The sequence below is a fragment of the Eleutherodactylus coqui genome, chromosome 13, assembly GCF_035609145.1.
Source record: "Eleutherodactylus coqui strain aEleCoq1 chromosome 13, aEleCoq1.hap1, whole genome shotgun sequence".
Classification (NCBI taxonomy): Eukaryota; Metazoa; Chordata; class Amphibia; order Anura; family Eleutherodactylidae; genus Eleutherodactylus; species Eleutherodactylus coqui.
In genome coordinates, this window is record NC_089849.1 from 1484008 (window position 1) to 1556096 (window position 72089).

The window sequence follows — 72089 nt, forward strand, 5'->3', positions numbered from 1 at the left end:
ACAAGTCATGCCAGACGAATCTAATGTCCTTCTATGACAGGATCACCAATTGGGTTGATCAGGGAAATGCGGTGGATATAGTATATCTTGACTTTAGTAAAGCATTTGACAAAGCATCTCATACCATACTTATTGTAAAAATGACCAAATCTGGGATTGACAAGGCAACTGTTAGGTGGATTCACAACTGGCTGAGTGATCGTACTCAAAGAGTGGTCATAAATGGCTGCACATCCAAGTGGAAGAATGTATCAAGTGGGGACCACAAGGCTCTGTCCTAGGAGCATATATTTATTTTCAGCGCCACTTCAGCACTATTCACCAATCAGGTTGCTGGATTTGCTGAATAGTGCTGAAGTTGGTCTGAAAATAAATATATGCATCCTAGGCCCAGTGTTGGTCAACGTTTTTATAAACGATCTGCAGGAGGGAATTGATGGGAAACTGATCAAACAACACAAATCTAGGAGGGATAGCTAACACTAGGGAAGAGAGAGGGAGGATTCAAAAAGATCAAGAAAAGCTTGTACAGTGGGCGGCGACTAACAGAATGGTATTTAACAAGGAGAAATGCAAAGTCCTACATCTGGGCAAGAAAAATGAAGGAAGCACATACAGAATGGGAGGAATTGGGCTAAGCAGCAGCACATGTGAAAAAGACTTGGGTATACTAATAGATCACAGACTGAACATGAGTCAACAATGTGATGCAGCAGCCAAAAAGGCAAACACAATTCTGGGATGTATTAAAAGAAGCATAGAGTCTAGATCACGTGAGGTCATTATCCCCCTCTACTCTTCCTTAGTCAGTATATAATTATATATGTATAGCTGGTATAAGTTATACATCTCCTGTATATAGTGATATGGAGCATGCTGGTATAACCTGGGTATCTCCTGTATATAATCATATATGTACAGCTGGTATAGTTTATACCAGCTATTCATACATGATTACATGCAGTACATACCTTCTTGCGCTACATGGTCTGCTGACTTCGCTCTACTCCTCCGTATCAGTACTGCCAGCTGGACCTATCACATGGCCGGCAGTGTACAGTCAGACTGCAGTTCTGACCAAACAACTGCAGTCTCTCAGTGAAAGGAAGGACCACACAATTGGGGAGTCTGCAACTGGCTGTCAGCTCCCTGGCTAACTGCCCTCCCCTCTCTGCGTCAAACAATCAGCCAGCCCGCAGGACCCAGCGGTGAAACAGCATATTGCAGGGGCCCACAGGTCCCCATTCGCTAAGGTGCCAGGCTGCAATTGTGAACTCTAGTGAGATCTAACTAACAGTTGAAAAGAACAAATTTTAAACATTTTGAAAAAGGCTGAGATCGTAGCAAGTGAGAAATCTGAGGCCGACTAATAGTAAAACCTGCCGATAAGGGTGGAGCCGTAGTATTCATGAGTGCGTCACAATATTATAATGAGATCGAGACAATTAAGGGAGGACGAGGTGTATGAAAACTCACTGCTAATCCAAGTCCAAATTCCAGTCCCATTTTAGAGCCATGTTGAATGTTGCCCACTTGGAGGGCATAATTGATGATGGGCTGTTCAAACACCCTATTGTTCCATGTTTGTACACTTTGCCAAAGATGCATAAAAATGTGCAGAACGCCCCCCAGGAAGGCCCAGAGTGTCCAGTGTGGGTCTTTATTCAGGAAAGCTTCTCATTTCCTTGACAGGATTTTGAGAACATTTGCTGAGGAGGCACAGTCCTGTTTACCCAGGATTCATACTCTGGCGGTAACTCACTCAACCATCTTGGCATCCTTTGACGTGGTCCCACTCTATACTTCGATAGAACACCCAACAGGGCCTGGCAGCTGTTGGGCATTAAGTTGACGCCTCAGATTGGTCCTCTGGGAACCAAGACTTTGCCCTGTCACGGTTGGGTATATTCTCACCAGCAACTATTTTGGTTTTGGGGGGTATTCTTCCAACAGCGACAGGGCACCGCGATGGGGTCTAGCATTGCTCTGACATGTGTGAATATATTCATGTGCCAATTTGAAGAGAGCTTTGTGTATACTGCTACTGACCGTGATCGAATCAGGAGTTGGCACCGTTACATTGATGACATCTTTGCTGTATGGGAGGGTTCCGATTTAGAGCTTGTAGGATTTTTGGCGAGCCCTACCACCACCTAACCAGAGTTACAATTCACGTTGACAGTTTCGAATGAAGAGGCTCAATTTTTGGACAGATTGGTCTCCAAGGTTGGCACGAGACTTACTTAAAACTGGTCTTTACGTTAAAACTGACAGACAGAAATAGCCTTCTATTATATTATGGCTGTCATCCGATAAAAACGATAGATTCGCTCCCGTGGAGGCAGCTACTACACGTTAGACGCATTACCAACGTTTTCCAAAAATTTCTGGTAATGGGTTACACCCAGACGGCTTACTGAGAAATGCTGCGGATAGAGTAAGATTACCTCAGGAAGAGTTATTGGTAACTAAAGTACCTAGAGGACATACGCAGGCCAGTAAGAGAACACCCTCTATTTCCACCTATGGGCCTATGAGCCACAAGCTTATGGGTATAATTGAAAAACATTGTCCACTCCTTACCGAAGGTTGCATCAATATACCTGGATTTTCAAACATGCCCACGATGGCGTTCAAAAGGGGATCTAATATTCGAGACAGATTGGTATATCCGTTATTAAATTCTGATCCAGGCTACATTAGCCCCTGCCAGGAAGGGTACCTTTCCCTGCTTAGGGTGCTCTTGCTGTGGAAATCTCCAAAAGGGAGACCGCTTTAGGCACCCCTGACTGGAAGTAAGTACAAAATCAATGGGAGATAAACAACGTATGAGGAAGCACCAGTATATCTTATTACTTGCCCATGGGAACTTGGCTATGTCGACAAAATAACAATGGAGGCAAGAACACCGTATGGTGATGTACAAGAGACCGATACGGACCAAAAACAAAGAGTTACCTCCAAACATTTCCTCGATTCTAACCATTCCATCGGTCAATTTAAATTTAGGTTTATGGATGGTGGACCGGTCTTACCATGTGGTGATCTTATCTTCCAACTAAAGAAAACAGAACTCAAATGGATCCTTGAATTGATACTAAGGCTGGGAAGGGTCTGAGTTTGGAGTATCCCTTTATGTTTGTACTTGAGGCTCAGCGTCTGTGGAAGTTGTGTCTTTATATATTTTTTCATCGTCTGTCGAGGCAGTAATCACTGAACGCCTCAGCTGCGATTCCATTCTGCCGTATCCACAAGTTTAACATTGTCCTACCTGATTAGATACTTACATATTGATTCAACAGAGGGTTTCGTTTGCGTTTCTCAAAGATTCCCAATATCGGCGCGTGGAACATCCGTGGCATGAAGACGGGCAAACTGGAAATCCCAAAAAATGAAATGGAGCGGCCCAACGTCGACCTGTTGGGTATCAGCGAGCTTCACTGGACAGGCAACGGTTTCTTCAATAGCGATGATTACACAGTTTTCTACTCAAGCAATGACACCACCAGACGCAATGAAGTGGCATTCATCGCAAACAAGGCAGTCGCCAAAGCTGTCCGCTGTTTCAATGCCATAAACAATAGGATCATATCCATGGGAATCCTCGCTCAATCACAATTCTGCAGGTTTGTGCGCCCACAACCGATGCAACAGATGAGGACACTGAAAAATTCTCTGCCGATGACCAGCAAGCAATCAATCAGACCCCTGCCAAGGAGATCACTTGTACAACAGGGGATTACAATGCAAAAAAATAAAATAAAACCGGCTCTGGAGAAGACCTAACAGTCATTGGCAAATTCGGTTTGGGTGTGAGGAATAATGAAGGTGACCGTATGGTCCAATGTTGTATGGAAAACTGCCCATCGATCATGACCACATGGTTAGAGCAGGCAAAATGCCGTTTGTACACATGGATGGCCCCAAATGGCGTGCACCGAAACCAAATCACCTGCTTCCTATGTCAAGTGCTTTGGAAGAGCTTAATTCCAGCCCTAAGAACACTCCCGGGTGCGGACTGCGGCTCCGCTTATCAGCTCCTAGTCGCAAAAATCAAGCTCAGATTCAACAACATCAAAAGGTCGCCAGCAATACGCCGTCTCGATGTAGACAACGTTCCTTCACGATCCCCAGTCGAAGTGAACAGATGTGAAGCGCTCAGCACCATCGGAAAAGACCAAGACGAATTATGGGAGGAAATCAAATCCGTCACGCTGAATACAGCTGAACCAATCATACCCTTCAGAAAAATCAGCAAAACGACCGCAATGGATATCCGATAAATCCATCATGATCACCAACAAGCGCCGAGCAGCTAAAGCAGCGGGCACCATGGTTGGATTCAGACAGCTAAATGCGGAACTTCAGATTCAAGTCGACGATACAAGGAGCGCTACTGGAACGGCCAATGTGCAAAACTGGAAGAAGCAAACCAGCAAGGCCGACCCCGAGCTCTCTTGGCCCAGGTGAAGCAGACCTGGGCATCGTTCGCACCACGCAAGGCAGCAACTATCAAAGACCGGGATGGTGAAGTACTACAAGCAGAAGATCAAATCAAGTGTAGATGGCGAGAATATACAGCAGAGCTGTATGCGGGCGATCAGACAGACAACCTGTTGGATCACGTACATAAAGTAGAACACGAACCGGGCATTCTGGAGGAAGAAGTCAAACAGACCCTGAAACTACGCCCCAACAGGAAAGCTCCGAGCACTGATCACATACCAGCCGAACTGCTCAAACCAGTCCGGATCCTAACTGACCCATGTCAGAAGATCTGGAGCTCCAAATCATGGCCTAAAGACTGGACAAGATACTTCCAAAAAAAGGTGATGCTCAAGGATGTTCTAATTCCCGCCCCATCGCCCTCATACCACACGCCAGCAAAACCCTTCTAAAGATCATACAAAAACGCATTCGACAATTGTGGAATGGGAACTGACAGACATTCAAGGTTGCTTCTGCAAAGGACGTGGCACCAGAGAGCAAACCGTGAACCTGCGCTGAATCATGGAGAAGACCTGGGAGAATCATCAGGATATGTACATGGGTTTCATAGACTACTGCAAGGCTGGGATTGTGTCAACCATGACAATCTGTAGAAGTGTCTGAAGCACACGGGCGTCCCAGAACATACTGAACAGCTTATAAGGTCACTGTACATCAACCAAGAAGCAACAGTGAGGACGGCTTATGGAAAGACGGGTTGGTTCGGAATCGAGAAAGGCGTACGGTGAGGCTGTGTTTTATCACCAGTCCTTCTGTACGCAGGAACGATCATGTGGCGACGCAATCTGGACCAAATCAAGTCAAAATCAGTGGCAGAAATATCAACAACCTCCGATCTGCAGATGACACCACCCTGCTGGGGAAAGTGAGAGGGACCTGGAATACCTTATCTAACGAGTGCAGAAGGAAAGGAAACGCATGGGACTGGACCTCAACAGCGAGAAAACGAGTCACGACCGCGGTAGGCAACGGTACAGCGAACAAAGATTACCAACGAAGAAGTCGAGTCGGACCGAGATTTCATCCTCGCTGGATCCAAAATTGATTGCATTGGGCAGTCTGGACCCGAGATCAAGGGATGGATTACACCTGGTGGGAATGTAATGTAAGGAATGGGAAAGCAAGGATATTAGCATTGTAACAAAACCCAGACTGGTCGATGCATCGTCTTTCCCATAACGACGTACGGCTGCGAGAGCTGGACGCTCCGGAAGACGGACAGAAGGAAAACTGATGTGTTTGAGCTCTGGTGCTGGAGGAGAATGCTGCGGATACCGGACCGCCATGACCACGAACAAGGAAGTGTTAGATCACGCCAAACCGAAAATATCACTAGAGGCCAAAAATCAAACAGCGACTCTCGTGATGCACGCAACTCACTGGAAGCAGAACTGATGCTCGGCGAGGTCAGTGGGAAGAGAAGATCAGGAGGACAAAGATGGCGAGATACAATCAAGGCACCACCAACATGTCACCCGCGAACTGAAAGAAGGCAGGAAAGCCAGGAGTGCGAAGAGAACACTGGTCCATAGAGCGACCGAAGGTCGGATGTGACTGAACGGGTAATCCTCATCGATTCAATAAGAATTCATTCCAATAGCTGGCCTGTCTTCCTGATTGGGTTTATGAGAGTTTGGATGAACTACGGGAACCGTTTACAAAGTAGGATGGTGCTATCGGATTCCCGGGGTGATTGAGCTCTTACATGTAGGCTGGGGGATTCTTGTTGGAAGCTGTACCCCTTGAATAGGGGAGGTTTCCCCATGAAGACAAATAGAGGGCGTTTGTGGTTCCATCATGCCTGGTTTATGGGTTAGGGTGGATACACTGGGTAGTAATAGCTAACATACTTCAACGGAGGGTTTACCTCTGAGCAGCGGAGTCCGTTGGCTGATCACTGCGGGTTATCCATCAGTATTGTTGGGCAGAGCTGTCCTCTACGACTGCGCTTGTCACCATGGTGACGATGTACACACGGATAGCCATCGCGTTGGGATGCAGCGCCTGCGCGGCTGACACTACCTAATGCGGTGCACTTGGTAGCTCCATGCATGCGCCAAGATGATGTGGATGATTTAAATATCGCGAGGACTAAGCAAAGTCCGCACAGAAACCATGAGATGGCGAGACTTGTTACAATGAGCGCGCTTATGTGGCTTAACGTCTCGCGCATGCGCACTGGCTGCATCGGACGCCAGATACTACATCATGGAGGACCTAGAGCTGGGGCGTGCCATTGTCGGTATCACCATGGTATCTGTATATTCACCACCCACGTCTTGTCCCGATTATCTTTACCTGTGTCTTCAGCAGAGGTGGACTGGATCGTTGGGTGGGACAACTTGTATGCCATTGGATAAGGATTAGACATCTTCTGCTTATGAGGCCCACGGCTTGTTAACTTCCCTGGCACTGGATGCCCCGAGTACCCCTCAGAGGCACCAAGTGGCCTACGCTTTCTCCTCCTCCGCCCCGGCACGATTTTTAGGTTTTCCTACTGAAGTGTTCGTGTATTGCGATGTGAGATGCTTCTCTCACAAAACGCATCGCACTCAGGCAAAATCGCTGGTTTTAGAGTGAGATAGCAGCCATATTGCGCTGGCCCGTGTGACTACCGCCGCGCATACATCCCATACCAGGAACACAGAGGGGTGGCAGCGCTGGAGAGTAACGGGCGGTCCGAGATGAAACCTAGTACCGCCCCGCCCTCATACTGCCCCGAACCATCCATCAGGAGACCCGCGACCGATCCTGCACCACAAACAAGCCGGATTAAGCAAATGCTTCCATTTATTCACAGTTCAGGAGGAAAAAGAAAAGTACAGATAGAAAAAAGAAATAGAGGCAGAGACCGGATAAATGGCGCCACTGGTGAGCGCCCCCCGTGGAGACACAGCCGAGAGTCAAATCCAACTGTACAATAAATTAATTCCTATTAGATGGGCACAGACGCCAATCTTCACCCCCAGAACCAACCGCCTTGCTGGCAGAGGACGACGGCTGGATTGTAAAGTCCAAGAACAACAAAGCGACCATGCAGCAACCGTCACAGGACTCCGCAAGGAGCCACGCCGCCTCACACCAGGGTCACGCTGGCAACCTGCAGATACCCCTGGAGGAACTGGAGGGCATCTGCATTCAGGCTGCTGCTGATCATGGAGGGGACCTGGAAGACAAGAGGCCATTACTAGGAAGGAACGCAGCAGCACAGATCAGGACGCACACGATGGAGGAGGGGCTTACCCGCCCAGGACAGGAGGCCGACAGCTTCTGAAGAGAGTGCGCCAGCAGGATTTTGGGATTGCTGATCATGTCCCCTATAGGATCATGCTCCTTCTTTCCTGCAAAAGCCAACTGAGAGAAGGCCGTTTGGTACCCGGGGGTATCTTCAATGTCGATGAAGTGTTCATCATCCGGAATGGTGTCATCTTCAGGCAGCTCAAACAGACCAATCAGAGCCTGCAATAACGGGGTCCTGACGGAGGAGAGAAGGATACGAGAGTGGAACGATGATCACCACTAGAAGCACGGAAAAACCTCAAGGGGACAAGAGACTTCCTGACCACATGGTGGACCATAAACTTGGTGTCCATCTGATAACCGGGCCAGGAACCTACCTGAAGGGCCATGTGTCACCTTACCATAGCTTGTTGTACTCTGCGTCCATCATCGGCGGGCACTCCGTCAGCAGTTTGGTTATGCCAACCGCACAGATTTTCTTTTCAATTGGCCCTGATACTTTCTGGATCTCCGGGATGATGATCTTCTCTACAACCATCCCGAACATCCTGCAAGGAGAAGAGAATTCCAGCTGGAGAGGGTTAAGCTGCACCACCCTGATCGTCCACCGATGGGCCAACTATGTGACCTGCAGGGGTTATACATCACACTCACTTGGGCTGAATGCTATCAACCATCTCTTGTAGCCCCACGGCTCCATACTTCACGCAGTAAAGATTTAGAAAGACCAAGAAGCCTGAAAGAAAGTAAGGAGGGTTACAGTCAGTGCCGCCTCTTCCTGGCGGTGGCACAGCTGCAGGTCCGCGTGGGCGAGAGCAGCAGCCATGATAGGGTAACTCCTACAGCCCGACAATAATGGCGCCGACGGTCAGACGCGCATTAGCAGCGCGGCCCACAGATGGTTACATGGAGCAGAGCAGTCAGAATAAAGCTCAGACCTGGGGACTTACTCTTCACAAACTTTGTGGTTTTGGAGTTCTGTAACCTCTGGAAAAGCACGATGAAGATCTGTCGCTTGTACTGATCCACACACTCCCTGCAAGGAGACAACGGGGTCAGAGCGCTGCAGCCTCATCCCCTCCTCCCCCGCCCGCCCACCACTTACGATGGCAGATGCTCAATAATACTGTTCAGCAAGTAAAACCCCTGGTGGTCGTTCGCCTTGGAGGCAATAAGTTTCTGGAAGACGCCGAGGAGACCCGGCTGAAAGACAAACACAGAACATGAGCGGAAGGACGGCACAACCCGAGGGCCGCCACCATGTCCCTGCCTGACCGGCGCACAGCCACAAGAGGGAAACCGCGGATCCACCGGGAGGAAGAGCAGGAACATTAGGGACCCGCGCCCGTTACACCCCAAAACGCACAGAACATGAGCAGAAGGACGGCACAACCCGAGGGCCGCCACCATGTCCCTGCCTGACCGGCGCACAGCCACAAGAGGGAAACCGCGGATCCACCGGGAGGAAGAGCAGGAACATTAGGGACCCGCGCCCGTTACACCCCAAAACGCACAGAACATGAGCGGAAGGACGGCACAACCTCAGGCCCGCCACCATGTCCCTGCCTGACCGGAACACAGCCACAAGAGGGAAACCGCGGATCCACCGGGAGGAAGAGCAGGAACATTAGGGACCCTCGCCCGTTACACCCCAAAACGCACAGAACATGAGCGAAAGGACGGCACAACCTGAGGACCGCCACCATGTCCCTGCCTGACCGGCGCACAGCCACAAGAGGGAAACCGCGGATCCACCGGGAGGAAGAGCAGGAACATTAGGGACCCTCGCCCGTTACACCCCAAAACGCACAGAACATGAGCGAAAGGACGGCACAACCTGAGGACCGCCACCATGTCCCTGCCTGACCGGCACACAGCCACAAGGAAAGAGGGAAACCGCGGATCCACCGGGAGGAAGAGCAGGAACATAAGGGACCCGCGCCCGTTACACCCCAAAACGCACAGAACATGAGCGGAAGGACGGCACAACCTCAGGCCCGCCACCATGTCCCTGCCTGACCGGAACACAGCCACAAGAGGGAAACCGCGGATCCACCGGGAGGAAGAGCAGGAACATTAGGGACCCTCGCCCGTTACACCCCAAAACGCACAGAACATGAGCGAAAGGACGGCACAACCTGAGGACCGCCACCATGTCCCTGCCTGACCGGCACACAGCCACAAGAGGGAAACCGCGGATCCACCGGGAGGAAGAGCAGGAACATTAGGGACCCGCGCCCGTTACACCCCAAAACGCTCCTATTCTGCATCTTTACACAAGGAGCGGACGATTTAGATTGATGGTTTTTAAATGATCAGATTAACCCTTTAGGAGATGTGACCATTTGGGGGATTTTCATCTTTCCATGGTTCATCGCGTGGCGGACCGTAGTCTTCATACCGGCACCATTTTGGCGTACGTGTAACGTAGACCTCTTACTCCCTTTTGGAGGGTAAAACCAGGAGCGACAGTTCAGCCATCTTCACTTCCAGCTGGGTAGGATTACCACAATGCATTTACAGACCCAGACCCGGACCTCTCCCTGGACGGCGCCCGCCTGCAGCACAATGCATTTACAGACCCAGGCCCGGACCTCTCCCTGGACGGCGCCCGCCTGCAGCACAATGCATTTACAGACCCAGGCCCGGACCTCTCCCTGGACGGCGCCCGCCTGCAGCACAATGCATTTACAGACCCAGGCCGGGACCTCTCCCTGGACGGCGCTCGCCTGCAGCACAATGCATTTACAGACCCAGGCCCGGACCTCTCCCTGGACGGCGCTCGCCTGCAGCACAATGCATTTACAGACCCAGGCCCGGACCTCTCCCTGGACGGCGCCCGCCTGCAGCACAATGCATTTACAGACCCAGGCCCGGACCTCTCCCTGGACGGCGCCCGCCTGCAGCACAATGCATTTACAGACCCAGGCCCGGACCTCTCCCTGGACGGCGCTCGCCTGCACCACAATGCATTTACAGACCCAGGCCCGGACCTCTCCCTGGACGGCGCCCGCCTGCAGCACAATGCATTTACAGACCCAGGCCCGGACCTCTCCCTGGACGGCGCTCGCCTGCACCACAATGCATTTACAGACCCAGGCCCGGACCTCTCCCTGGACGGCGCCCGCCTGCAGCACAATGCATTTACAGACCCAGGCCCGGACCTCTCCCTGGACGGCGCTCGCCTGCAGCACAATGCATTTACAGACCCAGGCCCGGACCTCTCCCTGGACGGCGCCCGCCTGCAGCACAATGCATTTACAGACCAAGGCCCGGACCTCTCCCTGGACGGCGCCCGCCTGCAGCACAATGCATTTACAGACCCAGGCCCGGACCTCTCCCTGGACGGCGCCCGCCTGCAGCACAATGCATTTACAGACCCAGGCCCGGACCTCTCCCTGGACGGCGGTCGCCTGCAGCACAATGCATTTACAGACCCAGGCCCGGACCTCTCCCTGGACGGCGCTCGCCTGCAGCACAATGCATTTACAGACCCAGGCCCGGACTTCTCCCTGGACGGCGCTCGCCTGCAGCACAATGCATTTACAGACCCAGGCCCGGACCTCTCCCTGGACGGCGCTCGCCTGCAGCACAATGTATTTACAGACCCAGGCCCGGACCTCTCCCTGGACGGCGCTCGCCTGCACCACAATGCATTTACAGACCCAGGCCCGGACCTCTCCCTGGACGGCGCTCGCCTGCAGCACAATGCATTTACAGACCCAGGCCCGGACTTCTCCCTGGACGGCGCTCGCCTGCAGCACAATGCATTTACAGACCCAGGCCCGGACCTCTCCCTGGACGGCGCTCGCCTGCAGCACAATGCATTTACAGACCCAGGCCCGGACTTCTCCCTGGACGGCGCTCGCCTGCACCACAATGCATTTACAGACCCAGGCCCGGACCTCTCCCTGGACGGCGCTCGCCTGCAGCACAATGCATTTACAGACCCAGGCCCGGACCTCTCCCTGGACGGCGCCCGCCTGCAGCACAATGCATTTACAGACCCAGGCCCGGACCTCTCCCTGGACGGCGCCCGCCTGCAGCACAATGCATTTACAGACCCAGGCCCGGACCTCTCCCTGGACGGCGCTCGCCTGCAGCACAATGCATTTACAGACCCAGGCCCGGACCTCTCCCTGGACGGCGCTCGCCTGCAGCACAATGCATTTACAGACCCAGGCCCGGACCTCTCCCTGGACGGCGCTCGCCTGCAGCACAATGCATTTACAGACCCAGGCCCGGACCTCTCCCTGGACGGCGCTCGCCTGCAGCACAATGCATTTACAGACCCAGGCCCGGACCTCTCCCTGGACGATGCCCGCCTGCAGCACAATGCATTTACAGACCCAGGCCCGGACCTCTCCCTGGACGGCGCTCGCCTGCAGCACAATGCATTTACAGACCCAGGCCCGGACCTCTCCCTGGACGGCGCTCGCCTGCAGCACAATGCATTTACAGACCCAGGCCCGGACCTCTCCCTGGACGGCGCCCGCCTGCAGCACAATGCATTTACAGACCCAGGCCCGGACCTCTCCCTGGACGGCGCCCGCCTGCAGCACAATGCATTTACAGACCCAGGCCCGGACCTCTCCCTGGACGGCGCCCGCCTGCAGCACAATGCATTTACAGACCCAGGCCCGGACCTCTCCCTGGACGGCGCCCGCCTGCAGCACAATGCATTTACAGACCCAGGCCCGGACCTCTCCCTGGACGGCGCTCGCCTGCAGCACAATGCATTTACAGACCCAGGCCTGGACCTCTCCCTGGACGGCGCCCGCCTGCAGCACAATGCATTTACAGACCCAGGCCCGGACCTCTCCCTGGACGGCGCTCGCCTGCACCACAATGCATTTACAGACCCAGGCCCGGACCTCTCCCTGGACGGCGCTCGCCTGCACCACAATGCATTTACAGACCCAGGCCCGGACCTCTCCCTGGACGGCGCTCGCCTGCAGCACAATGCATTTACAGACCCAGGCCCGGACCTCTCCCTGGACGGCGCCCGCCTGCACCACAATGCATTTACAGACCCAGGCCCGGACCTCTCCCTGGACGGCGCCCGCCTGCAGCACAATGCATTTACAGACCCAGGCCCGGACCTCTCCCTGGACGGCGCTCGCCTGCAGCACAATGCATTTACAGACCCAGGCCCGGACCTCTCCCTGGACGGCGCTCGCCTGCAGCACAATGCATTTACAGACCCAGGCCCGGACCTCTCCCTGGACGGCGCCCGCCTGCAGCACAATGCATTTACAGACCCAGGCCCGGACCTCTCCCTGGACGGCGCCCGCCTGCAGCACAATGCATTTACAGACCCAGGCCCGGACCTCTCCCTGGACGGCGCTCGCCTGCAGCGCACTGCATTTACAGACCCAGGCCCGGACCTCTCCCTGGACGGCGCCCGCCTGCACCACAATGCATTTACAGACCCAGGCCCGGACCTCTCCCTGGACGGCGCCCGCCTGCAGCGCAATGCATTTACAGACCCAGGCCCGGACCTCTCCCTGGACGGCGCTCGCCTGCAGCGCACTGCATTTACAGACCCAGGCCCGGACCTCTCCCTGGACGGCGCTCGCCTGCAGCGCACTGCATTTACAGACCCAGGCCCGGACCTCTCCCTGGACGGCGCCCGCCTGCAGCACAATGCATTTACAGACCCAGGCCCGGACCTCTCCCTGGACGGCGCCCGCCTGCAGCACAATGCATTTACAGACCCAGGCCTGGACCTCTCCCTGGACGGCGCCCGCCTGCAGCACAATGCATTTACAGACCCAGGCCCGGACCTCTCCCTGGACGATGCCCGCCTGCAGCACAATGCATTTACAGACCCAGGCCCGGACCTCTCCCTGGACGGCGCCCGCCTGCAGCACAATGCATTTACAGACCCAGGCCCGGACCTCTCCCTGGACGGCGCCCGCCTGCAGCACAATGCATTTACAGACCCAGGCCCGGACCTCTCCCTGGACGGCGCTCGCCTGCAGCACAATGCATTTACAGACCCAGGCCCGGACCTCTCCCTGGACGGCGCTCGCCTGCAGCACAATGCATTTACAGACCCAGGCCCGGACCTCTCCCTGGACGGCGCCCGCCTGCAGCACAATGCATTTACAGACCCAGGCCCGGACCTCTCCCTGGACGGCGCCCGCCTGCAGCACAATGCATTTACAGACCCAGGCCCGGACCTCTCCCTGGACGGCGCTCGCCTGCAGCACAATGCATTTACAGACCCAGGCCCGGACCTCTCCCTGGACGGCGCTCGCCTGCAGCACAATGCATTTACAGACCCAGGCCCGGACCTCTACCTGGACGGCGCTCGCCTGCAGCACAATGCATTTACAGACCCAGGCCCGGACCTCTCCCTGGACGGCGCCCGCCTGCAGCACAATGCATTTACAGACCCAGGCCCGGACCTCTCCCTGGACGGCGCCCGCCTGCAGCACAATGCATTTACAGACCCAGGCCCGGACCTCTCCCTGGACGGCGCCCGCCTGCAGCACAATGCATTTACAGACCCAGGCCCGGACCTCTACCTGGACGGCGCTCGCCTGCAGCTCTTATTGGTGTTTTTTCCAATATCTACAACTTTTTAAATCACTTTTATTGCATTTATTTTATGAGGCAAAATGATCAAAAAAACACATTTTGGCCAATTTAATAGAGCGCTTGCTGTGCGGAGTTAAAGGGGTTTCAGTTTATTGTATGGGTTGGTACGGATTGCCAATACAAATCCTTGTAGGGAGCGTGACCCGAGAGAACACGCAGCAGTATACTTCATGGCGGAGGGCCGCTGACATCAGTACGGATGGCGGCATGTATAGCGGGGATACTGTGCTTGCTGATCCTCGCTGTTGTAAAGGGAAGAGGGCCGTCAGTCCCAGCTGGCTCCCGCTACTCCTGATCCCCCATTCTGCATTAACCCCTTGCACACCCAGAATACATGTAACTTCGTTGGAGGGGTTAAACGGGTCTGCTGGCAGCAGGGGCATGCTTGGGGTCAACCAGACGGGTGGCATCCTATAGTCTAGCTGCAGGGGTTAGCCTGCTCTCATGTGGCAGCTTCATGGCGACGACACAACACACTACAAGTGCATAAAGGGGGACTCACAATCTTATCACTGGCGTTGGCAGCAATCAGCCGCGCTCCTCTCTCCAGGTAGGCTTGTAAGAGTCTCACCAGCGGGGGGATATTCCCCGTCCGCTCCCACAAGACCGGCTGCAGCAGGTGAGGGAACAAGGCCATGTAGGAGGTGGGGATGTCATCCTTGTGCATCTCCAGGAGCAAAGACATCACTTGGAAGACGTACGGCATGAACTCTATGGCGAGAAGACAAGGCGTTGTACAGAGCAGTCATACACCTACGCAGGCAGCACTGACAGCAAGCAGAGATCTTTGAAACGGTAAAGAATTGCTATACAGTCTATTAGAAACACAAGGAATACTGGACAAGGCGACGTCATAAACCCCTCGGCATGAAGGGCGACCCAAGTGTTTAGCACGCAGCTTACATCTATGCTGGCAGGAGCGACTAACCTATACAGCGCCGCCTGCTGGAACCAAGCAGCTATTGTTGGCTGGAGTCTGCCACTGAACAATTCATTGCTACTAGTGCAAGATGGAAAGCAGAGGCTGCTGGAGAGCGGATGAGTGAAGAGCCATTTACACGGGCCGATATCGCTCAAGCAAACACATGGGAGCGATAATCGCTAGTGTAAACGCACAAACACCGCTGGTAGCCATCAGCATAAAAACCTTTGTTGGATCACCGGCTTGTGGCTGCGTGTAAACGCTCCCCGCTCAGCGTACATAGAAGGTGAAGCGCTGAGCGAGAAGCCCGTCAGTATAAAGCGCCAACGACCTCAGCGGTGACATCGGCACTTGTGACGTCCTTCAGCTGTCGGCCGTGTAACAGGGACAGGAGGTTTGCCATCATTAGCAGTTTGACACCATCTGCTAACAAAGGCGAAGAATCGTCCGTGGCGCAAGTGACGACATGTGGAATGAGGGGACATTTGTGACTGTTGTGGCGGTCGTGCCCCGACAGTCATTATTGGACTGGGGGGCCCTCATTCGTCACCCACCTTGCACATCACTTTGGAGGATCTCCGTGAAGACCATGAACAGCGCCTCTTCAAAGCTGGTGACCGCCGCCGGGTTGGATCTGCACGTGATTCTTACCGACAGGCAGATGGACTCAAACAGGTAATGGTTGAAATGCGGCTTGCTGGGATTCTAGGAAGGAAAGCAGAGCTGAGTACAGGGAACGAGCAGCGCCGTACGAGAGGAGCCACGCACGGACACTCACCTTACTGACGGCCAGCAGCTTCTGTGTCAGCTGTGGGATGACGGAGGGGATGTACGGGATGATGGCCTCCTGCAGCAGGGAGAAGCTTCTCATGATTGCTGGCAGAGAAGCAGATGTAGGAGGTCACGAGGGTGGCTGCCAGCAACAGTACTCTATACAACGCAGTCTGGTTGGTCTGTGGGTGGCCTGGCAGTCTGCACCCTCCTCACACTGTGCCCTGGTACAACTATTGTATGCCAGTCCTCCCGAGTATCAGTCCAAGAGAAGCAAATATGAGATAATGTAGTGACCCGGAGGGGCCTCCATAGTCAAAGAGTTAATGAGTTCCGGGGATCTCAATGGGACATAGGAGGCGCCCCACCTGAGATAGAAGCGGTTATTCCTGAAATATCCCAGCAACAGGTTACCGATTGGCGTCTTAGTTGCTTAGCAACACCAGAGCCTGCCTGGAAAAGGTAGCTTTAAGTGTGCGTACACTGGAGAGTTGGAGATTGGGAGCAGAAAAGGACAGACACAAAGACAAGAGCAGGAGAGGGATGTAGTGCGGTGAGACAGCGAGGGCGTCATCAGAAGAGACAGAGGGAGGAAGCACAGAGCAGTGGAGTCTCTCCTCCATCCTAAGGAGATCGGAGCCAGTCAGGAAGAGGCCATTATAATAGTGAGCGCTACCTCCCCTTGTGCAGTTAGCTAAAGGCCCTTTTAGACACAATGATTATCGCACAAAGGACGGCTTTTGAGCTAAATGTGCCCATCTTTCACTGTTCACGGTTTTCAGTTCTGTTTGAAAACAGTGGTTCAGCAAAACAGCTGATAAGTAGGACCAAACGCTGTGTTCTGCCTGCGGAAAGCTGATTACAACTGATAACATTGTTACAGCTGTTCTCAGCTCTCAGCTACGCAGGCAGAACAGCTAATAAGCAGGACCGCATGCTGAGTTCTGCCCATGGAGAGCTGATTACAGCTGATATTATTATAGCTGTTGTCAGTTCTTACTGGCAGAACTAATAAGACAGACAGCACCCTGTGTTTTGCCTGAGGAGAGCTGATTACAGCTGATAACATTGTTACAGCTGTTATCAGTACAGACAGAACAGCTGATAAGATGGACGCAGGCTGTGTCTGCTGTCCATGATGCTGAATTCTCCATGGGGAGCCCGTGGCTGAACAATACAGCCAATGACAGAGCTCAGACCTCCTGCTGAGTTCTGCAACAGCTCCCAGAAGCTCATTTGCATGCAAATGAAGCTAATAAAGTACTAATAGCAATTAGTGCCTATTAGTACTTTATGCAAAACAATCCCTGATCTTTCAATCTTTTGAAAGATATCTGTGTGTGTAAATGGGCCTTAACAGTGGAATATAATCTACCCTGCACGAGCCCCTCCAGCCTCTCACGGACAGCCCCGGACAAAGGGAAAATCTGTGTGTCCAAATAACCTTCACCCTGAGAGAAGTAAGAAATCTGACACTGTCAATGTGGATACAATGTAACTGTTATTGGTATCATTGCTCCCAAATTCACCAGAGTGAACTGTCTCCGTGACCTGCCATTACATAGTAAACTGCAGGCCTTCAGTTTACTGGCATCCAATTGGACAGGTCTCGTTATTTCATCACCATCAGTAAGGTTTTTCTCATGTAAAGGCACTGGCGTCACGTACAGATATCAGTCAGTACCTAAACTACACAGACTGACCAACCGCCAGCTGCACAAGTCGCCATATCTGTCAGTGTAGCTGCCACTGTGACCCTCCCACTCTGTTACCTCTGGCTCGCTGCCATAATGTAGAACCTCAGAAGGTCATGTATGGCGGGTCACCTCACACGACTCACCTTTCATGATGTATTCATTCTCCGAGGATCCGGGTAACGAGAGAGCTTTGAAGAGATTGGACAAAAGTTGCTCTGCATACGGTAACATGTCAGCGGCAGAGATGCTGGAGATAGAAACACCGTCACATTACAGGACAAGACCTGACGGACACACAGGAGAGCCGCACACACAATCATAGAAAACCAGCAGCCACATGAGGTGTCCACAGGGGGCACCGACCAGCTTATCTAATATGTGTGGGCAGCATTACATATAGATGCGGCCCATTACAGAGAGGGACACGAAGGACAGACGGCAGGGGCTTACAGGGTAGCGTTGGCTGCGCCTCCTCTCATGGTGAAGAGTCGCTCCAGGGCGTGAGCTGCATACGTGTGAACCACAACGCTCTCCGCCTGCAGGTGGGAGATCAGCAGAGGAATGGCCACCAGAAGCTGCTCTTTAGGAACCTGCAAAACCCAGAGGATATGAGCTCATGCGCCAGGATACGGCACAGCCAGCTCATTACACAGAAGGCACACGCATGTTACCAGGACAACAATCATCACCCTCCAGTACGATGACTTACCTGATTCCTGAAGAACATGATGTACTTGATGCCATCCGCTTTCAGCACAGGATATTCATTAACTGTAAAAATAAAATTCCTTCAATACAAACTGAAAAGGTTCCACGGAGGTGACAAACATGGTGTCTAGAGCCCAGGGGCCCCACGGGGCCCAGGTCAGCCAGAGACGGTTATACTGTATCACTTACTGTTTGCAGACTTTAAATCAGGAAGGATGTGATTGATGAAGAACTCCGTTAGGTTGACGAGTTCGTTAGCTTGCGTTATACCGTGCTGCGAAGAGAAGTACAAAGCACTCACCAACAACAGTGCGCATCCAGCATGGAAGCGCCAGTCCTATATGTACACACGCCAACGGCGGGCCACCAGCCAGTCCTGTATGTACACACGCCAACGGCGGGCCACCAGCCAGTCCTGTATGTACACACGCCAACGGCGGGCCACCAGCCAGTCCTGTATGTACACACGCCAACAGCGGGCCACCAGCCAGTCCTATATGTACACACGCCAACGGCGGGCCACCAGCCAGTCCTGTATGTACACACGCCAACGGCGGGCCACCAGCCAGTCCTATATGTACACACGCCAACGTCGGGCCACCAGCCAGTCCTGTATGTACACACGCCAACGTCGGGCCACCAGCCAGTCCTGTATGTACACACGCCAACGTCGGGCCACCAGCCAGTCCTATATGTACACACGCCAACGGCGGGCTACCAGCCAGTCCTGTATGTACACACGCCAACGGCGGGCCACCAGCCAGTCCTGTATGTACACACGCTAACGGCGGGCCACCAGCCAGTCCTATATGTACACACGCTAACGGCGGGCCACCAGCCAGTCCTATATGTACACACGCCAATGGCGGGCCACCAGCCAGTCCTGTATGTACACACGCCAACGGCGGGCCACCAGCCAGTCCTGTATGTACACACGCCAACGGCGGGCCACCAGCCAGTCCTGTATGTACACACGCTAACGGCGGGCCACCAGCCAGTCCTGTATGTACACACGCTAACGGCGGGCCACCAGCCTCGCACTCACCTTCTGTGTTTGTGCCTTAGATGCCAGCGATGTCACCAGGTAGATGGCGGCATCTTTGTGCTTCCAGTTGACGGTTGGGTTCTTGGCGTATTCCTGAAGCATGGAATTCACGTAGCAGGAAAAGATATTGGTGACGGGACCTTCGAAGAACTTGCACAAACCACGAACGAGATCACAAGCAGCTCGACGTCTGGTGTCAATGTCTGCAAGGAAAGAAGACTTAGCAGGGAATCACAGGGCAGACACGAGTCTGCAGACAAAAGGATCTAGAGGGTCCTCAGAGTTCGCGACAGCCATCATCCACATACCATAGAGACCACCACAAACGGCAGAATTAACCTTTTACCAGCCAGCAAAAAGATTGAGTTACTCAGTAGTCTGATCCAGATTACACCTGTACAGGTAGACATGACAGATCCCCAGACAGGTTAATACAGGCCCACATTACCGGATCCTTCCAGGTCCCTCCTGATATATTCCTCAGAATTATCTTCAAACGCTTCTTCATCAGCAGCTACAACAGAGAAGACGACAATTACCCAGCGGCCATGACACCCGGGCGGCTTCTAATGGCTGCTAGCGACAGCTACAGCTTCTCCTGGGATTCTAGTCTCCAGCGCAGCGGACGCGCTCTTCACCTCTGAACTCCATGTTGGGGACGATGACCTTCTCACAGATACTGGTCAGTGTGTTGGGATCCTCAAACAGGTTCTTGTAGTGCGGGCGCTCGCACACTGACGCCAGGAACTGGATGGCATTGCTCACCAGCTAGGGATGATAAAACAGGGTCAAGCGGGTAGAGCGCATGGGTAGGACTATCACAAGCTCCGCTCCCCGGAGGAGACCACTCCACTGGATTTCATCCTCCACATGGATCACGTTGGGGAACAGAGGGACATCTTACCAAGTCATATTTAACTTCTTGGCCAGTGGTCACCAGTAGGTTCCATATGGCGGTGACAAAGCGGGGCAGGTAGGCCTGGAATTCTTCGTCATATTTCTGTGCGTATAAAGCTGCATTGTCACAGATCTGGGACTTCAACAACTCAAGCAATCCGGCCTCCTCCTCATCCTGGAACAGAAGACACATGCAGGAGCACATCGCCACAAGGGAGAGCAGCGCCATCTACAGGCCAGCTTACTCACTTCTGTTTGCAGCCGCTTGTTGTCCAGGGTAAGGAGGCTGTGGAAGTTGGTCATCCAGGTCTCCATGTTGTCTTCAAAGAACTCCGGAAGATCCTAGAAAGCAGAACACGAAGACAAGAATGGATTAGAACAGCCCATACTCCCCATGCACCGGCTGGCGATTCTAGTATGGCGCACCACAAGGGACATTACTCAATATTATTCTCTTCCCCGAGATGCCTCTATGGGACACGAGTCGAACTCAACCCAGCCCATCACGTCATTTTATGTGGTCCATGATGAGGTGAGGACACAGAAGGACCACAGGGTGCAGGCAGCGCTTGGCAAAGAGGGCTGCACCGGCACAGGAAGTGGGTGCCATCTTGGTTCCCAAGCTGTGGTCCACGCCTTCAGCAGCTCACAGGTGGTGGCACAGCTCTGCCAGGCCTACCTGGCACCCTAGCCACCATCCAAGGTAGAAAGCTCAGTGCTCAAGAGATGGAAGGGGAGAAACCCCATCCTAGTGCAGAGAGTGCCAGTCATGGAGCGGTTACATTCACACCGGCGGACGCAGTTTTGGTCCCTGAAATATGCAGCATTCTAGCGGAATGACACTGAACGTACTCGCAGCGGATTTAGACCTTCAAGCATTTATTTGCGAGTGTATTCACGACTTTTTCATGTGCGCAAAAAAAAGATGGTTCTTCAGATTTCTCCTGCCTGCATGCGATTCCACATGAACACATGTATCGATCCCATGGACTGTCATGATACACGATACAAATCAATAGAGGAAACACTACCACATGTGTAAAATACGCAGGTCTCAGCTTATTCTCCTTACTATTCAAATAGTAGAACAGTTCAGGTCTGTGCGATTAAAGATTAGTGCTGAGCGCGCTGGCCCTTTAATAACTAATGCAGGAGAAATTGTAGAGGGCGATGAGGAGAAGACAAGTCTATTAAAGAGCTTTTTCTCCGGTGTATTCACAGAGGAAAATGAAATGTGATAAAGTAGACGCCCCACTAACTGTCCCCGGTCTACAGGCCCTTTTACACACACACACACACGAATTACCATATATTCAGGCGTATAAGACGACCCCCCAACTGCCGTCTTATACGCCGGGAATACGGTGTAAAAAAAAAAAAAAGCAGTACTCACCTCCCCCGGCGTTTTGCGGCGCTGCTGCATGGCTGTGATTGGCTGACGCCGCGTGAGTTAGCCAATCACAGTGTTAGCTTTCTGGAGGCGGGGGATGTCAAGCCCTGTATCCAGAAAGCAATGCTCTGTCAGGGACGAGGAGGGAGCGACAGCCTGCAGCAGCGCCACAGAACACCGGGAAGGGGAGTACTGCTTTTTTTTTGTATACCCGGCGTATAAGACGGCCCCCGACTGCAGAGCAGATTTTTCGGGGTTAAAAGGTAGTCTTATACGCCGGAATATACGGTAATGCAAATCATGTGCGAGATATTAAAATTTCCTTTTTTCACAAATGTGTCTTTTTAAAGACTGTTTTTTTTGTGCAGAGCCCAAGAGGCATACACCCCAAAACTGATAACCCCGTTTCTCCAGTGCCCATTGTGGCCATAATCCAATGTGTGGATACATGGCAGGGCACGAAACGAAAGGAGTAGCAGGAGAAGTAGACCGTAATGCCTTCATCTATGGGCAATAGTGAACGTTTAGATCATGGAAATAATTGAATTTGTAACGCATCACACTAAACCATCATTATTGTTCATGCCGAGTCATACGCTGCTTATCAAAAAGTAGCAAGCATCGGGGGGGGGGAGGGGGGCCTGCAACAAAAAGTAGCAGGCATAAAAGGGGGGGGGGCTGCAACAAAAAGTAGCAAGCATCGAGGGGGGGAGGGGCCTGCAACAAAAAGTAGCAAGCAATGGGGGGGGGGGGGGGGGGGCCTGCAACAAAAAGTAGCAAGCATAAAGGGGGGGGGGGCTGCAACAAAAAGTATCGAGCATCGAGGGGGGGAGGGGCCTGCAACAAAAAGTAGCAAGCATAAAGGGGGGGGGGCTGCAACAAAAAGTATCGAGCATCGAGGGGGGGAGGGGCCTGCAACAAAAAGTAGCAAGCATAAAGGGGGGGGGCTGCAACAAAAAGTATCAATTTCACACTGTTACAGAATAGGATTTTAGAATCCTATGTGAATTTTTTTTTTTTTAAAAAAAAAAGGGAATTTGTATAGAGATGATTTTGTATTAATGTGGGGGTGTGGAAGCTCTTAAAACACGGCAAGATGCAGAGGCAGGTTTTGTGGGAGACTTGGGGCCCCCGTGTTTGCTACACTCTGCAGCTCTTCTGTGGGGTTGCCCTATTGGTTATGATAAATGCTCGGAAAATAAAGTGTTTTTCCATTAGTCTTTGGACTTCTTCAGACTTGGGCAAAACCGGGGGTCTTAGTCTGAAAGAGGAGGGGTCCAATTATATTCCCCTGATGGTCAGATATGAATCTCTGCCTCTTTTTTTCGTAAAGGACAAAGGAATTATGGATGGCCACCTCTGAATGAGGGGCGCGGCCACCTGAATGAGATATGGACACCTGAATGAGATATATGGCCACCTGAATGAGGGGCGCGGCCACCTAAATGAGATATATGGCCACCTGAATGACGGGCGCAGCCACCTGAATGAGATATATGGCCACCTGAATGACGGGCGCAGCCACCTGAATGAGATATATGGCCACCTGAATGAGGGGCGCGGCCACCTTAATGAGATATATGGCCACCTGAATGAGATATATGGCCACCTGAATGAGGGGCGCAGCCACCTGAATGAGATATATGGCCACCTGAATGAGATATATGGCCACCTGAATGAGATATATGGCCACCTGAATGAGGGGCGCAGCCACCTAAATGAGATATATGGCCACCTGAATGAGATATATGGCCACCTGAATGAGGGGCGCGGCCACCTAAACGAGATATATGGCCACCTGAATGAGATATATGGCCACCTGAATGAGATATATGGCCACCTGAATGAGGGGCGCGGCCACCTAAATGAGATATATGGCCACCTAAATGAGAGGCGCAGCCACTTTTTTTATACCAGGATCTTGTTTTCTGTTTAACCAAATATGGCTGCAACACCCGGCCTGCTAACTCAGCGCCCCCCATGAATTATTATACACGCCAGCTTTTGCTTGTCGGAAGCAGAACCTCTCGCTGACGCCCTGCGCCATTTGTATGGACTGCACTGGGGACAAACATCTTTTCGGTCCCTATATTTGACTGCCAGCAGTTCGTCACTTTGAAAAAAGCAAGATGTTTTACGGATTGTCCCCCGGCTCCGGTGTTTGATGTGTGCAGGAAGGGCTGGATTACCTCCCACTCACCGTGGAGGACTGATTTTACTGTCCCTGCCCTCATAAGTTCTACAAGCGCTGGTATACCCCGTCTCACTTTCACAAAGTTTACATAAGTTCACTCCATATCGTGCCCTTATAGTTGGTCTATATTGCTTGAAATGAAGTCTCCCCTTAAAACTCATTAGGGACTCATCTATGCTGAGGGGTTTTTCTGGGGTGTAATGACCTAAATAACTCATTAATGTATGATTAATGGCCGAATCTTAAATAAATCATAATAAAATCATAGAATGGTGGAGTTGGAGGGGTCCTCCGGGGTCATCAGGTCCGACCCTCTGCTCAGTGCAGGATTCACTAAATCATCCCAGACAGATGTCTGTCCACCTCTGAAGACTTCCATGGAAGGAGAACTCCCCACCTCCTGTGGCAACCTGTTCCACTCATTGATCCCCTCACTGTCTAATATCTAATCTGTGTCTCCTCCCTTTCAGTTTCATCCCATTGCTTCTAGTCTTTCCTTGTGCAGATGAGAATAGGGCTGATCCCTCTGCACTGCGACAGCCCTTCAGATATTTGTAGACCGCTATTAAGTCTCCTCTCAGCCTTCTCTTCTGCTAAACATTCCCAGATCCTTTAACCGTTCCTCATAGGACATGATTTGCAGACCGCTCACCATCTTGGTAACTCTTCTCTGAACTTGCTCCAGTTTGTCTATGTCTTGTATAAAGTGGGGCGCCCAGAACTGGACCCAGTATTCCAGATGAGGTCTGACTAAGGAAGAGTAGAGGGGGATAATGACCTCACGTGATCTAGACTCTGTGCTTCTCTTAATACATCCCAGAATTGTGTTTGCCTTTTTGGCTGCTGCATCACATTGCTGACTCATGTTCAGTCTATGATCTATTGGTATACCCAAGTCTTTTTCACATGTGCTGCTGCTTAGCCCAATTCCTCCTATTCTATATGCGCTTTCTTCATTTTTCTTGCCCAGATGTAGGACTTTGCATTTCTCCTTGTTAAATACCATTCTGTTAGTCGCCGACCACTGTTCAAGCTTTTCTAGATCTTTTTGAATACTCTCTCTCTCTCCCCTAGTGTTAGCTATCCCTCCTAGCTTTGTGTTGTCTGCAAATTTGATCAGTTTCCCACAATTCCCTCCTCCAGATCATTTATAACAATGTTGACCAACACTGGGCCTAGGACAGAGCCTTGTGGTCCCACTTGATACATTCTCCCACTTGGATGTGCAGCCATTTATGACCCCTCTCTGAGTACGATCACTCAGCCAGTTGTGAATCCACCTAACAGTTGCCTTGTCAATCCCATATTTGGTCATTTCATCAATAAGTATGGTATGAGATACTTTGTCAAATGCTTTACTAAATCCCAGATATACTATATCCACCGCATTTCGCTGATCAGCCCAGTCAGTGATTTTGTCATAGAAGGACATTAGATTAGTCTGGCATGACTTGTTTGTTACAAACCCATGCTGGCTCTGGTTAATTACTCCATTCTCATCCAAGTACTGGCATACATGCTGTTTAATAATCTGTTCAAAGATCTTCCCCGGTATAGAAGTCAGGCTCACAGGCCTGTAGTTTCCTGGATCCGCCTTCTTCCCTTTTTTGAAGATAGGGACAACATTTGCCTTTTTCCAATCTTCTGGGACTTCTCCTGTTCTCCTGGATTGTTCACAGATTATGGTGAGTGGTTTAGCAGTTACCTCCACTAACAAATGAATTCAAGCCTCAAGGTCCAGATGTATTACATCCTAGGATACTAAAGGAAGCAGCAAATGTTCCCTCACCATCTCCCTGCTTATAGATAGTCTGCATTCTTTTATTCCCCCAATAGCACAGTGAAGATCAGCTGATGTTACATCTACTTTCTGAGAGAAAACAGATACAAAATTGGAATTTAAAAGTTCGTCCTTCTCAACATCATTCTTAACCAATTCACCATTTTCATCTTCCAAGCATCCAATAGCATCTGTGACTTTTCTTCCATCAAAAGACTGCTACCATCTGGGCAGGAGACTCTGTGCTGTTGCTGCTTAGTTATTTTGGGCCTTGGGCTTTTGGGGTTATTAGGGCAAGCAGTCTTTTGATGCCCCACATGCATCATAGATAGCCACTTCAGCTAACCTCATCTAAACGTAGATAGCTAGCTACAGGTTAGGTTGGTAGCTACTTTAGCACCTGGGGCAACTTTCAGGGACTAACCCCACCTATACCTAGATATCTAGCCATAGTACAGAGCAGTAGAGATTCGCCCCGTGGGGGCATCTCAGGCTATATTGAGCCATTTCTCATGACCAGTTCTGTTTCTGAAACCAATTTTGGTTCCTGATGAGTCATACGTGACGAAACGCGTAGAACTTGTTATATACAACTATACATTCAAAGAACAGAGCAGCGTGTACAACAGCCGTGGTGCTAAGAGTATACACAACTTTACCCGAATATCAGGACTGTGTGTGGCAGCATCATAGAGAACCATCACTGATGGGTATTGGTCCGGTCGCTCTATAGGGACTTAAACTGACACACGTGTATCACTCTGATACTAATCCACATACACAGGACCGCTCTGCCCTGGGCGGCTCCATTGTGGATTTCTGGACATTTCTTCAATACTGGCTTGTAGCCCAAATTGGAGAAGTATATTTGTTTGTGGTCTTTTCATGTTGGTCCCAATATAGGACCTTTTAATCATTAAATAAATCAATAACGGTTACGTTTTAGGGGTCCCACCCTCTGATTACTATCCTCTTTCTGAGTTCAGTAAAATCTTTTTAAAATCCACCCTTGAGGTCTGAGTCTTCTCAGGTCTTCCTCCCCTTGTTATCCAACATCCAAGGATATCATGATCACTGCCTCCTAAGGTCCCAGCCACCCTTACTTCCCCAACCATTCCCTCCCTGTTGGTCAGAATTAGGTCCAAGATAGCAGATCCCCTTGTTTTCTCTTCTGCCTTCTGGAAGATAAAGTTGTCACAAGAGCCGATAAGAATCTGTTGGATCCGTTACTTTTACCTGAGAGATTCCCAACAAATGTCTGGCTGGGTAAAATCTCCCATGATCACTATGTTGGGCTTCTTTGAGAGCTTGGCCATCTGATGTAGAAGGAGTTCCTCCATACCTTCTGCTTGTCCAGGCGGCCTATAGTAAATGCCTACAATGGTGTCCTTTCTGTTGTTCTCTCCTTGTATTCTTACCCAGTTCCTACAGAACTCCCAGCTCTGAAGCTTGAATCTCTGTGGAGATGAATGCTTTCCTACCATACAACACAACACCTCCCCCGCTTTTATTGGGTCTGTTTCTTATAAGTACATTGTATCCTCCAAGCCTCGTATCCAATCATGTGTATCATCCCACCAAGTTTCCGTGATGCCGATGACATCATATTTCTCTTCCTGTGTTCGGAGCTCCAGTTCCCCTTGTTTGTTTCCCAGCTCTGGGCATTTGTGTATAAACATTTTAGTTTGTGATCGGGGTCTTTTGCTGTAGAGGAACAAGAGACCCCGATCACAAACTAACATGTTTCTACACAAATGCCCAGAGCATGGGAAACAAACAAGGATAATTGGAGCTCCGAACTCAGGTAGAGAAATATGACGTCATCGGCATCTACAAGCCCTTCCCAGAACAATCAAAGTTTGGATCTGTTCTGAGAAGGGATTGTAGATTATCATTAAAGTGAAGAAATTGTAACATTACTTCGCAGCGGTGTCTGAGCATTGCTGCAGCTAATACAGGGGTAACACGCGTGGCACTAAATGCCCAGTATGATTTAATCATGGGCTTCTTGACAATCCGCATATTTAGCGTGAGCCCCAAGAACTTTTTAAACTTGTACCGGGTTGTGGGCTTCCAGTTTTTGGTGTGTAGAAGAGGGATGCTGAGCGATGTGCTGTCCAGCATACAGATTTGTTCTGTGGACTGTGTCTGTCAGGGGTTCACTTATAAAATGTGTAATCAATGAAGGAGAAATTTGTGGCATTGGTGTTCATTCCTGGGGTGGCAGTGAAGTCAGTATTGTGGGGGTAAATGATGTGGGTGTCCACACGAGGCTGGCGACTTCAATGGGAGGAACCGGTATTTCCTGCGCTGCAGCGCTGCTGGGCCCTGCTAATTCCCTTTGTACGTCTCTACTGGCGGCGATGCAAGAGTTATCTGAAACAGTCACTCACGAGGAAAGCGATAGCTGAAAATGCGTCCGTCTGGGTCTCTCAGTCAGAGCATTTCATACGCCTCCTCCAAACTCTAGAACTACTATTGTCCCTCCGACACGGCTGTTTAGTGTGACGTAACGTATGGAATATGCAGCACACCAAGTGAAAAATATATACAGTAATGAGGTGCCCTAAAGTAGGTCTGCAATGTATGTCCACTGACCCTAGATGCATAATGTGACGCCCCAACACGCTAAACCAGACATACATATAAGACACGGCGTATAAATCCCTCACGCTGCACTAACCCTTTGTATTTGTGATGTAGTTCTGGATCACTGCTCCACAGGCAGCTCTAACAGTCTGAGGAGAGGAGCAGAGAGAAGCTGCCCGGCACATATTAAACAATGCTCATGGCGATCACATGGATTGGTCCCCATCGTTCCCGTGGCTATAGCGTCTCTAAGCTAGTCTTGACAGCTCGGGCACTGTCGCACAGAAAAGCATGCGCACGTCCGAGGTTTAAATCCCCAATACACTTTTACATACAGCTGGGCTTTAAGCCTGGGACCAGGTGCCGTAAATTTACAGCGTCTGGTCCTTAACAGGTTAAGGACTCTATAGTGCTGGGGTCTGTTCCACTGGATTGGCACAGCGCCAATGTGGTGCCAATATTCAAAGTGGGGTCATAAAGTGACCCTGGTAACTACAGGCAGGTAAGTCTGACTTCTATTGTGGGTGAAATGTTTGAGGGGTTTCTAAGAGATCTCTCTCACCATCTATTATACCCAGGACTGTAACAAGGGGGCGCTCTAATAACTATGTATAATATATCAGGGGTCAGTACAGAGATCTCTCCCATCATCTATTATACCCAGGACTGTAATAAGGGGGCGCTCTAATAACTATGTATAATATATCAGGGGTCAGTACAGAGATCTCTCCCATCATCTATTATACCCAGGACTGTAATAAGGGGGCGCTCTAATAACTATGTATAATATATCAGGGGTCAGTACAGAGATCTCTCCCATCATCTATTATACCCAGGACTGTAACAAGGGGGCGCTCTAATAACTATGTATAGATATATCAGGGGACAGTACAGAGATCTCTCCCATCATCTGTTATACCCAGGACTGTAACAAGGGGGTGCTCTAATAACCATGTATAGATATATCAGGGGTCAGTACAGAGATCTCTCCCACCATCTATTATACCCAGGACTGTAACAAGGGGGCGCTCTAATAACTATGTATAATATATCAGGGGGTCAGTAAAGAGATCTCTCCCATCATCTATTATACCCAGGACTGTAACAAGGGGGCGCTCTAATAACTATATATAGATATATCAGGGTCAGTACAGAGCTCTCTCCCATCATCTATTATACCCAGAACTAAGGAGGCGCTCTCTGTGTCTAGAGGTTAGAAGGTTTCTACAACATAGAAGGGGTTCTTTACTGTAAGAGCAGTGAGACTATAGAACTGTCTCCTGAGGACGCTGTGATGGTGATATAAGAGGTTCTGGACGTCTTTCTTGAGTGTTACAATATTACATGTTATATCGCTGATTATATCATGCCCATTGTGAACGATCCCTTACAGACAGGCAATCCTGCTGATGTGGCCTTCAGCAAAGAGGAGTGTGGCCCCCTGGCTGTGGCTCAACTCCATATTGGCAGGACCTTCAGGCGCGCTAGTAATTTCCCAGCGCCGGTCACCATCAGGAGCGGCAGCAATACTGACTGCAGAAGGGATTCCAACATGCTCAAGACTTGACCCTTCTACTCCCCCATCAAGCAGGTGACAACTTTTTCCAGGGGGCTTTGTGACCCTTCGAAGACTAAAAGCAAAACAAGATCAAGACATCTACAGGCACTTAGGGGCCCATCTTTGCCTGACCGCGGGTCTCACTTCCAAACTCCATGCGGTCACCGAGTCCCGCTGCCAATAGAGGGCGCCCCCCACCCCCACCCCACTAATCCTATCGCCATACCTGAAAATTTAGGCTGTAAAACAACTTGGCAATGAGGATGAGGGAGGAGAAGAGGACCTTCAGCGCCCCGACGTCGTTGGCATGAGTGTTACACAGAGCGATGGTGGCCTGCAAGAGAAGGAAGACAGTGAAGGGTCATCACACCTCCAACGAGGGGTCCAGAGCCGACCAACGGACGACCTACCTGGAAGAGGTTGGTGAGAGGTAAAGCGAAGGTGTCCAGCACCAGTTTAATCTCCGTCCACAACTCGCTGGACTTGAATTCATGGCGGTACCTGTTACAAGGAGAAGAGATCAGTAGCGGTCACTACCTGGCCGTAGTCCTGGTGGCTCATCTGCGTACCTCTTGAACAGCGAGTGAGCCGTGTGCAGGACACCATTAATGACATGGAAATCTCCACTCTGGAAGCGGTTCACCATCTCAGTCAGCAGGTCAGGCCATTTCTGAGGGAAGTCTTCTCGCCCGATGATACTTATGGCGTCACTCAGCTAGAAGGAGAGGGAAGCACAGGGGTGAGAAGATGCTGCGGCACGTAGGGGGGCCCGGCCAACACAGGGAAGGGCCCGGCCAACACACCTGCTTCTGGATCTGCTCGGGGCTGCTTAACATCAGGTTCACGATATTGGCTTTTATGGCCAGACGGTCCGCTTCACAGATCTTGTTCGGCTCGTCTTCAATCTGAACAGAAAAAAAACATAGTGATAGCCAGCAAATCCCACCCCTTCCAGTGCCAGCCTCCACCCTGTCCAGTCATTAAAGGTTCCTGTGCTCAGGGGGAGAGAGGATTCTAAAAGATCTAGAAAAGCTTGCACAGTGGGCGGTGACTAACAGAATGGTATTTAACAAGGAGAAATGCAAAGTCCTACATCTGGGCAAGTACAATGAAGAAAGCGCATACAGAATGGGAGGAATTGGGCTAAGCAGCAGCACATGTGAAAAAGACTTGGGTCTACTAATAGATCATAGACTGAACATGAGTCAACAATGTGATGCAGCAGCCAAAAAGGCAAACACAATTCTGGGATGTATTAAGAGAAGCATAGAGTCTAGATCATGTGAGGTCATTATCCCCCTCTACTCCTCCTTAGTCAGACCTCATCTGGAATACTGGGTCCAGCTCTGGGCACCCCACTTTATACAAGACAGACAAACTGGAGCAAGTTCAGAAAAGAGTTACCAAGATGGTGAGCGGTCTGCAAATCATGTCCTGTGAGGAACGGGTAAAGGATCTGGGAATGTTTAGCAGAAGAGAAGGCTGAGAGGAGACTTAATAGCTGTCTACAAATATCTGAAGGGCTGTCACAGTGCAGAGGGATCAGCCCTATTCTCATCTGTACAAGGAAAGACTAGAAGCAATGGGATGAAACTGAAAGGGAGGAGACACAGATTAGATATTAGACAGTGAGGGGGATCAATGAGTGGAACAGGTTGCCATGGGAGGTGGGGAGTTCTCCTTCAATGGGAGGGTTCAAACAGAGGCTGGAGAGACATCTGTCTGGGATGATTTAGTGAATCCTGCACTGAGCAGGGGGTTGGACAAAATGACCCCGGAGGCCCCGATGGCCCCTGAGGCCCCGATGGCCCCTGAGGCCCCGATGGCCCCTGAGGCCCCGATGGCCCCGATGGCCCTTCCGACTCTACAGTTCTAGGATTCTGTGAGGTTACCCGTAACAGATGTGATGACAGGGGGCGCTCCATAACAATGGGAGGAAGATGTTACTTACGACTCTCCAGTTTCTTTTGATGTAGTTCTTGAAGGTGACGGAGGCGCACACTTTGATGACGTTGTCCTGCGCCCGCTCCAGCAGGGTGAGCAGCAGCAGCGGGTAGTTGGGGTTCGCTTCTACAGATTCCAGGTATTTCTCAGCTAAACGCAGGAAAAGAAAGTGAAAGCAGCCATGTCAGGTGCGGCCGGCCCCCGCGCTGCCACTCGCCCCCGCCACACGGGCCGGACCCCGCGCTGCCACTCGCCCCCGCCACACGGGCCGGACCCCGCGCTGCCACTCGCCCCCGCCACACGGGCCGGACCCCGCGCTGCCACTCGCCCCCCGCCACACGGGCCGGACCCCGCGCTGCCACTCGCCCCCGCCACACGGGCCGGACCCCGCGCTGCCACTCGCCCCCGCAACACGGGCCGGACCCCGCGCTGCCACTCGCCCCCGCAACACGGGCCGGACCCCGCGCTGCCACTCGCCCCCGCAACACGGGCCGGACCCCGCGCTGCCACTCGCCCCCGCAACACGGGCCGGACCCCGCGCTGCCACTCGCCCCCGCAACACGGGCCGGACCCCGCGCTGCCACTCGCCCCCGCAACACGGGCCGGACCCCGCGCTGCCACTCGCCCCCGCAACACGGGCCGGACCCCGCGCTGCCACTCGCCCCCGCAACACGGGCCGGACCCCGCGCTGCCACTCGCCCCCGCAACACGGGCCGGCCCCCGCAACACGGGCCGGCCCCCGCAACACGGGCCGGACCCCGCGCTGCCACTCGCCCCCGCAACACGGGCCGGCCCCCGCAACACGGGCCGGCCCCCGCAACACGGGCCGGCCCCCGCGCTGCCACTCGCCCCCGCAACACGGGCCGGCCCCCGCAACACGGGCCGGCCCCCGCAACACGGGCCGGCCCCCGCAACACGGGCCGGCCCCCGCGCTGCCACTCGCACGACAGCCATCATAAATAAAGCAAAACTGGACAGACATGATTAGATCCCCAGAGGAAGTAGCCGCCCCTGGAGAGGCGGAAGGAGCAGCGCTCCCTGGTGGTGTGGTCACATGACCTGTGCTCCCGGGTAGAGCTGGTACCTGGTCGGCGCACGGCGGGGTCAGGGTCCAGCGTCTTCCTCAGGTATTCTGTTAGCGCCTGCAGGTTGGCGTCGCTCAGCTCCATGGTTACAGCACCTACAATACCAACAGAGGGCGCCATCAGCCGGCGAGCGCTACAGACACCGCCAGACGGACCGCGGCGCCGCCCTCCGATGTCCAGCAATTAGCACAGCTTCTTCTTCATGGATCGGCTGGAACACCGATCCCCAACAACAGCAGCTCTAATCTGTGGACCACGTCAACCACCCCAAGGCCACAGAGGCGGAGCCTGGGAGAGGGGGCGGGGCTAGGACATTCCAGGAAGAGATACCTGTGCCTCCTGGCGGTCGCTCGCTGTCCGTGTTCTGTGCGAATCTCAGTAGTAAAACCGACACCTGCAAGAAACAGAACCTGCGGTCAGACGCGGACGCCATCACTAACACTGACGGAGGGCGGCATCACCGCGGTAACCATCTGATAATCCAGCAGCTCCGCACCGGCAGACTGCGCAGCCGCACTCACAGAAGCCAGCAGAGCCGCCCTGACTGCCAGACACATTAACCCCTCGTGGAGCCACTCTAGTAACACGGACACCTCAGACCGCCACGGCGGACGGGACACCGATGGCGCCACTACCAAGAGCCAACACGGCTCATACCGCCATCATCGCCCCGGAGGGACCGGCGTTGCCGAGCTGCAGACCCCTATCAGCTAGAGACCACCCCCCCTCCCCAGTGGACGGCGCCTCCCCCGCGGCGCGACAACCCCCCTCCCCAGTGGACGGCGCCTCCCCCGCGGCGCGACAACCCCCCTCCCCAGTGGACGGCGCCTCCCCTGCGGCGCGACGACGCCTCCCCGGCGGCGCGACCCCCCTCCCCAGTGGCCGGCGCGACCCCCCTCCCCAGTGGCCGGCGCGACCCCCCCCCCCCCTCCCCAGCGGCGCGACGACCCCCCCCCCCCCCCTCCCAAGCGGCGCGACGACCCCCCCCCCCCCTCCCAAGCGGCGCGACGACCCCCCCCCCCCTCCCCAGCGGCGCGACGACCCCCCTCCCCAGCGGACGGCGCCTCCCCCGCGGCGCGGCGACCCCCCTCCCCAGCGGACGGCGCCCCCCCTCCCCAGCGGCGCGGCGACCCCCCTCCCCAGCGGCGCGGCGACCCCCCTCCCCAGCGGACGGCGCCTCCCCCGCGGCGCGGCGACGACCCCCCTCCCCCGCGGCGCGGCGACGACCCCCCTCCCCCGCGGCGCGGCGACGACCCCCCTCCCCCGCGGACGGCGCCTCCCGCCCCCCCGGCACAGCAACCCCCTCCCCAGTGGACGGCGCCTCCCGCCCCCCCGACACAGCAACCCCCTCCCCAGTGGACGGCGCCTCCCGCCCCCCCCGACACAGCAACCCCCTCCCCAGTGGACGGCGCCTCCCGCCCCCCCGACACAGCAACCCCCCTCCCCAGTGGACGGCGCCTCCCCCCCGGCACAGCAACCCCCTCCCCAGTGGACGGCGCCTCCCCCCCGGCACAGCAACCCCCTCCCCAGTGGACGGCGCCTCCCGCCCCCCCGGCACAGCAATCCCCTCCCCAGTGGACGGCGCCTCCCGCCCCCCCGGCACAGCAACCCCCTCCCCAGTGGACGGCGCCTCCCGCCCCCCCGGCACAGCAACCCCCTCCCCAGTGGACGGAGCCTCCCGCCCCCCCGGCACAGCAACCCCCTCCCCAGTGGACGGAGCCTCCCGCCCCCCCCGGCACAGCAACCCCCTCCCCAGTGGACGGAGCCTCCCGCCCCCCCGGCACAGCAACCCCCTCCCCAGTGGACGGAGCCTCCCGCCCCCCCGGCACAGCAACCCCCTCCCCAGTGGACGGCGCCTCCCGCCCCCCCGGCACAGCAACCCCCCTCCCCAGTGGACGGCGCCTCCCCCCCCGGCACAGCAACCCCCTCCCCAGTGGACGGCGCCTCCCGCCCGGCACAGCATCCCCCTCCCCAGTGGACGGCGCCTCCCGCCCGGCACAGCAACCCCCTCCCCAGTGGACGGCGCCTCCCGCCCCCCCCGGCACAGCAACCCCCCTCCCCAGTGGACGGCGCCTCCCCCCCGTCACAGCAACCCCCCTCCCCAGTGGACGGCGCCTCCCCCCCCCCCCGGCACAGCAACCCCCTCCCCAGTGGACGGCGCCTCCCCCCCCCCCCCCGGCACAGCAACCCCCTCCCCAGTGGACGGCGCCTCCCCCCCCCCCCGGCACAGCAACCCCCTCCCCAGTGGACGGCGCCTCCCCCCCCCCCCGGCACAGCAACCCCCTCCCCAGTGGACGGCGCCTCCCCCCCCCCCCCCCGGCACAGCAACCCCCTCCCCAGTGGACGGCGCCTCCCCCCCCCCCCCCCGGCACAGCAACCCCCTCCCCAGTGGACGGCGCCTCCCCCCCCCCCCCCGGCACAGCAACCCCCTCCCCAGTGGACGGCGCCTCCCCCCCCCCCCGGCACAGCAACCCCCTCCCCAGTGGACGGCGCCTCCCCCCCCCCCCCCCGGCACAGCAACCCCCTCCCCGGCACAGCAACCCCCTCCCCAGTGGACGGCGCCTCCCCCCCCCCCCCCCCCGGCACAGCAACCCCCTCCCCGGCACAGCAACCCCCTCCCCAGTGGACGGCGCCTCCCCCCCCCCCCCCCCCGGCACAGCAACCCCCTCCCCAGTGGACGGCGCCTCCCCCCCCCCCCCCCCCGGCACAGCAACCCCCTCCCCAGTGGACGGCGCCTCCCCCCCCCTCCCCCCCGGCACAGCAACCCCCTCCCCAGTGGACGGCGCCTCCCCCCCCCCTCCCCCCCGGCACAGCAACCCCCTCCCCAGTGGACGGCGCCTCCCCCCCCCTCCCCAGTGGACGGCGCCTCCCCCCCCCCCCCCCCCCCCGGCACAGCAACCCCCTCCCCAGTGGACGGCGCCTCCCCCCCCCCCCCCCCGGCACAGCAACCCCCTCCCCAGTGGACGGCGCCTCCCCCCCCCCCCCCCGGCACAGCAACCCCCTCCCCAGTGGACGGCGCCTCCCCCCCCCCCCCCCGGCACAGCAACCCCCTCCCCAGTGGACGGCGCCTCCCCCCCGGCACAGCAACCCCCTCCCCAGTGGACGGCGCCTCCCCCCCCGGCACAGCAGCCCCCCTCCCCAGTGGACGGCGCCTCCCCCCCCCGGCACAGCAACCCCCCTCCCCAGTGGACGGCGCCTCCCCCCCCGGCACAGCAACCCCCCTCCCCAGTGGACGGCGCCTCCCCCCCCGGCACAGCAACCCCCCTCCCCAGTGGACGGCGCCTCCCCCCCGGCACAGCAACCCCCCTCCCCAGTGGACGGCGCCTCTCCCCCCCCCCCCCCGGCACAGCAACCCCCTCCCCAGTGGACGGCGCCTCCCCCCCGGCACAGCAACCCCCTCCCCAGTGGACGGCGCCTCCCCCCCCGGCACAGCAACCCCCCTCCCCAGTGGACGGCGCCTCCCCCCCCGGCACAGCAACCCCCCTCCCCAGTGGACGGCGCCTCCCCCCCCGGCACAGCAACCCCCCTCCCCAGTGGACGGCGCCTCCCCCCCCCCGGCACAGCAACCCCCCCTCCCCAGTGGACGGCGCCTCCCCCCCCGGCACAGCAACCCCCCTCCCCAGTGGACGGCGCCTCCCCCCCCCCGGCACAGCAACCCCCCTCCCCAGTGGACGGCGCCTCCCCCCCGGCACAGCAACCCCCCTCCCCAGTGGACGGCGCCTCTCCCCCCCCCCCGACACAGCAACCCCCCTCCCCAGTGGGCAATGCCTTCCGCCAGCTCGGCCCCCGTGGACAACATGTCAGAATGGACCTAACGCAGCCATTGCCGGGTGATGGGCGCAGCGGAGGGGGACGTAACACACGGAGTGCTGCTGCTACCTGACGGGGCGCAGGAGCCGCACGCTATGGAGCTCCATGTGTCCTGCTCCACCACATGACCCGCACGGAGGCTCCCTGACACCCTACACCATTATACCGCCGCCGGGCTCCCCGGACCACCCGTACACCGTGCCGGAAGCGCAGACACACCGTTACCTGCCGCTCTCCGCTCCCGAGGATCCGGCGCCGCCGCCTCAGCACCTCACATTCAAACCCCGGCAAAATGGCGCGCTATCCTCACTGCGCATGTCCCAGATCATACGTCCTTACTGCGCCTGTCAAAGAGTTCATCTCCTCACTGCGCATGTCCCAGAGTTCACGTCCTCACTGCGCATGTCACAAAACCTAAGTACTCGCTGCGCATGTCCCGGAGTTAACTTCCTCACTGCGCATGTCTCTGGCGTCAGTTGTCAGAGCTCCGTCTTCTTTTTTCTCCCAGGACTAGTAGCATGTCACGTGATCCCCGTGTGTCCCCCTGTCCTATAATGTATATCACGTGACCCCCGTGTGTCCCCTGTCCTATAATGTATGTCACGTGACCCCCGTGTGTCCCCTGTCCTATAATGTATGTCACGTGATCCCCGTGTGTCCCCTGTCCTATAATGTATGTCACGTGACCCCCGTGTGTCCCCTGTCCTATAATGTATATCACGTGACCCCCGTGTGTCCCCTGTCCTATAATGTATGTAACGTGACCCCCGTGTGTCCTCTGTCCCCTTATGTATGTAACCTAACCCCCGTGTGTCCCCTGTCCTATAATGTATGTAACGTGACCCCCGTGTGTCCCCTGTCCTATAATGTATATCACGTGACCCCCGTGTGTCCCCTGTCCTATAATGTATGTCACGTGACCCCCGTGTTTCCCCTGTCCTATAATGTATATCACGTGATCCCCGTGTGTCCCCTGTCCTATAATGTATATCACGTGACCCCTGTGTGTCCCCTGTCCTATAATGTATGTAACGTGATCCCCGTGTGTCCCCTGTCCTATAATGTATGTAACCTGACCCCTGTGTGTCCCCTGTCCTATAATGTATGTCACGTGACCCCCGTGTGTCCCCTGTCCTATAATGTATGTCACGTGACCCCCGTGTTTCCCCTGTCCTATAATGTATATCACGTGATCCCCGTGTGTCCCCTGTCCTATAATGTATATCACGTGACCCCTGTGTGTCCCCTGTCCTATAATGTATGTAACGTGATCCCCGTGTGTCCCCTGTCCTATAATGTATGTAACCTGACCCCTGTGTGTCCCCTGTCCTATAATGTATGTAACGTGATCCCCGTGTGTCCCCTGTCCTATAATGTATGTCACGTGACCCCCGTGTTTCCCCTGTCCTATAATGTATATCACGTGATCCCCGTGTGTCCCCTGTCCTATAATGTATATCACGTGACCCCCGTGTGTCCCCTGTCCTATAATGTATGTAACGTGACCCCCGTGTGTCCCCTGTCCTATAATGTATATCACGTGATCCCCGTGTTTCCCCTGTCCTATAATGTATGTCACGTGACCCCCATGTGTCCCCTGTCCTAAAATGTATATCACGTGATCCCCGTGTGTCCCCAGTCCCCTCATGTATGTAACCTGACCCCCGTGTGTCCCCTGTCCTATAATGTATGTCACGTGACCCCCGTGTGTCCCCTGTCCTATAATGTATATCACGTGATCCCCGTGTGTCCCCTGTCCTATAATGTATGTAACGTGACCCCCGTGTGTCCCCTGTCCTATAATGTATATCACGTGATCCCCGTGTTTCCCCTGTCCTATAATGTATGTCACGTGACCCCCATGTGTCCCCTGTCCTAAAATGTATATCACGTGATCCCCGTGTGTCCCCTGTCCCCTCATGTATGTAACCTGACCCCCGTGTGTCCCCTGTCCTATAATGTATGTAACCTGACCCCCGTGTGTCCCCTGTCCTATAATGTATATCACGTGACCCCCGTGTTTCCCCTGTCCTATAATGTATGTAACCTGACCCCCGTGTGTCCCCTGTCCTATAATGTATATCACGTGACCCCCGTGTGTCCCCTGTCCTATAATGTATGTAACGTGACCCCTGTGTGTCCCCTGTCCTATAATGTATGTAACGTGACCCCCGTGTGTCCCCTGTCCTATAATGTATGTCACGTGACCCCCGTGTGTCCCCTCTCCTATAATGTATGTCACGTGACCCCCGTGTGTCCCCTGTCCTATAATGTATGTAACGTGATCCCCGTGTGTTCCCTGTAGTATAATGTATGTCACGTGACCCCCGTGTGTCCCCTGTCCTATAATGTATGTAACGTGACCCCTGTGTGTCCCCTGTCCTATAATGTATGTCACGTGACCCCCGTGTGTCCCCTGTCCTATAATGTATGTCACGTGACCCCCGTGTGTCCCCTGTCCTATAATGTATGTCACGAGACCCCCGTGTGTCCCCCTGTCCTATAATGTATATCACGTGACCCCCGTGTTTCCCCTGTCCTATAATGTATGTAACGTGACCCCCGTGTTTCCCCTGTCCTATAATGTACGTAACGTGATCCCCGTGTGTCCCCTGCCCTATAATGTTTGTCACGTGACCCCTGTGTGTCTCCTGTCCTATAATATATGTAACCTGACCCCCGTGTGTCCCCTGTCCTATAATGTATGTAACCTGACCCCCGTGTGTCCCCTGTCCTATAATGTATGTAACCTGACCCCAGTGTGTCCCCTGTCCTATAATATATGTAACCTGACCCCCGTGTGTCCCCTGTCCTATAATGTATGTAACGTGACCCCCGTGTGTCCCCTGTCCTATAATGTATGTCACGTGACCCCGTGTGTCCCCCTGTCCTATAATGTATATCACGTGACCCCCGTGTTTCCCCTGTCCTATAATGTATGTAACGTGACCCCCGTGTTTCCCCTGTCCTATAATGTATGTAACGTGATCCCCGTGTGTCCCCTGCCCTATAATGTATGTAACCTGACCCCCGTGTGTCCCCTGTCCTATAATGTATGTAACGTGATCCCCGTGTGTCCCCTGTCCTATAATGTTTGTCACGTGACCCCTGTGTGTCCCCTGTCCTATAATGTATGTAACGTGATCCCCGTGTGTCCCCTGTCCTATAATGTATGTAACCTGACCCCCGTGTGTCCCCTGTCCTATAATGTATGTAACGTGACCCCTGTGTGTCCCCTGTCCTATAATGTATGTAACGTGACCCCCGTGTGTCTCCTGTCCTATAATGTATGTCACGTGACCCCCGTGTGTCCCCTGTCCTATAATGTATGTAACGTGATCCCCGTGTGTTCCCTGTCCTATAATGTATATCACGTGACCCCCGTGTTTCCCCTGTCCTATAATGTATGTAACCTGACCCCCGTGTGTCCCCTGTCCTATAATGTATGTAACGTGATCCCCATGTGTCCCCTGTCCTATAATGTATGTAACGTGACCCCCGTGTGTCCCCTGTCCTATAATGTATGTAACGTGACCCCCGTGTGTGCCCTGTCCCTTCATGTATGTAATGTGACTCCCGTGTGTCCCCTGTCCCCTCATGTATGTAACCTGACCCCCGTGTGTCCCCTGTCCTATAATGTATGTAACGTGACCCCCGTGTATCACCTGTCCTATAATGTATGTAACGTGACCCCCGTGTGTCCCATGTCCTATAAGGTAACGTGACCCCCGTGTGTCCCCTGTCCTATAATGTATGTAACGTGACCCCCGTGTGTCCCCTGTCCTATAATGTATATAACGTGACCCCCGTGTGTCCCCTGTCCTATAATGTATGTAACGCGACCCCCATGTGTCCCCTGTCCTATAATGTATGTATCGTGACTCCCTTGTGTCCCCTGTTCCGTGATGTATGTAACGTGACCCCCGTGTGTCCCCGTCCTATAATGTATGTAACGTGACCCCCATGTGTCTTCTGTCCCCTTATGTATGTAACCTGACCCCGTGTGTCCCCTGTGCCCTCATGTATGTAGCCTGACCCCCGTGTGTCCCCTATACCCTCATGTATGTAGCCTGACCGCCGTGTGTCCCCTGTCCTATAATGTATGTAACGTGATCCCCATGTGTCCCGTCTTATAATGTATGTAACGTGACCCCCGTGTGTCACCTGTCCTATAATGTATGTAACGACCCCCGTTTGTCCCCTGTCCTATAATGTATGTAACCTGACCAAGTGTGTCCACTGTCCTATAATGTATGTAACCTGATCCCTGTGTGCCCCCTGTCCTATAATGTATGTAACCTGACCCCTCTGTGTCCCCTGTCCCGTCATATATGTAACGTGACCCCCATGTGTCCCGTGTCCTATTATGTATGTAACGTGACCCCCATGTGTCCCCTGTCCTATAATGTATGTATCGTGACTCCCTTGTGTCCCCTGTTCCGTGATGTATGTAACGTGACCCCCGTGTGTCCCCTGTCCTATAATGTATGTAACGTGACCCCCGTGTGTCACCTGTTCTATAATGTATGTAACGACCCCCGTGTGTCCCCTGTCCTATAATGTATGTAACCTGACCAAGTGTGTCCCCTGTCCTATAATGTATGTATCGTGACTCCCTTGTGTCCCCTGTTCCGTGATGTATGTAACGTGACCCCCGTGTGTCCCCTGTCCTATAATGTATGTAACCTGATCCCCGTGTACCCCCTGTCCTATAATGTATGTAACCTGACCCCTGTGTGTCCCCTGTCCCGTCATATATGTAACCTGACCCCTGTATGTCCCCTGTCCTATAATATATGTAACGTGACCCCCGTGTGTCCCCTGTCCCGTCATGTATGTAACGTGACCCCATGTGTCTTCTGTCCCCTTATGTATGTAACCTGACCCCATGTGTCCCCTGTGCCCTCATGTATGTAGCCTGACCCCCTTGTGTCCCCTATACCCTCATGTATGTAGCCTGACCCCTGTGTGTCCCCTGTCCTATAATGTATGTAGCGTGATCCCCATGTGTCCCGTCTTATAATGTATGTAACGTGATCCCCGTGTGTCCCCTGTCCTATAATGTATGTAACGTGACCCCCGTGTGTCACCTGTCCTATAATGTATGTAACGACCCCTGTGTGTCCCCTGTCCTATAATGTATGTCACGTGACCAAGTGTGTCCCCTGTCCTATAATGTATGTAACCTGACCAAGTGTGTACCCTGTCCTATAATGTATGTAACCTGATCCCCGTGTGCCCCCTGTCCTATAATGTATGTAACCTGACCCCCGTGTGTCCCCTGTCCCGTCATGTATGTAACGTGACCCCCATGTGTCTTCTGTCCCCTTATGTATGTAACCTGACCCCGTGTGTCCCCTGTGCCCTCATGTATGTAGCCTGACCCCCGTGTGTCCCCTATACCCTCATGTATGTAACCTGACCGCCGTGTGTCCCCTGTCCTATAATGTATGTAACGTGATCCCCATGTGTCCTCTGTCCCCTCATATATGTAACCTGACCCCCATGTGTCCTCTGTCCCCTCATGTATGTAACCTGACCCCCGTGTGTCTCCTGTCCCCTCATGTATGTAACCTTACCGCCGTGTGTCCCCTGTCCTATAATGTATGTAACGTGACCCCCGTGTGTCCCCTGTCCTATAATGTATGTAACCTGACCCCCGTGTGTCCCCTGTCCTATGATGTATGTAACCTGACCTCCGTGTTTCCCCTGTCCCCTCATGTATGTAACCTGACCCCCGTGTGTCCCCTGTCTTATAATGTATGTAACGTGACCCTCGTGTGTCCCCCGTCCTATAATGTATGTAATGGGACCCCCGTGTGTTCCCTGTCCCCTCATGTATGTAACCTGACCCCCATGTGTCCCCTCTCCTATACTGTATGTAACCTGACCCCCGTGTGTCCCCTGTCCCCTCATATATGTAACCTGACCCCCGTATGTCCCTGTCCCCTCATGTATGTAACCTGACCCCCGTATGTCCCCTGTCCTATAATGTATGTCACGTGACCCCCCGTGTGTCCCCTGACCTATAATATATGTAACGTGACCCCCGTGTGTCCCCTGTCCTATAATGTTTGTAACCTGACCCCCGTGTGTCCCCCGTCCTATAATGTATGGAACGGGACCCCCGTGTGTGCCCTGTCCCTTCATGTATGTAATGTCACTCCCGTCTGTCCCCTCATGTGTGTCCCCTGACCTATAATGTATGTAACGTGACCCCCGTGTGTCCCCTGTCCTATAATGTATGTAACGTGACCCCCGTGTGTCCCCTGTCCTATAATGTATGTAACGTGACCCCCGTGTGTACCCTGTCCTATACTGTATGTAACCTGACCCCTGTGTGTCCCCTGTCCTATAATGTATGTAACGACCCCTGTGTGTCCCCTGTCCTATAATGTATGTCACGTGACCAAGTGTGTCCCCTGTCCTATAATGTATGTAACCTGACCAAGTGTGTACCCTGTCCTATAATGTATGTAACCTGATCCCCGTGTGCCCCCTGTCCTATAATGTATGTAACCTGACCCCCGTGTGTCCCCTGTCCCGTCATGTATGTAACGTGACCCCCATGTGTCTTCTGTCCCCTTATGTATGTAACCTGACCCCGTGTGTCCCCTGTGCCCTCATGTATGTAGCCTGACCCCCGTGTGTCCCCTATACCCTCATGTATGTAACCTGACCGCCGTGTGTCCCCTGTCCTATAATGTATGTAACGTGATCCCCATGTGTCCTCTGTCCCCTCATATATGTAACCTGACCCCCATGTGTCCTCTGTCCCCTCATGTATGTAACCTGACCCCCGTGTGTCTCCTGTCCCCTCATGTATGTAACCTTACCGCCGTGTGTCCCCTGTCCTATAATGTATGTAACGTGACCCCCGTGTGTCCCCTGTCCTATAATGTATGTAACCTGACCCCCGTGTGTCCCCTGTCCTATGATGTATGTAACCTGACCTCCGTGTTTCCCCTGTCCCCTCATGTATGTAACCTGACCCCCGTGTGTCCCCTGTCTTATAATGTATGTAACGTGACCCTCGTGTGTCCCCCGTCCTATAATGTATGTAATGGGACCCCCGTGTGTTCCCTGTCCCCTCATGTATGTAACCTGACCCCCATGTGTCCCCTCTCCTATACTGTATGTAACCTGACCCCCGTGTGTCCCCTGTCCCCTCATATATGTAACCTGACCCCCGTATGTCCCTGTCCCCTCATGTATGTAACCTGACCCCCGTATGTCCCCTGTCCTATAATGTATGTCACGTGACCCCCCGTGTGTCCCCTGACCTATAATATATGTAACGTGACCCCCGTGTGTCCCCTGTCCTATAATGTTTGTAACCTGACCCCCGTGTGTCCCCCGTCCTATAATGTATGGAACGGGACCCCCGTGTGTGCCCTGTCCCTTCATGTATGTAATGTCACTCCCGTCTGTCCCCTCATGTGTGTCCCCTGACCTATAATGTATGTAACGTGACCCCCGTGTGTCCCCTGTCCTATAATGTATGTAACGTGACCCCCGTGTGTCCCCTGTCCTATAATGTATGTAACGTGACCCCCGTGTGTACCCTGTCCTATACTGTATGTAACCTGACCCCTGTGTGTCCCCTGTCCTATAATGTATGTAACGTGATCCCCGTGTGTCCCCTGTCCTATAATGTATGTAACGTGATCCCCGTGTGTCCCCTGTCCTATAATGTATGTCACGTGACCCCCGTGTGTCCCCTGTCCTATAATGTATGTCACGTGACCCCCGTGTGTCCCCTGTCCTATAATGTATGTCACGTGACCCCCGTGTGTCCCCTGTCCTATGATGTATGTAACCTGACCTCCGTGTTTCCCCTGTCCTATAATGTATGTAACGTGACCCCCATGTGTCCCCTGTTCTATAATGTATGTATCGTGACTCCCTTGTGTCCCCTGTTCTGTGATGTATGTAACGTGACCCCCGTGTGTCCCCTGTCCTATAATGTATGTAACCTGACCCGTGTGCCCCTGTCCTATAATGTATGTAACCTGACCCCCGTGTGCCCCCTGTCCTATAATGTATGTAACCTGACCTCCGTGTTTCCCCTGTCCTATAATGTATGTAACCTGACCGCCATGTGTCCCCTGTCCTATAATGTATGTAACTTGACCCCCGTGTGTCCCCTGTCCTATAATGTATGTAACGTGACCCCCGTATGTCCCCTGTCCTATTATGTATGTAACCTGACCCCCATGTGTCCCCTGTCCTATAATGTATGTATCGTGACACCCTTGTGTCCCCTGTTCCTTGATGTATGTAACGTGACCCGTGTGTCCCCTGTCCTATAATGTATGTAACGTGACCACCGTGTGTCCCCTGTCCCGTCATGTATGTAACCTGACCCCCATCTGTCTTCTGTCCCCTTATGTATGTAACCTGACACCGTGTGACCCCTGTGCCCTCATGTATGTAGCCTTACCCCCGTGTGTCCCCTGTACCCTCATGTATGTAACCTGACCCCCGTGTGTCCCCTGTCCCCTCATGCATGTAACCTGACCCCCGTGTGTCCCCTGTCTTATAATGTATGTAACGTGACCCTCGTGTGTCCCCCGTCCTATAATGTATGTAATGGGACCCCCGTGTGTTCCCTGTACCCTCATGTATGTAACCTGACCCCCATGTGTCCCCTCTCCTATACTGTATGTAACCTGACCCCCGTGTGTCCCCTGTCCCCTCATATATGTAACCTGACCCCCGTATGTCCCTGTCCCCTCATGTATGTAACCTGACCCCCGTATGTCCCCTGTCCTATAATGTATGTCACGTGACCCCCCGTGTGTCCCCTGACCTATAATGTATGTAACGTGACCCCCGTGTGTCCCCTGTCCTATAATGTTTGTAACCTGACCCCCGTGTGTCCCCCGTCCTATAATGTATGGAACGGGACCCCCGTGTGTGCCCTGTCCCTTCATGTATATAATGTCACTCCCGTCTGTCCCCTCATGTATGTAACCTGACCCCCGTGTGTCCCCTGACCTATAATGTATGTAACGTGACCCCCGTGTGTCCCCTGTCCTATAATGTATGTAACGTGACCCCCGTGTGTCCCCTGTCCTATAATGTATGTAACGTGACCCCCGTGTGTCCCCTGTCCTATACTGTATGTAACCTGACCCCCGTGTGTCCCCTGTCCTATAATGTATGTAACGTGATCCCCGTGTGTCCCCTGTCCTATAATGTATGTAACGTGATCCCCGTGTGTCCCCTGTCCTATAATGTATGTAACGTGATCCCCGTGTGTCCCCTGTCCTATAATGTATGTCACGTGACCCCCGTGTGTCCCCTGTCCTATAATGTATGTCACGTGACCCCCGTGTGTCCCCTGTCCTATGATGTATGTAACCTGACCTCCGTGTTTCCCCTGTCCTATAATGTATGTAACGTGACCCCCATGTGTCCCCTGTTCTATAATGTATGTATCGTGACTCCCTTGTGTCCCCTGTTCTGTGATGTATGTAACGTGACCCCCGTGTGTCCCCTGTCCTATAATGTATGTAACCTGACCCGTGTGCCCCTGTCCTATAATGTATGTAACCTGACCCCCGTGTGCCCCCTGTCCTATAATGTATGTAACCTGACCCCCTTGTGTCCCCTGTCCCGTCATTTATGTAACGTGACCCCCATGTGTCCCCTGTCCTATAATGTATGTAACGTGACCCCCGTGTGTCCCCTGTCCTATAATGTATGTAACGTGACCCCCGTATGTCCCCTGTCCTATTATGTATGTAACCTGACCCCCATGTGTCCCCTGTCCTATAATGTATGTATCGTGACACCCTTGTGTCCCCTGTTCCTTGATGTATGTAACGTGACCCCCGTGTGTCCCCTGTCCTATAATGTATGTAACGTGACCACCGTGTGTCCCCTGTCCCGTCATGTATGTAACCTGACCCCCATCTGTCTTCTGTCCCCTTATGTATGTAACCTGACAACGTGTGACCCCTGTGCCCTCATGTATGTAACCTGACCCCCGTGTGTCCCCTGTCTTATAATGTATGTAACGTGACCCTCGTGTGTCCCCCGTCCTATAATGTATGTAATGGGACCCCCGTGTGCTCCCTGTCCCCTCATGTATGTAACCTGACCCCCATGTGTCCCCTCTCCTATACTGTATGTAACCTAACCCCCGTGTGTCCCCTGTCCCCTCATATATGTAACCTGACCCCCGTATGTCCCTGTCCCCTCATGTATGTAACCTGACCCCCGTATGTCCCCTGTCCTATAATGTATGTCACGTGACCCCCCGTGTGTCCCCTGACCTATAATGTATGTAACGTGACCCCCGTGTGTCCCCTGTCCTATAATGTTTGTAACCTGACCCCCGTGTGTCCCCCGTCCTATAATGTATGGAACGGGACCCCCGTGTGTGCCCTGTCCCTTCATGTATGTAATGTCACTCCCGTCTGTCCCCTCATGTATGTAACCTGACCCCCGTGTGTCCCCTGACCTATAATGTATGTAACGTGACCCCCGTGTGTCCCCTGTCCTATAATGTATGTAACGTGACCCCCGTGTGTCCCCTGTCCTATAATGTATGTAACGTGACCCCCGTGTGTCCCCTGTCCTATACTGTATGTAACCTGACCCCCGTGTGTCCCCTGTCCTATAATGTATGTAACGTGATCCCCGTGTGTCCCCTGTCCTATAATGTATGTAACGTGATCCCCGTGTGTCCCCTGTCCTATAATGTATGTCACGTGACCCCCGTGTGTCCCCTGTCCTATAATGTATGTCACGTGACCCCCGTGTGTCCCCTGTCCTATGATGTATGTAACCTGACCTCCGTGTGTCCCCTGTCCTATAATGTATGTAACGTGACCCCCGTGTGTCCCCTGTCCTATACTGTATGTAACCTGACCCCTGTGTCCCCTGTCCTATAATGTATGTAACGTGATCCCCGTGTGTCCCCTGTCCTATAATGTATGTAACGTGATCCCCGTGTGTCCCCTGTCCTATAATGTATGTCACGTGACCCCCGTGTGTCCCCTGTCCTATAATGTATGTCACGTGACCCCCGTGTGTCCCCTGTCCTATACTGTATGTAACCTGACCCCTGTGTGTCCCCTGTCCTATAATGTATGTAACGTGATCCCCGTGTGTCCCCTGTCCTATAATGTATGTAACGTGATCCCCGTGTGTCCCCTGTCCTATAATGTATGTCACGTGACCCCCGTGTGTCCCCTGTCCTATAATGTATGTCACGTGACCCCCGTGTGTCCCCTGTCCTATGATGTATGTAACCTGACCTCCGTGTTTCCCCTGTCCTATAATGTATGTAACGTGACCCCCATGTGTCCCCTGTTCTATAATGTATGTATCGTGACTCCCTTGTGTCCCCTGTTCTGTGATGTATGTAACGTGACCCCCGTGTGTCCCCTGTCCTATAATGTATGTAACCTGACCCGTGTGCCCCTGTCCTATAATGTATGTAACCTGACCCCCGTGTGCCCCCTGTCCTATAATGTATGTAACCTGACCCCTGTGTGCCCCTGTCCTATAATGTATGTAACCTGACCCCCTTGTGTCCCCTGTCCCGTCATTTATGTAACCTGACCCCCGTGTGTCCCCTGACCTATAATGTATGTAACCTGACCCCCATGTGTCCCCTGTCCCATAATGTATGTAACATGACCCCCGTGTGTCCCCTGTCCTATTATGTACGTAAAGTGACCCCCGTGTGTCCCCTGTCCCGTCATGTATGTAACCTGACCCCCCGCGTGTCCCCTGTCTTATAATGTATTTAACCTGACCCCCACGTGTCCCTGTCCCTTCGTGTATGTAAAGTGACCCCCGTTTGTCCCCTGTCCCGTCGTGTATGTAAAGTGACCCCCGTTTGTCCCCTGTCCCGTCGTGTATGTAACCTGACCCCCGTGTGCCCCCTGTCCCGTCATATATGTAACGTGCCCCCCTGTCCTGTAATGTATGTAACATGACCCCCATGTGTTCCCTGTCATGTCATGTTTGTAACCTGACCCCCGTGTGTCTCCTAATAGTAGATGTATGGATAGGAGCACAACCTGTAATCCAAAGTGAGAATGAGAAAAGAAAGAACTGAGTGCGCGGTCCTGAATGGGTCTGGACTTAAAGACCCCCTTAACGTGGGGCTCAGGTTACATACAAGATGGGAAAGTAGACACACGGGTGGGTCACGTTACATACATGACGGGACAGGAGACACACGGGGCTCAGGTTACATACAAGATTGGACAGGAGACACACGGCGTGACTTCAGCCAATCCAATGGGTAGACCAGCACTCGGAGGCTTCTTACAAGTTCAATGTATCCTTTATTCCTCAGGAAAAAAAAAGCTGCAACGTTTCGACCCAAATTGGGTCTTTTTCAAGCATGCAGCACATGTTAACATTACAGGTATATATATATATAACATACACCAACAGAAAAAACATACAAAGACACCCCTCCACCTGCCAAACATGCAACTGGATCCGGAGCTTGCAGAACGGGCCCCCAGCAATAATGTACAGGTGTGCAAGCATGTATACGGCCATTCACCAGCGCCGGCATCAGCCAATCTTCCCAGTGGATGTAGAGTTCTCACGGCGGTGATAGGGGCTGTCTGACTGTGTCAGCTGCTTCTCATGTGATCTTAGGTCTCGCGCATGCGCAATGTAGATGGTTATAGCTGTATGAATATGCAGTCCTTTCCCGATATATATTGATACACGCTACATCTACTGGGAAGATATTATACGCATGTAAGATAAGGTGGTGTTGTGCGAAACCTCACAAGGTTTTGAGTTTTTACGCATGCGCAGTGGTTCCTTTGATGTGAACACTGGCATTGCTCTGATTGGCTGATGCCGGCGATGCGCTTTGGACACATGGAGACACTGGTGAATGGCTGTATACATGCTTGCACAGCTGTACATTATTGCTGGGGGCCCGTTCTGCAAGCTCCAGATCCAGTTGCATGTTTGGCAGGTGGAGGGGTGTCTTTGTATGTTTTTTCTGTTGGTGTATGTTATATATAAATACCTGTAATGTTAACATGTGCTGCATGCTTGAAAAAGACCCAATCTGGGTCGAAACGTCGCAGCTTTTTTTTGCTGAGGAATAAAGGATACATTGAACTTGTAAGAAGCCTCCGAGTGCTGGTCTACCCATTGGATTGGCTGAAGTCACGCCGTGTGTCTCCTGTCCCATCTTGTATGTAACCTGAGCCCCGTGTCTCCTGTCCCGTCATGTATGTAACGTGACCCACCCTATGTGTATCTACTGTCTCATCAAGTATGTAACGTGACCCACCCACCAACCTATGTATGTCTACTGTGTTGTCATGTATGTAACCTGGCCCCCGTGTGTCTCCTGTCCCGTCATGTATGTAACGTGACCTGTGTGTCTACTGTCTTGTCATGTATGTAACGTGACCCCCCCGTGTACTGTCTCATCAAGTATGTAACGGGACCCACCCATCACCCTATGTGTGTCTACTGTTTTGTCATGTATGTAACGTGACCCGTGTGTCTTGTCTTGTCATGTATGTGACGTGATCCCCGTCCCATCCCTGCGTGTCTACTCTCTTGTCATGTATGTAACATGACCCCTGTGTGTCACCTGTCTATTTTGGAGTGTTGAATTATGCTTTGACAGGTTGCTGCATCTTCCTCTTACTGCCTGAGGAACACATCTCTCTCATCTTGCGTGCTCTTCAGGTGTGCACTAAGGCCGAGCCTCCGGCGTGTCTCTCCTTGCAGCATTCTCTGAGACTCTTGGATCTGCAATTCCATTTCCATTTGCCACAGTCTTTTACTTCTTTCCACTTTTACTGTCTGCAGTCCCAGCGGACATTTGGTTGCTACTAGCAACTAGCTGAGTTTCACAGGAAACTACACTGGCAACCCCCCTCTAGCTTGCCTTCACTTCTAGTGCTCCATGCATTCTTTCCATTATTTCTCCTCTCTACCACTAGAGGCGTACCTGAGCGAACTCCCACCTGGGTGGTAGCTGAACTCCTTTAACAGCCGGGGCAGACGCTGCCCTCACTGGGGCAGATTGGGGAATCCTTCTACAAGTTCTAGGCATTCCATACACAGCATAAGACATTCCACAATCCTTCTCATGAGGCTTCTGTGTCAATAGAAAGGTTTATCTGCATAGCACTTTTATCAGTACATTTTCAGACATGTTTTCATTAGACGCTAATGCAAGCGGTGCGTCCGTCACTGCCAGGAAAACATCATGCGACGTCTGTCCGTGCGTCTCCAGCTATGTCTCTCCCAGACATCGTGCGCTCCCCATGACTTCCTCTTACCATTCTCACCATTGCACCATCAGGCTTCTTGGATCCATACGAAGCTTCTCAGGACTCTGATGGAACGCAGTTACTGTCTACAGACGTGTTCACACTGATGGACGGCGGCTTGTGTCGGAGGCGGCTGCTGATCCTGCCACAGCTGCCACTAAGCAGCTTCACGCTCTTTACAGTCCCAGCACTGACTTGCACTGGCCTTACAGTCACCTTTGTATAGCATAAGGGGGTGCAGATAACTGATAACAATCCTCTCTGCCCAGCACCATGTCAGGCCACACGGTACGTGTAGTGCACCATGCAGAGTTCACAGCCTATTAATGACGCCATAGTTCAAACCAGCGGGCTGCACTGCATACCATGGGTGACCACACTGGCACTGACCACCCGGGTTCCCCCAGCGTTAAAAGCCGCACTGCAAGTAAGGGGAAAAAAGTATATATATATACATACATGTATCAAAAATTCTCAATAATGCGAGGTATTAGTATTTTGGCCAAAATCCACAATCTCACAAGCCCCGTTAAGGCTCCTCGTTCACCTGTGAGTCCCTACACTAACATCAGTGAGAGACACATAGCAGTTGGGCTGTCTGCATGCCGAGGGATATGTTGCATTATCTGCACCCTCTGATGTGCTACAATAGTGAGCATATGGCCATTTTTTGTGTTTTCTGATGCAAGACGTGGCAGTGCCTCCAGCATGATCCAGGACTCTGCTTGCTTGGGATCAAGATCCACCAGCACCCACAATTCTCGTGTCCTCGCAGCTAACTCTGCTGGGCTGGCTATAGCACACTTGTGTGCACAACACTCCATACTGTGACACCAACACCTTCATTGCCCATAGCAACCACTCTTTCTGGCCTCCTGGCCCTTTAAATGTTTGCACTGTTTCACATTCAGCCTTCCTGGCTCTTTAACATGGCACTCTCTCTCTCTGTAGCTGCAATTCTTTGCCAGCGCATCTTCCACCATGTGTGACAACTTGGGGCTTACTCACGGGATCGCCATCATCTCCACCCAAGATGGTTTGCGCCACTCTCAGAGAGATTCTGGCCAACCGGTTTCTTCAAATATCCGGCGTCTGCCAGCTTTATTTCACACAGCAAAGGTTTTATAGCATCAACAGACTGCATATATACCGGAAGACAACATAACTTCTGGGTTTACAGTCCGCAATGTCCTTGTTGCTTTACCTCACCAGGGCATCTAGGGGGCGTCAGACTTGTGACAGACACAGTCTGGTCCATGCCGGACCTCAGGCTTGCAGCGTCTTTCCCCCTTAGTGCGGCAGGCACTAATGCTTATATCTTTCTTCCTGCCCCACCCGCAGGTGTTTTCTCTCATTAGTTATTGCCTAAATGCCTGTCTACAGCCGCCTGCAGGCCATTCTGTGCACTGCACCTCTACAGAAGAGATGAAAGTGTCAGGGAAATTTCTTGCGTACAGCACCAATCAGGCCCACCCCACTTGCCCCGCTGCCGGCGGTAAAGAAGAAAACACCACACGGAGGTCTGGTATAGTTCCTCACATGGGGACATGACTGCGCACTTTATTACAGATTACATGGGGTCTTATACCCTTTTGTCTCATCACCAGGGACGGGTGATGGGCTCATTGGCTAAAATTCACAGCATAACCATATATGGGAAGTCCGGATTTCCGGCCTGAGACACTGATGATTATATACGTAGTTGAACAGTCGTTATCTAGATACGGCGCTTCTGGGGAAACGGCCAAGTACGCGGCCTTGTGTCCAGTTCTGTATCATCTCTGAATTTCTGGAAACATCTCTCTCGGCCTTGCAAACTTTTGGAATATCTGATGTAAGGCGACGTATTAAGTTTTTCATAGAGTTAGTACATATGAGAATAAAGTTAGTATTAGAGATGAGCGAACGTACTCGTCCGAGCTTGATGCTCGTTCGAGTATTAGGGTGTTCGAGATGCTCGTTACTCGTGACGAGTACCACGCGATGTTCGGGTTACTTTCACTTTCATCTCTGAGACGTTAGCGCGCTTTTCTGGCCAATTGAAAGACAGAGAAGGCATTACAACTTCCCCCTGTGACGTTCAAGCCCTATACCACCCCCCTGCTGTGAGTGGCTGGCGAGATCAGGTGTCACCGGAGTATAAAAATCGGCCCCTCCCGCGGCTCGCCTCAGATGCATTCTGACATAGCTGAGGGAAAGTGCTATCGTGTTGGAGCTGCTATAGGGAGAGTATTAGGAGTTATTGTAGGCTTCAAGAACCCCAACGGTCCTTCTTAGGGCCACATCTGACCGTGTGCAGTAGTGTGGAGGCTGCTTTTTGCAGTGTTGCACATTTGTTTTTTTTTGGTATATCGGCTGTGCAGAGCATTGCGCCCTGCAGTAATACTCCAGGGACAGAAGTGTGGAGGCAGGGACAGAAGACATATAGATTGAATATAGGCAGTGGGCCTTTTCTAAAAAATATTGGGCAAAAAATCTATTTGGCCTGCCTGTCACTGTGCTCAGTGTTCTGGGTCTGTGTGTGCTGGGTGTAGTAGTTCTACAAAATCATACGCAGCCAGCTAAGTGTTACAGCAGGCTTGCGCCAAATTATTTTCTGGCGTTCCGTAAGCGAACTCAGCCTCCAACCACAGGCCAATAAGTGGCACATTTAATTACAGCGTTCGGTTTCTGCATTACTGGTAATACAGCATGCTGAGGGGTAGGGGTAGGCCTAGAGGACGTGGACGTGGCCGAGGACGCGGAGGCCCTAGTCCGGGTGTGGGCACAGGCCGAGCTCCTGATCCAGGTGTATCGCAGCCGACTGCTGCGGGATTAGGAGAGAGGCACGTTTCAGGCGTCCCCACATTCATCGCACATTTAATGGGTCCACGCGGTAGACCTTTATTAGAAAATGAGCAGTGTGAGCAGGTCCTGTCATGGATGGCAGAAAGTGCTTCCAGCAACCTATCGTCCACCCACAGTTATGCGCCATCCACTGCTGCAACTCAGAATCCTCTGGCTGCTGCTCCTCCTTCCTCCCAGCCTCCTCACTCCATGAAAATGAGACATTCTGAGGAGCGGGCAGACTCCCAGGAACTGTTCTCAGGCCCCTGCTCAGATTGGGCAGCAGTGGTTCCTCTCCCACCAGACGACCGACGAACAGTGGTGTGCAACCTTTGTCGCGCCAAGATCAGCCGGGGAGCCACCACCACCAGCCTCACCACCACCAGCATGCGCAGACATATGATGGCCAAGCACCCCACAAGGTGGGACGAAAGCCGTTCACCGCCTCCGGTTTGCACCGCTGCCTCTCCCCCTGTGCCCCAACCTGCCACTGAGATCCAACCCCGCTCTGAGGACACAGGCACTACCGTCTCCTGGCCTGCACCCACACCCTCATCTCTGCTGTCCTCGGCCCCATCCAGCAATGTCTGTCAGCGCAGCGTCCAGCCGTTGCTAGCGCAAGTGTTTGAGCGCAAGCGCAAGTACGCCGCCACGCACCCGCACGCTCAAGCGTTAAACGTGCACGTAGCCAAATTTATCAGCCTGGAGATGCTGCCGTATAGGGTTGTGGAAACGGAGTCCTTCAAAAGTATGATGGCGGCGGCGGCCCCGCGCTACTCGGTTCCCAGTCGCCACTATTTTTCCCGATGTGCCGTCCCAGCCCTGCACGACCACGTCTCCCGCAACATTGTACGCGCCCTCACCAACGCGGTTACTGCCAAGGTCCACTTAACAACGGACACGTGGACAAGCACAGGCGGGCAGGGCCACTATATCTCCCTGACGGCACATTGGGTGAATTTAGTGGAGGCTGGGACAGAGTCAGAGCCTGGAACCGCTCACGTCCTACCCACCCCCAGAATTGCGGGCCACAGCTCGGTGGTGGTATCTGCGGCGGTGTATGCTTCCTCCACTAAAGCACCCTCCTCCTCCTCCTCCTCCTCCAACGCAACCTCTGTCTCGCAATCAAGATGTGTCAGCAGCAGCACGTCGCAAGCAGTCGGTGTCACGCGTCGTGGCAGCACAGCGGTGGGCAAGCGTCAGCAGGCCGTGCTGAAACTACTCAGCTTAGGAGAGAAGAGGCACACGGCCCACGAACTGCTGCAGGGTCTGACAGAGCAGACCGACCGCTGGCTTGCGCCACTGAGCCTCCAACCCGTCATGGTCGTGTGTGACAACGGCCGTAACCTGGTGGCGGCTCTGCAGCTCGGCAGCCTCATGCACGTGCCATGCCTGGCCTACGTCTTTAATTTGGTGGTTCAGCGCTTTCTGAAAAGCTACCCACGCTTGTCAGACCTGCTCGGAAAGGTGTGCCGGCTCAGCGCACATTTCCGCAAGTCCAAGACGGACGCTGCCACCCTGCGCACCCTGCAACATCGCTTTAATCTGCCAGTGCACCGACTGCTGTGCGACGTGCCCACACGGTGGAACTCTACGCTCCACATGTTGGCCAGGCTCTATGAGCAGCGTAGAGCTATAGTGGAATACCAACTCCAACATGGGCGGCGCAGTGGGAGTCAGCCTCCTCAATTCTTTACAGAAGAGTGGGCCTGGTTGGCAGACATCTGCCAGGTCCTTGGAAAGTTTGAGGAGTCTACCCAGGTGGTGAGCGGCGATGCTACAATCATTAGCGTCACCATTCCTCTGCTATGCCTCTTGAGAAGTTCCCTGCAAAGCATAAAAGCAGACGCTTTGCGCTCGGAAACAGAGCCGGGGGAAGACAGTATGTCGCTGGATAGTCAGAGCACCCTCCTGTCTATATCTCAGCGCAGTAAGGAGGAAAAGGAGGAGGAAGATGAGGAGGAGGGGGAAGAGACAGCTTGGCCCACTGCTGAGGGTACACATGCTGCTCGCCTGTCATCCTTTCAGCGTGTATGGCCTGAGGAGGAGGAGGAGGATCCTGAAAGTGATCTTCCTAGTGAGGACAGCGATGTGTTGCGTACAGGTACCCTGGCACACATGGCTGACTTCATGTTAGGATGCCTTTCTCGTGACCCTCGTGTTACACGCATTCTGGCCACTACGGATTACTGGGTGTACACACTGCTTGACCCACGCTATAAGGAGAACCTTTCCACTCTCATACCTGAAGAGGAAAGGGGTTCGAGAGTGATGCTATACCACAGGACCCTGGCGGACAAACTGATGGTAAAATACGACAGCGCTAGTGGCCGAAGGCGCAGTTCCGAGGGCCAGGTAGCAGGGGAGGCGCGGAGATCAGGCAACATGTACAGCACAGGCAGGGGAACACTCTCTAAGGCTTTTGACAGCTTTATGGCTCCCCAGCAAGACTGTGTCACCGCTCCCCAGTCAAGGCTGAGTCGGCGGGAGCACTGTAAAAGGATGGTGAGGGAGTACGTAGCCGATCGCACGACCGTCCTCCGTGACGCCTCTGCCACCTACAACTACTGGGTGTCGAAGCTGGACACGTGGCCTGAACTAGCGCTGTATGCCCTGGAGGTGCTTGCTTGTCCTGCGGCTAGCGTCTTGTCGGAGAGGGTATTTAGTGCAGCTGGGGGAATCATCACAGATAAGCGTAGCCGCTTGTCAACCGTCAGTGCCGACAGGCTTACACTCATCAAGATGAACAAAGGCTGGATTTCCCCAGACTTCTCTTCTCCACCAGCGGACAGCAGCGATACGTAAGCAATACGTAGGCTGCACCCGCGGATGGAAGCATCGTTCTCTCTCACCATCCAAAACGGGGACATTTCTGCTTCATCAATCTGTGTATAATATTCCTCCTCCTCCTCCTCCTGCTCCTCCTCCTGAAACCTCACATAATCACGCCGAACGGGCTATTTTTCTTAGGGCCACAAGGCTCACTCAAATAATTTTTCTAAACAATTTTTATACGTTTCAATGCTCATTAAAGCGTTGAAACTTGCACCTGAACCAATTTTTATTTTAACTGGGCTGCCTCCAGGCCTAGTTACCAATTAAGCCACATTAACCAAAGCGATTAATGGGTTTCACCTGCCCTCTTGGTTGGGCATGGGCAATTTTTCTGACGTACATTAGTACTGTTGGTACACCAATTTCAGGGGGCCCTCGCCTACAGTGTAATCCAATTAATTTTTAGCCCACCTGCATTACAGCTGACGTTACCTCAGCTGTGATGGGCAATGCAATGGGATATATTTATGTACAGCCGGTGGGTTCCAGGGAGCCATCCATGCTGTCGGTCCACACGGAGTTGTAACTACATGTGTCCACTTCTAAAGAACCCCAGTCTGACTGGGGCATGCAGTGTGGGCTGAAGACCACCTGCATTAAACATGACATTACCTCAGCTGTGATGGGCAATGCAATGGGATATATTTATGTACCACCGGTGGCTTCCTGGCACCCACACATGCTGTCGGTCCACAGGGACTTCACAATAGGGAGTTGTACCTGCCTGTGTCTATGAATTAAAAACCCTGCTCCGGTTGGGGCATGCAGTGTGGGCCAAAGCCCACCTGCATTTAATCTGACGTTAGCTCTGCTGTCCAGGGCCCTGCAATGGGATACATTTATGTACAGCCGGTGGGTTCCAGGGAGCCACCCATGCCGTGGGTGCACACGGAATTTCCATTGCGGAGTTGTACCTGCCTGTGACTATTTATAAAAAACCGCGGTCTGACTGGGGCATGCAGACACCTTGACAGAATGAATAGTGTGTGGCACATAGGTTCCCCATTGCTATGCCCACGTGTGCAGCTCCAGATGGAGGTGGCACAGGATTGGATTTCTCATTGCTTCTGTACAGCATTGTGGACTATCGCCCCACCCCTTTTAAAGAGGGTCGCTGCCTAGCCGTGCCAACCCTCTGCAGTGTGTGCCTGCTTTTCCTGTGGCAGACGCACTTATAAATAGACATGAGGGTGGTGTGGCATGAGGGCAGCTGAAGGCTGCGCAGGGACAGTTTGGTGTGCGCTGTGGACACTGGGTCGTGGGGGGGGGGGGATTTGCGCAGCATGTAACCCAGGAGAAGTGGCAGCGGAGTGTCATGCAGGCAGTGATTGTGCTTAGTTAGAGGTAGTGTGGTGCTTAGCTAAGGTATGCATTGCTAATGAGGGCTTTTCAGAAGTAAAAGTTGTTGGGAGGGGGGGGCCCCACTCTTGGCGGTATTGTGGCTTAATAGTGGGACCTGTGAACTTGAGATGCAGCCCAACATGTAGCCCCTCGCCTGCCCTATCCGTTTCTTTGTCGTTCCCATCACTTTCTTGAATTGCCCCGATTTTCACAAATGAAAACCTTAGCGAGCATCGGCGATATACAAACATGCTCGGGTCGCCCATTGACTTCAATGGGGTTCGTTACTCGAAACGAACCCTCGAGCATCGCGAAAAGTTCGTCTCGAGTAACGAGCACCCGAGCATTTTGGTGCTCGCTCATCTCTAGTTAGTATACATATAAAAGAAAGGCACATAACTATATCTATATAAATGTATATATTCCAGTGTTTTCTTTTCTACCTACCAGGATATATATGTATCCTTCTCAAAAGGGATGAACAGATCCCTCCATCAGGTGTCTCCTGATGGACAAGTTTAGTTGCCAGTAACTCATGGTCACTAGAGATGAGCGAGCCTACTCGGTAAGGCAGTCACAATCCCCGCCCCCCCCCCGCAGCCCACCCGAGCCTGCTCGGATCACTAAGCAGTTACTCGAGAAGAGCGATGCTCGCTCTAGTAACTGCCTACCGAGTAGGCTCGCTCATCTCTAATGGTCACCAATGGGAGAATTTTTCACAGCATCTTAGAGAAGGACCGTTGGATTTTTTGGGGTATGAAGAGCTCCTGCTTCCAGGGAGAAGCCATTGGCTTTCAGATAAAAAAAAAAAGGTTTTAAGGAGTCCGGATGGTTAAAAATGGGGGCACAGGTGAACTTCTGTTTAAGTGTGGCAAAGGCCTCCTCAACCTCAGGGGACCAGTTTTTCTCCTGGCGGACAAGGAAGCAGTCATGGAGGAAAAGCATGGCATGAACTGACGGAAATTATTTGGAAACCCCAAAAATTGCTGGCAGGCCTTCAGACTCTGAAGTTTGGGCCAATTGAAAACAGCAGAAAACGTTTCTTAGTCCGTGCTGAGACCCTTGGAAGGAATGACGTCCCCGGGGAACGGGGGGGGGGGGGGCGGGGGGGCAAATTGGATTGTTCAAACAGGGATTTTTAAATCGGCTTGTCATGGAGGTGGTTTTGGCGTAGAGGACGTAGGACTGTCTGAACATAATTGTGGAAGATCATGAGAAAATATTGATGTCGTCTCCGTAGACAATAACTGAGACATTCAGGAGGTCACAGAACAAACCCTTAAACCACGGCGGGGCGTTTATATAGACGCAGAGCATAACGAGGTGTTCATGGCGTCCATCTCTGGGGCTGAACACAGTCCTCCACTCCTCTCCATCACGTCTTCTGATGCCATCATGTGCACCATGGAGATCACGCTTGTAGCCGCCTGCATCCGACAACTCCAGGATCAGGGATGACGGGTATTTGTTCTTTAGGCTGCATCCACACGGGCTACAGAGCGCATATGTGAGGCTGATGGCTTCCAACGGGGTCTTTCACATGAGATGTGTTGTAGCCTGAAAGACCGCGTTGGAAGCCATCAGCTTTACATACATGCGTTCTGTAGCCCGTGTGACCGCGGCCTTATTGTAACTGCATTAAGATCTCTGTAATCGATGCAGAGAAAAAACAATCGGCAGCAGGAATACCTAGAGATATACTCAGACCTGACTTGTACGATGGGTACACGGGACCACTGGAAAGGATGCAGTTGGCAGGAGGTCAGCGGGGCAGGAAAAGGGCCTGTCTGACCGCGGTGGGAGCTCTGGGGGAACGTGTGGTTTCTGGACCAGAGCAACCAAATGTAAACAGTGTATGAGCAATGGGTGCTTTCTATTGAGTGATTCGCCCAGCATGCCACATGAGGACTGGTGAGTGCTGGCATTGCCAAGGAAGTCCCAACAATGCCACGTTTACGGACCTGCTTAGAACCAGCAAGAAAATCTTCTCTCAGTACAGAATCCCAATTTGCAGATCCAGAGGGATGGTGACAGACGTGATGACTTCAGACAGAAGCTTCCCATCCACAGAAGTGGCAGGGATGGGTTTCTTCAGGCATAGAGTGGGTATCCACTGCTTCGCCACCACATCCTAGCAGAGGAAGTTCCCGGAGTAGCCAGAACCCAAAAATGCCTCCATAGACAAGTGATATAATAAATCACAAAGTGGAGAGAAAAATGTGCTGTGCTGCTGAGCGCTGGAAGATAGAACATATACAAGTGGAACTTCACAGCCACCAGGTCCCCCCAGTCCAGGAGGGCAGATCACAGCCACCAAGTCCCCCCAGTCCAGGAGGGCAGATCACAGCCACCAGGTCCCCCCAGTCCAGGAGGGCAGATCACAGCCACCAGGTCCCCCCAGTCCGGGAGGGCAGATCACAGCCACCAGGTCCCTCCAGTCCGGGAGGGCAGATCACAGCCACCAGGTCCCCCCAGTCCGGGAGGGCAGATCAGCCACCAGGTCCCCCCAGTCCGGGAGGGCAGATCAGCCACCAGGTCCCCCCAGTCCGGGAGGGCAGATCAGCCACCAGGTCCCCCCAGTCCGGGAGGGCAGATCAGCCACCAGGTCCCTCCAGTCCGGGAGGGCAGATCAGCCACCAGGTCCCCCCAGTCCGGGAGGGCAGATCACAGCCACCAGGTCCCCCCAGTCCGGGAGGGCAGATCACAGCCACCAGGTCCCCCCAGTCCGGGAGGGCAGATCACAGCCACCAGGTCCCCCCAGTCCGGGAGGGCAGATCACAGCCACCAGGTCCCCCCAGTCCGGGAGGGCAGATCACAGCCACCAGGTCCCCCCAGTCCGGGAGGGCAGATCACAGCCACCAGGTCCCCCCAGTCCGGGAGGGCAGATCACAGCCACCAGGTCCCCCCAGTCCGGGAGGGCAGATCACAGCCACCAGGTCCCCCCAATCCGGGAGGGCAGATCACAGCCACCAGATCCCCCAAGTCCGGGAGGGCAGATCACAGCCACCAGCTCCCCCCAGTCCGGGAGGGCAGATCACAGCCACCAGGTCCCCCCCAGTCCGGGAGGGCAGATCACAGCCACCAGGTCCCCCCCAGTCCGGGAGGGCAGATCACTGCAAGGACTTAGCGGTGGTTTCTAGCCGTTTAGTTCATATAAATCATTAGTACATGGAGTGCAGATTAAAATATAATACAAATAAACAAAAAGGAAAAACAAATAAAAGAAGTCAGCCTGGCAATGCTTGTGATGCTCCTGTGGCACTGCATGCCATGTGACGTCACTCGGAGGCGCCAGGCCCTGGGATACATCACCAAGACACGACCCGCTCCGGTCTGAACGATAATGTACTGTGTTGCTTCATGCTTGAACACAAGGTCCTCTGAAGCCAGGTCTTCTGACCCCGGGGGTTGGCAATGCCGCCATAGGTGCTGACCCGTCATCTGGCGCGCCCCACACCATTATATATTGTATTATAAAGCTACTAATTCCCTGGAGTGCAGACACTACTACATATAGACAAGGATCAGCTCAGAGAGGCAGGAGTCTTGGGGCGCACCCAGTGTCACCTAGTGACCGCTTCTTCTGGCCCAAGATGGCAGAGATTCTGTGGTTTGACTGGGCAAAAAGTTGGCTAGTTTCCATTTTTACTGCAAGACACATTTTGTGTTTCCCTTCTCAGGCCTTCCTAAGGTCCAATGTCCACGAGTGGATTTGATGTGTGAAATCCGCAAATGGATTTAAAACATGCGGATTTGATTGGCAGACCATCCGGTCCCACCCCAAAAAATTGCAGTATGCTCCATTTTCTGTGGATTCACGCATGGACGGTTTCCATTGAAGTCTGTGGAAGCCGTCTGATCTGCGGCATAGACGCAGCTGACACTGAGGACATGCTGTGGATCCCACGGGACAGCAAGACATTAAAAAAAAAAAAAAGCACCTGCACATGCGTGAGGTGCGCTGACTGAGGCATCCGCCATGCTGAAGAGAGAAGATCCGGCCGGGTCGGAGCAGACCCTCGCAGGATCTGGAGAGGTAAGAAAGTGTACCGAGGATTGCATGCAGGAAACCGCGCTCTGAATCCATGCCATGGACACGAGGCCTTGGACAAGAACTTGCTTCCTTCTGCCTCAATAGCTCTTGAAGTGGAAGCAACCTATAGTAGCCTGAAGAAACTGGGAGCCCGGAGAATTTTCTTTGTTTTTCTGGTTACTTCACATAGATGTGTTTCAAAATGTATATAAATTCCGGAGGCCAGTGAAAAGAGGTCCTCCGGTGATGAAGATCTCTGCTAGATACTTCATCTTTAAGTCTTCTGGACTTCCTGGTCATCCCATGCGTGTTCTGTAGCCAGCATGCAAAACTGTATAGCAGACGGCAGACTGTCTCTGGATGTTGGCGTAGCTGCAGAAGTGAGGAGGCATCAGAAAGGCCGGGCTCCTCCAATACTGTACGGAACGTTGATGTGAAGGTCTGAGAATCAAAAGACAGAACTCTTCTGCTCCCATAATGGAGTCGCCCAGCCTAGTGCTTCACCAGACAACAGCGAGATAATAAACGCCATTTCCATTGGTAGGAAACTGTACAGGTTGCAGGTAAACAAGTCTCTGCTGCTGAATAAAAATTCCTTGCCATTGTTTCCTGTCTCTGAGGAAGAGCTGAACAGCTGAGTGCATAATTGATTAGCGGTTGAATAATAAAGGCAACAGCAGCACTCACGTGGATTCACTCCAGACCAGTCCCGGTCATTCCACTGCAAACAGTGCAAGTGAGGAGCAGGTGGATGCAGCAGCCCAGCTTAGTCAGGATCACGACCAACTAATCAGTGAAAATGTGCAGCAAAGACTAGGCAGCATCAGATGGATCTTCAAAACAATTTTCCAATCTTTGCTTGAGAAAGGTCACAATTGTGACCGAAACGTCGCAGGTTTTACCTTTGTTGGAGGAATAAAGATTGGAAAATTGTTTTGAAGATCCATCTGATGCTGCCTAGTCTTTGCTGCACATTTTCACTAATTGATTAGCGGTGTCATCACTTGTGTAGCGGCGTGGGAAGCTCCTTGTGCAGAGTGCGTTTTCCAGAGAGTCATAGACTGGTAGAGTTGGAAGGGACCTCCATGGGTTATCGAGTCCTTCAGGGTCATCAGGTCCAACCCCCTGCTCAGTGCAGGATCACTAAATCATCCCAGACAGATGTCTGCCCAGCCTCTGAAGACTTCCATTGAAGGAGAACTCCCCACCTTCCGTGGCAACCTGTTCCACTTACTCATCCCCCTCACTGTCTAATATCTAATCTGCGTCTCCTCCCTTTCAGTTTCATCCCATTGCTTCTAGTCTTTCCTTGTGCAGATGAGAATAGGGCTGATCCCTCTGCACTGTGACAGCCCTTCAGATATTTGTAGACCGCTATTAAGTCTCCTCTCAGCCTTCTCTTCTGCTAAACATTCCCAGATCCTTTACCCGTTCCTCATAGGACATGATTTGCAGACCGCTCACCATCTTGGTAACTCTTCTCTGAACTTGCTCCCGTTTGTCTATGTCTTGTATAACGTGGGGTGCCCAGAACTGGACCCAGTATTCCAGATGAGGTCTGACTAAGGAAGAGTAGAGGGGATAATGACCTCACGTGATCTAGACTCTATGCTTCTCTTACACATCCCAGAATTGTGTTTGCCTTTTTGGATGCTGTATCACATTGTTGACTCATGTTCAGTCTATGATCTATTAGTATACCCAAGTCTTTTTCACCTGTGCTGCTGCTTAGCCCAATTCCTCCCATTCTGTATGTGCTTTCTTCATTTTACTTGCCCAGATGTAGGACTTTGCATTTCTCCCTGGTAAATACCATTCTGTTAGTCGCCGCCCACTGTGTAAGCTTTTCTAGATCTTTGTGAATCCTCTCCTCTCTTCCCTAGTGTTAACACAAAGCTAAGAGGGATAGCTGTCTGCAAATTTGATCAGTTTCCCACAATTCCCTCCTCCAGATCATTTATAACAATGTTGACCAACACTGGGCCCAGGACAGAGCCTTGTGGTCCCCACTTGATACATTCTTCCACTTGGATGTGCAGCCATTTATGACCACTCTGAGTACGATCACTCAGCCAGTTGTGAATCCACCTAACAGTTGCCTTGTCAATCCCAGATTTGGTCATTTTTCAATAAGTCTGGTATGAGATACTTTGTCAGATGCTTTACTAAAGCCAAGATATACTATATCCACCGCATTTCCCTGATCAACCCAGTCAGTGATTCTGTCATGGATGGACATTAGATTAGTCTGGCATGACTTGTTTGTTACAAACCCATGCTGGCTCTGGTTAATTACTCCATTCTCATCCAAGTACTTGCATACATGCTGTTTAATAATCTGTTCAAAGATCTTCCCCGGTATAGAAGTCAGGCTCACAGGCTTGTAGTTTCCTGGGTCCACCTTTTTCCCTTTTTTGAAGATAGGGACATTTGCCCTTTTCCAATCTTCTGGGACTTCTCCTGTTCTCCAGGAATTTTCACGGATTATGGCGAGTGGTTCAGCAATTACCTCTGCTGCTTCCTTTAGTACCCTAGGATGTAATTCATCTGGACCTTGAGACTTGGATTCATGTAAGTTAGCTAAGTGTTCCCTCCCCATCTCTCTGCTTATAGATAGCCTGCATTCTTATATTCCCCCAATAGCACAGGGAAGATCAGTTGATGTTACATTTACTTACTGAGGGAAAACAGATACAAAATAGGAATTTAAAAGTCCGTCCTTCTCAACATCATTCTTAACCAATTCAGCATTTTCATCCTGTAAGCATCCATTGGCATCTTTGACTTTTCTTTTGACCCCCCAAATCCTTTTTTATTGCTTTTGGCCCCTCTTACAAGCCTCAGTTCATTATCAGCTTTAGCTTTTCTGACCCTTGCCCTACAGTTTCTGCAGACCCCATTATATTCTTCCTTAGATATTCCCCCTCTTCCCATTTGATAAACATATCTTTCTTCCTCTTTAACATGTGTACAAGTTCTGTGTTCATCCATCCGGGTCTCTTTAAATGCTTCCCATTCTTCCTTCTTTTAGGGATTGGTAACGATTGTGCTTTGGGAATCTCATTTCACAATATTTCCCAACCTTGTTGGACATTTCTGGCCTTAAGAACATCCAGCCATTGGATTCTTCCTCTTTCTGAGTTCATTGAAATCTGCCTTTCTGAGATCCAACCTTGAGGTCTGAGTCTTCTCAGGACTTCCTTCCCTTGTTATCCAACATTCAAGGATATCATGATCACTGCCTCCTAAGGTCCCAGCCACCCTTACTTCCTCAACCACCTGAGCTCCTAGTTCCATAACCTTCTCTCCGAGGTCTTCAAAGTCTCTGCAGATAGTTGCAAGGTCCTTTTTGGCAGTGTCATTTGTCCTTACATGTCCAAGCGGGTTGCAACAATCTGTAGAATTCTTGAGACCAGGCCTCCTTCACGCTGGCGATTGTGATTATGCTGCAAGAAAATCGCTGTAAAATTGCATCTTTCTTCCCGCGATTTTTGAGCGTCAGTGAACCTTTTTTTTGCTGCCGCTTGTGATTTTCTTGCAAGAAAGACAATAGGACTTTCTAATCTTAAAAACGCATCGCATCCGATAGAAATGACAAGTTTGTGCTTTGCGATACAATAAAAAGCAGGCTTTATAGGGAAACATGGGAAATAAAAAAAGCAAAATGCCGAAAGATGGAACATGTTGCAAATTTTTTTTTCACTCCACATTACATGAGTGAAAATGGGAATGAAACCAGTAAAATCATTGGGTTCAGAAACACACAATATGAAGCCGGCCTTAGTCCTGGAATGTTCTCGCATGGTGGATGCAGTGCCTGAGCCGGAATACACAGCGACCGCAGCTTTGTCACACATAGCAGTCGGAGAGCAGTAGCTTAGACATCCATGCTAGGGGTGCAGGCCTAATACAGCCGGCGCAGGGAACGCACTCTAGTCTGGAGAGGAGGCTGCAGTGTGCATGAGCCCAACGGGCAGACACCTGAGGAAAGAGCACGACATGCAGGCTGGCGGGACACCGCGACCGCGGCGGCTGCTCGCCATGACAGATTCCTAACTACTTCTGCTGAAGGATGAAATTCAGAATGGAGATAATCAAATCAATGATGTTTTTTTAAAAAATACTTGGCGTCTTGGCGGATGCTTACCTATTTTGTCTCACAGGAAATGACTAAGAAAAACTGCAGCTAAATGGCAGGATCAGCCGCGGAGAGGAGCGACCCGTTTGGATGGTTCATTGAATTTCATCAAAAAGTTTGGAATTAGTTTGAACTAACCAGGAAATTCATAAAACTGGTATTGAACCCTCTCTGGGGCAGTGGTGATGGTGGTCCTGCAATGGAAGAAGCAGCAGCGTGGTGGCTCGGTGGTTAGCACTGTTGCCTTGCCGCACTGGGGTCCTGGGTTCAAATCTGAACAAAAACAGATATACATGGAGTTTGTATGTTCTCTCTAGAGAAGTGCTTAGCTCTCTTTCCATGCACTGCTGGGGGCCTAGGTGATGGCGAACCTACGACTGCAGCCACATACAGAGAAGTAGGGGGCCACACGGCCAGGTGCAGTGGCCGAGGATAAACCATTGTGGTAGACACTCTGTGCCAAAACAGCAGGACTCCGGCACAGGGAGTCTAGTTGTGGGACTTCCAGGTTAGGCCGCTGACCTCACTTCTGGCCGCTGGAGCAGCGGAGTGCCGTGGGGGGACGCATCTCTGGGGGTCCTCTGATCAACCACCAGCATCGCCATTCCCTGCAGCACCAGCAACCACAATTACTGAGATAAGTGAGGGGGAGGCTGGGAGAGGCGAGGGCCTGTGCGGCAGCCAGTTAATTTACATGAGGACCGCCATCTTGCAGCCTCCATTTCCCCACCATTACTGCCCTTTCCTAGAAGACAGTTACATGAGCCTTGTGTTCACTTAGGCTAGTTAACCCCTAATTGCCTGCAGGGCTAACAGGCTATCTATAATTCTATCTTCTGTCACTGCCCTCCTGATGGAGAACCCAAAAAATAAAAAACAAGGTTAAGTAAAGGGAGTGGTAGCCGCAGTGGTAAGCAGACGGTGGTAAGCAGAACGTGGAATAGAAAGAGACATTCTGAAACCAATCATTCCCAGCTCAAGAAAAAGGGAGGAATCATATATAATAGTCGATGAATGGCGGGAGATAACGGGTGTGTATATACATATACCAATCCCCCAGGCACCATAGTCTGCACACACTTTGTCCTCCTAGCAAAGTGCAATAAAGCTTGTTCAAAATTTGGAACGCTATGTGTGATCACGTAACATTTCCCACAGCGGGATTCCCCTCCCCCGGTGATGTCAGAGAAGCACCCGCGGCGCCCTCTAGCAGCCCAATCACGGAGCTTGTAAGCCATATATAGCCCTGCGGTTTTAATGTATCTGGAGCTTGAAAAAGGCTTTATCAGCCGAAGCGCGTCGCTCAGAGGTCCCAATAAAAGGTTTGTGACTGACAAAGACGTAGCGGGGAGCCCCAATTCTCCGATCTCCTCCTCTCCAGCGCCGAAGCCTTTCTCTCTAAGCTCCACACCGCAATGCTTGAGCCTTCCTGCGACGGATCGCGGATACCTCTCTACACGCCGACCCGGGCAGCGGGTGCCGGCGGGGTTCTCCCATCCAGGGGTATCCCACGGAGCCCCAGGTGAGTGGAGACTCCTTATTAGCCGATCGGCGTCCATCTCGCTGGGATACACCTGGGCACACCTGAGACTTATTAGAATTATACATTTCTGTTAAACTATAAATATCGCTAATGTATGTTTTTTCCGCGCAGTGACACACCGCCCGCGTTATACTCGGTTTGGGGGCAGATTTTGACACATCAAGCTCCAAAGGTTGCCCATCACTGTCCCAGGTTTAAATCTAACCAAGGAAGACCCCTAACTCCATACAGATCTTGTCTATAGTCACTCCGGTGCTACAAGGCAGCAGTGCTAACCACCGAGCCACCACACTTCTTTCTTCTTCCTCCTACGGCTTACTCCAAAAGAGGAGAAGAGCTTCTCCTTCACTTTCTTTTTCCACTCTTCTTGCAGAGGAGGAAGAAGGAGCACGAAGCGTGGTGGCTCGGTGGTTAGCCTTGTTGCCTTGCAGTTGGTAGGTTCTCTTTGTGTTGTGGTTATAGTCGCACTGGAGTCATAGATTCAAATCTGGGTACTGAAAAAAGCAAAATGTGGCCGGGCGGAGGGGCTTCCTGGTCAGCTGATGTCCGTGGTAGACTAGTAGTAAAGGTGCTGCCGGCCCGTCTGACCTGTCGGGAACAGATTATGCAATATATGGGATATCACAGGTCAGCATCCGGAGGGTTAATGGATTTACAACCCGCGGCACGTACAATCTGATATGGACACAGACACGTAAAAATACCTGAAAGGAACTGTGGCCGTATGTAGGAGACATATAAGAAACTGAAGAGAAGCATCAGGTGAAAGAAAAGGCTGTAATATGTGGTCAGAGGTGTGCCCTGAGGGGCGGGATAAAGCGGTATATAATAGGGGACCAGATACGCAGACGCGCCCTCAGACACAGGGGGGTGGGGGGGTTACAGAGGAACCAAACATGCAGCTGCGCCCTCGGCCGTGGGGGGGGGTAGTTACAGAGGGACCAGACATGCAGACGCGCCCTCGGCCGTGGGGGGGTTACAGACGGACCAGACGTGCAGCCGCGCCCTCAGCCGCGCAGGGGGGGGGGTTACAGACGGACCAGACATGCAGCCGCGCCCTCAGCCGCGCAGGGGGGGGGGGTTACAGACGGACCAGACATGCAGCCGCGCCCTCAGCCGCGGAGGGGGGGGGTTACAGACGGACCAGACGTGCAGCCGCGCCCTCAGCCGCGGGGGGGGGGGGTGTTACAGACGGACCAGACGTGCAGCCGCGCCCTCAGCCGCGGAGGGGGGGGGGGTTACAGACAGACCAGACGTGCAGCCGCGCCCTCAGCCACGGAGGGGGGGGGGTTACAGACGGATCAGACGTGCAGCCGCGCCCTTAGCCGCGGAGGGGGGGGGGTTACAGACGGATCAGACGTGCAGCTGCGCCCTCAGCTACGGAGGGGGGGGTTACAGACGGATCAGACGTGCAGCCGCGCCCTCAGCTGCGGAGGGGGGGGGGGTTACAGACGGACCAGACATGCAGCCGCGCCCTCAGCCGCGGAGGGGGGGGGTTACAGACGGACCAGACGTGCAGCCGCGCCCTCAGCCGCGGAGGGGGGGGGTTACAGACGGATCAGACGTGCAGCCGCGCCCTTAGCCGCGGAGGGGGGGGGGGTTACAGACGGATCAGACGTGCAGCCGCGCCCTCAGCTACGGAGGGGGGGGGGGTTACAGACGGATCAGACGTGCAGCCGCGCCCTTAGCCGCGGAGGGGGGGGGGTTACAGACGGATCAGACGTGCAGCCGCGCCCTTAGCCGCGGAGGGGGGGGGGGTTACAGACGGATCAGACGTGCAGCCGCGCCCTTAGCCGCGGAGGGGGGGGGGGTTACAGACGGAGCAGACGTGCAGCCGCGCCCTCAGCCGCGGAGGGGGGGGGGTTACAGACGGACCAGACGTGCAGCCGCGCCCTCAGCCGCGGAGGGGGGGGGGTTACAGACGGACCAAACATGCAGCCGCGCCCTTAGCCGCGCGCGGGGCGGGGGGTTACAGACGGAGCAGCTACCGCACTTTACTTACCATTTATGCCATGAAGCTTAGTTCAGATACACAAACTCTCAGGCCGTTCACGCCGGGTGGATTTGTCCCTGCGGACTCTACACGGAAATTCCACCCACTTTTTTAATCTCGGGATTAGCCAGTAAAGTGGATGAGATTTGCAAAAATCTCATCCACACACTGCGGCCAAGCCGCGCTGAAATTACCATGCGGCGCAGAAATCAAAGCCGCGGCATGTCAATTCTTTCTCAGTTTGCGCAGCGGCCTCTCTCCTCTCTATGGGAAGAGATAGCCGCAGCGGAATGTCGACGGCGAAGCTGCTCCAAAATCTGTAGCTAAAGGCTGTGGGTTATGAAGCTGCGCTCATCCCGCAGAAATCTCGCGGTTTTCCGTGCGGTCATTCCATGAGATTTCGGTCCCGTGTGAACCCAGCCTTATGAGAAGCCATTGGAACGCTCTGCAGCAGACATCAGAGACCTGCTTCACAAGGAGTGACTTTCTGTCTTTGCTCCTTATCCAACATAGCCCGGCTCTTGGACGAAGGTCTGACCTACAAGGCGACTTCCGCGTGATCTCTATACCACAGACGATGGAAAGCACTAATTACCGTAGCAGATGCCGGATAAACATGAAAGCTTGCAGTTGGAATAGAGTTTTTCATTCCAGATGTTGTCCTTGGTCATCCTTGGACCACAGTGCTAACCATTGAGCCACCTTCATGCAACCACCGTGCTCTTACTCTTCAGTACTAGTTTTAGGGGATTTCTGAACTTACGGTTCAACCAAAACAAACCCCCTGAGTTTTGGATTCTCGTCAAACTAAAGTTTGACTCAGAACTGAGTTTTACTGGTTCAGTTTGCTCAACGCCATCAAGCAGTATTCGCAGCTCAGTGTTGGGGGTCTTCTCAGCGCCTCACAGCTTTGTGTAAGGGGATCCCCACTATAGCGGCTCCTTTAGGTACATAGGGAATAACTGTGGTTTCACAGCTAATGAACGCCATCTTCAGACAACTGCCCAGTTAGTCCAACGCTCGGGTTGGATATCCAATTGGGGAAAGTTGGATATCATGCCATCAAGAATAAAAACGTTCTTCAGCTTTGTCATGACTTCCCAGGAGATAGTTCTCTGTCTTCCCCCTGTCGGTAGGAAAATCTCTCGACAGCAGGGTCTTACTTCTCACGTAAGCAGCTACAACGGCAGCCCTTCAGCTTACTGCCCTTCTGCCCTCTACAGAGAGATATTACAGCTACAGAAGTACAACTTACGGGTGTGGGGGGGGTTAACATTTGGTGCGTCCTGCCATCTCTAGCTTGTCAATGCCTCAGATATTAGAAACATCTCAGAGTGATCCTAGATCCAGTCAGTGTGTATTCTGTTGACTACTATTTTGTCTCAACCAGGCTGAGGAGTATATAGTCCGGGCTCCATGAAGTCTGAGAATTCTATAGCCTCAGACGGCTTGCAGCCATATCATCTGCTCTTCCGCCTGCTCTACATCAACCAGTTTTCCCCCTACAGACAACAAAAACATTATTACTCCACATCAACAAGCAGGATGGCATCCAATCAGAACTCCTCTTCAAGGGATTGGGAAGGATCATGGCATGGACAGAGCTGGACCTAACCCATCTGTCGCTGTACTTCAGACTCCCTCAAGATTGTTGCTAACCAACTAAGCTGAAGTCTAAGCAGTCCGAGAAGAAAGATCTTTGCATCCTGAGAGCTTCAAGTAGATCACCAAGATGTGGGGATCACCAGCGATTGATCTCATGGGGAACAGATTCCCTGCCAAGCTGGTAAGATCCCCTTAGCAGAGGGACAATCCCTTCTAGCAGCAGATTCCTCTTCTGCTCTTAGATGTTCCAGGATGGCCTATAAATTCCCTCCAGTATCTATGGGTATTGATGAAAAGTAGGCAGCTCCTAGTCATGGTAATAGCCGTCTTAACAGCATGGCCAAAGAGGTCATGGTGTACCCAGCTTATATACATCAGGCGGGGATATTTTTGGAGGCTTCCTTCACGGCACTGAGCTTTGCCAAGAGCTGTAGAGATTCAAATTGACAGCCTTAAGATTGACCAATCTCTCTTATAATCCAGAGAGCTCTTGTGACGCAGTCCTGAAGACGTCACAGTCCTGATCTCAATCCATTAGCACTTATGACCTTTACAAGAAGAGGTCTTGTGTATCTGAAGTCATAACTCAAGAGGGCTAGACAAGAAGAGCGTGCTGTCCCTGACATGGTGCAGGTCTCTGGTAGTGGGGAAGCACACCGTCCAGCCTCCCTGGATATTCTTGACTTATGATACATCCCAACTAAAGGAGCTCAGCTAAATCAGTTTCTAATGCGAAACATTT

General features: G+C 53.0%; 1 protein-coding gene across 2 annotated transcripts; it reads right to left on the minus strand.

The window, feature by feature from the left end:
- Window positions 1-7281: 7281 nt before the first annotated feature.
- CSE1L (chromosome segregation 1 like) lies at window positions 7282-37075 on the minus strand. 2 transcript variants are annotated; one of them, XM_066587640.1, is made up of 26 exons: window positions 36971-37075; window positions 33266-33329; window positions 32935-33030; window positions 31858-32000; window positions 30710-30811; window positions 30476-30621; window positions 30317-30407; window positions 30133-30240; window positions 20645-20737; window positions 20403-20570; window positions 20137-20266; window positions 19947-20012; window positions 19499-19701; window positions 18643-18727; window positions 18455-18516; window positions 18196-18335; window positions 17889-17992; window positions 16056-16153; window positions 15832-15982; window positions 14858-15066; window positions 8855-8952; window positions 8700-8785; window positions 8404-8485; window positions 8151-8297; window positions 7753-7984; window positions 7282-7675 (listed from the first exon to the last, which is right to left on the minus strand). In XM_066587640.1, the coding sequence occupies exons 3-26, from the start codon at window positions 33017-33019 to the stop codon at window positions 7586-7588; spliced, it is 2919 nt and encodes a 972-aa protein (XP_066443737.1). In that variant the 5' UTR covers window positions 33020-33030; window positions 33266-33329; window positions 36971-37075; the 3' UTR covers window positions 7282-7585. The 2 variants fall into 2 exon arrangements, with proteins under 2 accessions (XP_066443737.1, XP_066443738.1); XM_066587641.1 differs by having other exon boundaries at window positions 36965-37043.
- Window positions 37076-72089: the final 35014 nt, after the last annotated feature.

Coding starts and splice junctions, on each gene's coding strand:
- CSE1L (XM_066587640.1), bottom strand. CDS start 33,019: ATGGAGCTGAGCGACGCCAACCTGCAGGCGCTAACAGAATACCTGAGG. Junction 30,408..30,475: donor GCTCACTCGCTGTTCAAGAG/GTACGCAGATGA, acceptor TCCTTGTAACAG/GTACCGCCATGAATTCAAGT. Junction 8,953..14,857: donor CCAACGCCAGTGATAAGATT/GTGAGTCCCCCT, acceptor TTTGTCTTTCAG/CCGGGTCTCCTCGGCGTCTT.